The following is a 72,089-nucleotide window of genomic DNA, read 5'->3' on the forward strand; positions in this document are numbered from 1 at the left end:
TTTAGCTGTTTACAAAAACATGTTCAGAAATACAATTTTATATATATATATATATATATATATATATATATATATATATATATATATATATATAATATGGGCTGAAAGTGCACACTCCCAGCTGCAATATGAGAGTTTTCACATCCAAATCGGAGAAAGGGTTTAGGAATCATAGCTCTGTAATGCATAGCCTCCTCTTTTTCAAGGGACCAAAAGTAATTGGACAAGGGACTCTTAGGGCTGCAATTAACTCTGAAGGCATCTCCCTCGTTAACCTGTAATCAATGAAGTAGTTAAAAGGTCTGGGGTTGATTACAGGTGTGTGGTTTTGCATTTGGAAGTTGTTGCTGTGACCAGACAACATGCGGTCTAAGGAACTCTCAATTGAGGTGAAGCAGAACATCCTGAGGCTGAAAAAAAAGAAAAAATCCATCAGAGAGATAGCAGACATGCTTGGAGTAGCAAAATCAACAGTCGGGTACATTCTGAGAAAAAAGGAATTGACTGGTGAGCTTGGGAACTCAAAAAGGCCTGGGCGTCCACGGATGACAACAGTGGTGGATGATCGCCGCATACTTTCTTTGGTGAAGAAGAACCCGTTCGCAACATCAACTGAAGTCCAGAACACTCTCAGTGAAGTAGGTGTATCTGTCTCTAAGTCAACAGTAAAGAGAAGACTCCATGAAAGTAAATACAAAGGGTTCACATCTAGATGCAAACCATTCATCAATTCCAAAAATAGACAGGCCAGAGTTAAATTTGCTGAAAAACACCTCATGAAGCCAGCTCAGTTCTGGAAAAGTATTCTATGGACAGATGAGACAAAGATCAACCTGTACCAGAATGATGGGAAGAAAAAAGTTTTGAGAAGAAAGGGAATGGCAGATGATCCAAGGCACACCACATCCTCTGTAAAACATGGTGGAGGCAACGTGATGGCATGGGCATGCATGGCTTTCAATGGCACTGGGTCACTTGTGTTTATTGATGACATAACAGCAGACAAGAGTAGCCGGATGAATTCTGAAGTGTACCGGGATATACTTTCAGCCCAGATTCAGCCAAATGCCGCAAAGTTGATCGGACGGCGCTTCATAGTACAGATGGACAATGACCCCAAGCATACAGCCAAAGCTACCCAGGAGTTCATGAGTGCAAAAAAGTGGAACATTCTGCAATGGCCAAGTCAATCACCAGATCTTAACCCAATTGAGCATGCATTTCACTTGCTCAAATCCAGACTTAAGACGGAAAGACCCACAAACAAGCAAGACCTGAAGGCTGCGGCTGTAAAGGCCTGGCACAGCATTAAGAAGGAGGAAACCCAGCGTTTGGTGATGTCCATGGGTTCCAGACTTAAGGCAGTGATTGCCTCCAAAAAATATTGAAAATAAAAATATTTTGTTTGGGTTTGGTTTATTTGTCCAATTACTTTTGACCTCCTAAAATGTGGAGTGTTTGTAAAGAAATGTGTACAATTCCTACAATTTCTATCAGATATTTTTGTTCAAACCTTCAAATTAAACGTTACAATCTGCACTTGAATTCTGTTGTAGAGATTTCATTTCAAATCCAATGTGGTGGCATGCAGAGCCCAACTCGCGAAAATTGTGTCACTGTCCAAATATTTCTGGACCTAACTGTATGATGTGGGGAATCCGGAATTATAGGCTATGAAGTGGGCCTTTGAAGAATGGCGACATTGGCTGGAGGAGGCGAGACATCAAATTGTTGTACTTACTGATCATAAGAATTTGATCTCTCTTGAATCTGCCAGGAGGTTGAACCCATGGGCCTTGTTTTTCACGCGCTTTAATTTTGTGGTCTCTTATATTCCGGGTGCTAAGAATATTAAAGTGGATGCCCTTTCTAGGAGTTTCTTTGCTGATTCTCTGGATGTGACTGAGCCTGCTACCATCCTGCATGAGGGAGTGATTCTCTCTGCGATTTCACCCGATTTCAGACTTGCTCTTGAGGAATTTCAGGAGAATAAACCTGAACGATGTCCTGTTAGGAAATTGCATGTTCCTGACCAATGGAGGAGTAGAGTGAGGTCTGAAGTGCATTGTTCTGTGTTGACTGGTTATCCTGGGATTTTTGGCACCAGGGATTTGGTGAGTAGGTCCTTTTGGTGGCCTTCTCTGTCTCGTGATGTGAGGAGTTTTGTGCAGTCCTGTGGGGTCTCTTCTAGATCCAAGTCTTCTGCTTCTCGTTCTAGTGGACTATTATTGCCATTGCCGGTGCCTAAGAGACCATGGACTCACATCTCAATGGATTTTATTTCTGATCTCCCTGTTTCTCAGGGGATGACGGTTATTTGGGTAATCTGTGATAGATTTTCCAAAATGATTCATTTGGTGCCGCTGCCTAAGTTGCCATCAGCTTCGGAGTTGGTACCTTTGTTTCTTCGTCGGGTGGTTCGTTTGTATGGTATTCCTGAGAATGTTGTGTCCGATAGGGGAGTCCAGTTTGTGTCTAGATTTTGGAGAGCTTTTTGTTCTAGGCTGAGAGTTGAGTTGTCCTTCTCCTCTGCGTTTCATCCTCAGACCTATGGACAGACTGAGAGGACAAATCAGACTTTGGAAACCTATTTGCAATGTTTTGTGTCGGCTGATCAGGACGACTGGGTTTCTTTTTTGTCTTTGGCTGAGTTTGCTCTTAATAATAGAGCTAGTTCGGCCACTTTGATGTCTCCTTTTTTTACAATTTCGTGTTTCATCCTCGGTTTTCTTCGGGGCAGATGGAGGCTTCCGCTTGCCCAGGTATTGATTCGGCAGTAGAGAAAATGCAGCATATTAGGGATCAAGGGGTGGATAAATTGTTCCACTCCCACAAAAATGCCCAACGGTTTGCCAACCAATGTAGGACTGTGGGTCCCCGGTTTAAGGTAGGGGACTTGGTCTGGTTGTCTTCCAGACATGTTCCTATGAAAGTTTCTTCTCCGAAATTTAAGCCAAGGTTTATTGGACCTTATAAAATTTTGAAGGAATTTAATCCTGTTTCTTTCCATTTGGCTCTTCCAGAGACTTTCAGGATTCACAATGTCTTTAATAAGTCTTTGTTAAAAAAATATGTTGAACCAGTAGTGCGCATGGCTGCGCCTCCTGATCCTCTGTTGGTCGAAGGGGATCTGGAATATATAGTGGAAAAAATTTTGGATTCCTGTATTAACTAGACAGAAGCTCCAGTATCTGGCCAAGTGGAAAAGTTATTGTCAGGAGGAGAATTCTTGGGTGGTTGCTTCCGACATACATGCTGATCGCTTGATCCGTGTTTTTCATTGAGCCCATCCTGACAAACCCAGGGGTTCTGGTGAGGGTTTGGTGACTCCTCCTCAAGGGGGAAGGTACTGTTGTGAATACATTTTCCAGTTTGGGGCTCCCTCTTGTGGTCAGTGCTGGCGGTGCAGTTGACTTGTGGAATGAGAGCCATACACCTGTGGAGGACTGGCAATCAGGCCTTTCAGACTGGGACTATATAACTGAGTAGTTTTCTTCTGTTACTTGCCGGTGCTCAATTGTTTTCCTGTGTGTTAAGGACTTTCTGAAACCAGCCCTGCTCTCTACCAAAACTCCTCTCAAGATAAGTTGGTCTTTGTACCTCTGCTTATTGTTTCCACTTTCTTGTTGTTTTTTCTGTTTTGATACTATTGCTTGATTCCTATTTTGCCTGTGTGGAGTTCCTGGTGGAATTGGATTATTCCCTGTTGGGAGTGTCTGTATATTTAGCTCCATGATTCTGCAATGTTTTGTGTTTTATCACACTTGGTATTAAATTCAGTCCCTCATCTATATTAGTGTTTTTGGATCCCAGTAACATCATATTACTGATATACTGGGGGAGAGGCCGTGTGGTCTCAGGGTTTTTCCATGTCAGGCGTGCTGAGATTTTTTTAGGGTTTTTACGGCTGCAGACAGTGCAGACAACCGCACAGCCAAAAATTACATATTAATCTAATGCCGCAAGGCCAAAATTTATATACCTGAACATGAGGTTCTTGGTTTAACATTCTGATCAGACTATATGAAACCCAATGCCATGTCACGGTGAACCTCTGAGTATGTCCCTAACTTATTTGAAGAATTAAAGGTCCGGCACCGCGTGCCAACACCTGTCGCAGTGACGGTGCACCAGCAGGGCATCTGACTTGGTGCCTCAAAACTCCATGTTGCAAGGCTGAGCCCCCATGATTCCAGTCCACAGTGCCCCACAAACACAAAACCACCACAGCAATGGCCCCCACACAGCACCAGCACCCTGTGAAAAGAGCCTGGCCAACTCACCATCCACAAGCTCTCAGTATACCATGGCTGTCCTCTCTCGACTGTTTTCCCTTGCTCACTATATCTCCATGCTGTTACCCTCCGTCCTAACCTCTCTCCATATTATGCCCCCAATTCATGCAGCCCCCTCACCTTATCCATTCTGTACGCCCTCTTCACATTATATCCTCATACAATCCATCAAATTGTCTTGTCTTAACTGTACCCGCTCCTCATACTGTCACCCTACACAATATGATGATCACCACAGCCCCTCATCTACAGTGAGATATTCTCCACAGCCACCTATACAATATAGACACCACAGCCCTTTATACAGTATGTTTCTCACTGCCCCTATACAGTGTGATGCCCCCCATATCTTATATAGTATGATGTCTCCACAGTCCAGTATAATGTGTCCCACAGCCCATTATACAATATACACCGTGTGCAGAATTATTAGGCAAATGAGTATTTTGATCACATGATAATTTTTATACATGTTGTCCTACTCCAAGCTGTATAAGCTTGAGAGCCAACTACCAATTAAGTAAATCAGGTGATGTGCATCTCTGTAATGAGGAGGGGTGTGGTGTAATGACATCAACACCCTATATAAGGTGTGCTTAATTATTGGGCAACTTCCTTTCCTTTAGCAAAATGGGTCAGAAGAGAGATTTGATGGGCTCTGAAAAGTAAAAAATTGTGAGATGTCTTGCAAAGGGATGCAGCAGTCTTGAAATTGCCAAACCTTTGAAGCGTGATCACCGAACAATCAAGCGTTTCATGGCAAATAGCCAACAGGGTCACAAGAAGCGTGTTGGGCAAAAAAGGCGCAAAATAACTACCCATGAATTGAGGAAAATCAAGCGTGAAGCTGCCAAGATGCCATTTGCTACCAGTTTGGCCATATTTCAGAGCTGCAACGTTACTGGAGTATCAAAAAGCACAAGGTGTGCCATACTGAGGGACATGGCTAACGTAAGGAAGACTGAAAACCTACTAGCTTCGAACAAGAAAAATAAGTTAAAACATCAAGACTGGGCGAAGAAATATCTTAACACTGATTTTTCAAAGGTTTTATGGACTGATGAAATGAGAGTGACTCTTGATGGGCCAGATGGATGGGCCAGAGGCTGGATCAGTAAAGGGCAGAGAGCTCCACTCCGACTCAGACGCCAGCAAGGTGGAGGTGGGGTACTGGTATGGGATGGTATCATCAAAGATGAACTTGTGGGACCTTTTCGGGTTGAGGATGGAGTGAAGCTCCACTTCCAGACCTACTGCCAGTTTCTGGAAGACAACTTCAAGCAGTGGTACAGGAAGAGGTCAGTATCATTCAAGAAAACATGATTTTCATGCAGGACAATGCTCCATCACATGCATCCAACTACTCCACATTGTGGCTGGCCAGGAAAGGAAAAAATAATGACATGGCTTTCTTGTTCACCTGATCTGAACCCCATAGGTCCCTCATAAAATGTGAGCTCTACAGGGAGGGAAATCAGTACACCTCTTGGAACAGTGTCTGGGAGGCTGTGGTGGCTGCTGCACGCAATGTTGATCGTAAACAGATCAAGCAACTGACAGAATCTATGGATGGTAGGCTGTTGAGTGTCATCATAAAGAAAGGTCACTAATTTATTGGGTTTTTGTATGTCAGAAATGTTTATTTCTATAGTTTGTGCAGCTATATTGGTTTACCTGGAGAAAATAAGTTAGATGTGAATATATTTGTTTTTTATTAAGTTGCCTAATTATTCTGCTCAGTAATAGTTACCTGCACAAACAGATATCCTCCTAAGATAGCCAAATCTAAAAAAAAAACACTCCAACTTCCAAAAATATTAAGGAAGGAAGTAGCCTGTATTCTGGGGAGTTCCTGGTGGAGCAGGGAACTGAATAAAGGCTCCTCTTCTCTTCTTCCGGGCTGTGCTCACATCAGTGCAGGGAGAGAGCGATGGATAGGGCGCAGGCAGTGAGCAGTGTTAGCGTCACACTAAGATTGTGTGTACATGCACCCCGGATGTCAGTACGCCAAATGCCTGCAAATGGAGTAAAATGCTGGGTGGCCGCAGGATTTCAGCAATGTAATTTTTTTTTCCAAAAGTGCGCCTCCCCTGAGGAGGTAGTACCCCATTTGAACCTTTTTTCAAACAAAACAAACCATTAGAGCAGAAACTCTTCTGTACCTGGAGAGATAAAACAGCCCATCTTATCTCAAAGTTTTTTCACAGATAAATTGGAGGGTTGAATTTTTTAGAACTGTAAATTTAATAGCGCCTATATACTATGTATAGCTGTACAGAAATGTCATTCTTCTACTTCAGTATTATTTGCTGTCAGTGCTTTTAATTAGCAACTTTTCATGATAACAAAGATCTGAATGTTTTTCTATTACAGAATTTTTCTCTACAAGTAGAGGATGTTTAACGAAGAATTAGAATGATAGTGTAAGGGGATGTAAGGCTCTGCCGCCCCAGACCTGCAAATCCCCTGTTTGTAAATGTACTGTTTAATGTTGATATAATACTGTAGATATGGTTTATGATAAATTATGTGTGCGGCCACTAGATGGTCACATGGGTAAGCTGCTTCCCTTGGTGCTCTCAGGCTAGGGAGAGCTAATGGCAGGGAGGAGCTTAGTTAGTAAAAAGCTTAAGAAAACAGAAAATGACAGGAGCGTCCAAGAGAGCAATGAGGAGAGATACCACATGTGTGGGAGGTGTGAGGAAAAGTTCCCAGGAAAAGCAATTCTGACCCACTGGGTCTTATCCTGGCACTGGACACATGGGGCCCTGGTGAGAGGTGGCTGACTGAACCACGTCCCAAAAGGGTGAAGTCCGGGCGGCCTAGATGGTGGCTGACCCTGGCGGATGCCCGATGAACCCCTCTCCAGGCTGAAGATGCATGGGCTCCTCAGGAGTAGGAGTAGGTCCTAACAAACCGGGACAGAAAAGTGCCATTCCCAATGACCCCCGTCACGGCTTATAGCTATCCCTGTGGGTGGGAGACGGACCTCCGTTTGGACTTGATGAATCTACCCGACAGATGAAGATGAGAGAGGGGATGAGGGTCTCGGAGGCCTGAGTACTAGGGAGGTGGCTGGCCGGCAAATTGTATGCAACTCCTGTTGCTAGTGGCATCGACCACAGTGAAATACCAGAACAGAGGTCTGAAGGACTGTATGTAATGTTGTCCATGACCCCTGAAGGAGTGTGCCCCCCGATGGCGTGTTAAGCAACTGTTGAGTAAAGCAATATTGTTGTTAAAGAAAGAATGTGTCTATGTGTGGTGTTCGGGGACACAGGGGCCTGACTGCAGTTGGCAGCTGTGAAACGGCCCAGAAGAAATGAGTACTGGTCCTCGCCTCTGGCCTGAACGTAAAAGTCCTGTACCAAAACTCCCAGCAACCCTTACCCTGTAGTGGAACGAGGCGTAGGTGCAAAGTGCTGATCCATACCATCCATGTGGCCATACAGTGGTACCCGCTGCGACTACCAAAGCACCCCGCCGTCCCTTCTACAATCTAGAAAACAAAACAGAAAGATCTAGAAATAGCATCAGACGTGAAAAACAATCATTAACAGGAACAAGTGACATGCCTTGGAGCTTTGGGGTACTTGGTCCTGGGCCTGGTTACGTTGGGACAGTTCACTGGGTGGCTGTTGCCCGGTTCCAAGACCCTGGGGATTGCTTTAAAAAGGGGTATTTACAGGGGAAATACAGTCATATGAAAAAGTTTGGGCACCCCTATTAATGTTAACCTTTTTTCTTTATAACAATTTTGGTTTTTGCAACAGCTATTTCAGTTTCATATATCTAATAACTGATGGACTCAGTAATATTTCTGGATTGAAATGAGGTTTATTGTACTAACAGAAAATGTGCAATCCGCATTTAAACAAAATTTGACCGGTGCAAAAGTATGGGCACCTCAACATAAAAGTGACATTAATATTTTGTAGATCATCCTTTTGCAAAAATAACAGCCTCTAGTCGCTTCCTGTAGCTTTTAATGAGTTCCTGGATCCTGGATGAAGGTATATTTGACCATTCCTGTTTAGAAAACAATTCCAGTTCAGTTAAGTTTGATGGTCGCCGAGCATGGACAGCCCGCTTCAAATCATCTCACAGATTTTCAATGATATTCAGGTCTGGGGACTGGGATGGCCATTCCAGAACATTGTAATTGTTCCTCTGCATGAATGCCTGAGTAGATTTAGAGCGGTGTTTTGGATCATTGTCTTGCTGAAATATCCATCCCCTGCGTAACTTCAACTTCGTCACTGATTCTTGCACATTATTGTCAAGAATCTGCTGATACTGAGTTGAATCCATGCGACCATCAACTTTAACAAGATTCCCGGTGCCGGCATTGGCCACACAGCCCCAAAGCATGATGGAACCTCCACCAAATTTTACTGTGGGTAGCAAGTGCTTTTCTTGGAATGCCGTGTTTTTTTGCCTCCATGCATAACGCCTTTTTGTATGACCAAACAACTTAATCTTTGTTTCATCAGTCCACAGGACCTTCTTCCAAAATGTAACTGGCTTGTCCAAATGTGCTTTTGCATACCTCAGGAAACTCTGTTTGTGGCGTGCTTGCAGAAACGACTTCTATCGCATCACTCTCCCATACAGCTTCTCCTTGTGCAACGTGCGCTGTATTGTTGACCGATGCACAGTGACACCATCTGCAGCAAGATGATGCTGCAGGTCTTTGGAGGTGGTCTGTGGATTGTCCTAGACTGTTCTCACCATTCTTCTTCTCTGCCTTTCTGATATTTTTCTTGGCCTGCCACTTCTGGGCTTAACAAGAACTGCACCTGTGTTCTTCCATTTCCTTACTATGTTCCTCACAGTGGAAACTGACAGTTTAAATCTCTGAGACAACTTTTTGTATCCTTCCCTTGGACAACTTTGTTGAATAATCTTTGTTTTCAGATCATTTGAGAGTTGTTTTGAGGAGCCCATGATGCCACTCTTCATAGGAGATTCAAATAGGAGAACAACTTGCAAGTGGCCACCTTAAATACCTTTTCTCATGATTGTATACACCTGCCTATAAAGTTCAAAGCTCAATGAGGTTACAAAACCAATTTAGTGCTTTAGTAAGTCAGTAAAAAGTAGTTAGGAGTGTTCAAATCAAGGAATTGATAAGGGTGCCCATACTTTTGCACCGGTCAAATTTTGTTTAAATGCGCATTGCTCATTTTCTGTTAGTACAATAAACCTCATTTCAATCCAGAAATATTACTCAGTTTATCAGTTATTAGATATATGAAACTGAAATAGCTGCTGCAAAAACCCAAATTGTTATAAAGAAAAAAGGTTAACATTAATAGGGGTGCCCAAACTTTTTCATATGACTGTATAATAAGTTTTTGTCCTGCCGCGACTTGCGACTATTTAAGTGGAGCCGCCGCTACACAGTTCTCACTACTGGGGCTGATGTTGGTGGCAGCCTGGATGTTGGGCCCTCCGCAAGTAGGGCCAGGCCCCAGGGGATAGATGATGTTGTTTGGCGCGGAAAGAAGGTAGGCCACACAAGCGATTGCAGTGTAACTGGTTGCTTTACTTACAGCGTTGTTATGGCTGGTCACTTGTGGAAGGCTGGTCCTAACCACTGGTCCCCTTAGTCCCAGTGCCGGTTTGGTAACCTGGTGGCTTCTTTCCCTTGCACCTGTCTCTGGTTGGTGGGTCCCCATGGCTTGAAGCATCTGGGGTTCCCCTCCTGGTTCTCGTTCAGTCTTAAGGCCCTGTCACACACAGAGATAAATCTGCGAAAGATCTGTGGTTGCAGTGAAATTGTGGACAATCAGTGCCAGGTTTGTGGCTGTGTACAAATGGAACAATATGTCCATGATTTCACTGCAATCACAGATCTGCCAGATTTATCTCTGTGTGTGACAGGGCCTTATGTCCGTATAACAGGTAACTTGAACCCTGTTGGGTCCTGTTCCCTGGTTCTCCCGTTGCTACCGTGTCCCGAATTTTACGGTCGGTGAGGTCCTGGATGGTCCCCTCACTCTGCAGATTTTATCAGGTCTGCCTGGAGCGTTTGCCTGACCTAGGATTCTGTACCCCGTTGGTGCTATGGTTCCGGGAGTATTCCACCGTACTCCACCGGCAACCACACGCCTGGGTCCTCAGGGCACCGTTACACTCTGTCAGTGCGGTTACATCCGTCTTCTCTCACTTCCACTTACTGACTGTCTGACCCCTCCTCCCTAGTTGTCATCTAGTGGACTGGATCGACTCCACCCCAAGGTGGCCATCCATTGGGTCCAACACTAGCCTGTCACCAGTCTTTGGGAAGGGAAAAACAGGGATTAAAATGTGTTTTTCTGTTACCAGCACTGGTCTTTTGGGTCCCTGGGGATAAGCCTTGCATCTTTGACAAGATTCAGTACCTTGTAGCTTCTGATGGCTTCTGAGGTGCTACACAAGGACGGAGTCCTCCCTTCCAGACGGAATCATCAGCCATATGCGAAAAAAGTTCACCTGAAACTGAAATATCACCACAGGCTCATTAAAGCCTTTTCTCACTAAAAAGCCGGGGTGCTCCCTTTATCTTTCTATTTTTGAATATGTAATACAACTTGTGGAAAGTTGCGGTAAGGTCTGGCACCCAGTACCTGCAATAGTGGTGCCTTCCTATGACTATGTATGTATATATTAAAAATAGAGGATGCAGGCTGCTGGCTATGTGTATATAAAATATAGAGGCTGTATATATATATATATATATATATATATACACACACACACATACATTTTATATATATATATATATATATATATATATATATATATATATATAGATATATATAGATAGATATATATAGATAGATAGATATATACTAGAGAGTGCTGGCTGCATATACATAATATGGAGGCTGGGGCTGTATATAATGTATGCACAGCACTATACTGTACACACACACACACACATCAACCTATATACACATGTGGTCAAAATTGTTGGTACCCCTCGTTTAATGAAAGAAAAATAAACAATGGTCACATAAATAACTTGAATCTGACAAAATTAATAATAAATAAAAAATCTATGAAAATGAACAAATGAAAGTCAGCCATGGCTTTTCAACCATTATTCCACAAATTTTTTTTAAAAAACAAAACTCATGAAACAGGCCTGGACAGAAATGATGGTACCCCTGAAAATAATGTGACAAAAGGGATATGTTAAAGCAAGGTGTGTCCACTAATTAGCATCACAGGTGTGTACAATCTTGTATTCAGTCAGTGGGCCTGTATATAGGGCTACAGACACTCACTGTGCTGTTTGGTGACATGGTGTGTACCACACTCATCATGGACCAGAGGAAGCGAAGGAAAGAGTAGTCTCAGGAGATTAGAAAGAAAATTATAGACAAGCATGTTAAAGGTAAAGGTTATAGGACCATCTGCAAACAGCTTGATATTCCTGTGACTACAGTTGCACATATTATTCAGAAATTTAAGATCCATGGGACTGTAGCCAACCTCCCTGGATGTGGCCTCAGGAGGAAAATTGATGACAAATCAAAGAGACGGATAATACGAATGGTAACAAAAGAGCCCAGAAAAACTTCTAAAGGGATTAAAGGTGAACTTCAAGCTCAAGGAACATCAGTGTCAAATCGCATCATCCGTCGCTGTTTGAGCCAAAGTGGAGTCCATGGGAGACGGCCAAAGAGGATACCATTGTTGAAAAACAATCATAAAAAAGCCAGACTGGAATTTGACAAACTACATGTTGACAAGCCACAAAGCTTCTGGGAGAGTGTCCTATGGACAGATGAGACAAAATGGAATTTTTTGGCAAGGCACATTAGCTCTATGTTCACAGATGGAAAAATAAAACATATCAAGAAAAGAACACTGTCCCTTCTGTGAAACATGGAGGAGGCTGTATTATGTTCTGGGGCTGCTTTGCTGCATGTGGAATAGAGTGTATTGAATCTGTACAGAGTACAATGAAATCTCAAGCCTATCAAGAGATTCTAGAGAGAAATGTGCTGCCCAGTGTCAGAAAGCTTGGTTTCAGTCACAGGTCTTGGGTCTTGCAACAGGATAATGACACAAAACACACAGCTAATAACACCCAAGAATGGCTAAGAGGAAACCATTGGACTATTCTGAAGTGGCCTTGACCTAAATCCTGTTGAGCATCTTTGGAAAGAGCAGAAACATGCCGTCTGGAAAAGGCAACCTTCAAACACGAGATAACTGGAGCAGTTTGCTCTTGAGGAGTAGCCAAAATACCTCTCGAGAGGTGCAGAAGTCTCAATGACAGTTACAGGAATCATTTCATAGCAGTGATTGCCCCAAAAGGTTGTGCAACAAAATATTAAATTAAGGAGGGTACCATCATTTCTGTCCAGGTCTATTTTATGAGTTTTATGTTTTTGGTTTTTTTTAATTCTGTGGACACACCTGTGATGCTAATTCGTGCACACACCTTGCGTTAACATATTCCTTTTGTCACATTATTTTCAGTGGTACCATCATTTCTGTCCAGGCCTGTTTCATGAGTTTTGTTTTTTAAAAAATTTTGTGGAACAATGGTTGATAAGCAATGTCTGACTTTCATTTGTTCATTTTCATAGATTTTTTATTTATTATTACTTTTGTCAGATTGAATTTAAGTTATTTCTGTGACCATTGTGGGTTTTTCTTTCATTAAACGATTTTGACCACCTGTGTACATATAGTATATACAGATGTAATACAGACTGTAGTGTGCACCTTTATATACAGTATGATGATGTGTATGAACCGGAAACAGACACACACAGATTATACTCACTAACCATGGATGCTGAAGACAGAAGGTATAGATGCAGTGCTGGCATTCAGTGGTGATTGGAGGATCCTCTCTCCTCGCGATGACATAATTCTTCTTCCAGAAAGGTCCTGTTTGTACTGCACATAGCAGTCTCTTTTCCGCATGCGCAGTATAAACTTCACAATAATAAACACAGGATCAAAGGGCAGGCTGGCAGCGTCTGACGTCACTAATGATGTCACATGGCCATCCCCCTCTTTGATGGCCTTACTTTTAAGTAGCTGTGGCTATGACTGGGGCCCCAGGGTTTAAAAAAGCAAAGTGGACTATAAGACACTCTTTACCATAAGACACAGCTCAGGTTTACACAACAGAAAACAGAAAAAACATTTTTTCTATTAAAACTTCCCTGGCAGTGTAAAGGCAAGGGGTCATTATTACTAATTTTAATGTACTAGGGTAGAATAGGGAGGTAATAAATCTATTGTTAGTGTCTTTCTGCAGTGTATATATTATATACACACACAGCTCTGCTACATGCCCATAGACATACACTGCTCTGCTATATGCCCATAGACATACATGGCTCTGCTACATGCCCATAGACATACATGGCTCGCCTACATTGCCCATAGACATACACAGCTCTGCAACACGCCCATAGACATTCACGCCTATGCTACATGCGGTGTTGTTAGTGTCTTTCTGCAGTGTATATATTATATACACACAGCTCTGCTACATGCCCATAGACATACATGGCTCGCATACATTGCCCATAGACATACACAGCTCTGCAACATGCTAACACATTACTTTAACATTACTAATTTTAATGTACTAGGGTAGAATAGGGAGGTAATAAATCTATTGTTAGTGACTTTCTGCAGTGTATATATATTATACAGACATGGCTATGCTACATGTCCATAGACATACACTGCTCTGCTACAGGCAAATATAGACTCACACATCTCTACTCCATGCACACTACATGCACCTATAGACACACACGCAGCTCTACTACATGCACCTGCAGACATACAGCTTTACTACATGCACCTATAGACACACTTCTACTACATGCACCCTACATGCACCTATAGACACACTTCTACTACATGCACCCTACATGCACCTATAGACACAGCTCTACTACATGCACATATGCAAACACACAGCCCTACTGCATGCACCTACAGTACACACACAGCTGTAATACATGCAAATTATAAGGACCTATTAACAAACACAACTCTGTTAAATGCTGTATATATAGACACACACAACAGGCACATTTACTTACACACACATTATACATTACCACATCTTGCAGGTTCTGTTCGGTGCAGAGCAGGAGAGGAGCCACTGAGGCCATCATGGAAACTGCAGCAGTTGAACAGCTGCAGAACCTTCCGAATCACTGGCTTTATGATCACTCTCATGACCTGAAAGTTCCTGAATTCACTTGGGCAGAAGGTCCTTCACCTGCTCAGCTCTAACAGCCTCCGTTCATCTCCCGTTAGCTTCTTGTTCTACTCTGCACCGATCACATAGATTAGTGCAGAGCAGGAGGGGGAGGGCAGCCATCTGTGAGCGTCCAGGCCCCCTCCTTGCTTCTGCTCACTGGGCCCTATACACTAGTAAGGGCAGTAATGCCCCGATGGCGGCCCTGCCCATAGAAGCTACATGAGACCACCTTTGTTCCTGATTTACAGAGATCAGACATCCATGATCATAACTTTATTACAAATAAACGTCACTTTGTGGCTTCTACGTTGCTATCATTTGTGGGAAAAGTAAAATGTAACTGCAGGAAGAATAAGAAAGAAACTATAATTCTAAAACATTGCTGAAATCTAAAGCAATATTCAAATGATTTTAATACATATTTTCTAAGAACATGTAGAAAATCGAATTGCATTCACAAAGAAATATTACACCAACGGCACTTCCATTTCATTTTGCATTACACTTATATTTGTTTGTTCTATTTCCCCTTACAGCATATATAATAGCAGCCATTACAGGCAAAAATGTAACAAAGTAAAAATGGTTCCAAAAATACTTCTTACACGCTGTCACCAGAGGGCACTTTTTCAGAAAAGAAATAAAACTTGTACCCATTGAGCTGCTAAAATCTTAAAATGCGTCAGCTCAGATATCTGAAATTATGTTTTTGTAGACAAATATTGTAAATGATATTTCATTATAAATATAAAAAATATTAGTCAGAGAAAAATAAAAATCGATGAACATGGCCATGATGTAAAACATAGTATACTATTAAATACTATTATAGTAGACTATTATAGTATTAAAGAATAAACAAATAGTTTACGGTTTTGGTTAACCTTTGATAGGCGCACTTCTTTTGCTTTTTTAAAATAAAAAGGTAAAATAAATGTGATACAGTATAATATTTAGGTGTATAGAATAATAAAAAAAACAAAACAAAACAGAATATGCCCCTGATATATTATTTGTCAATTCATAAAATAGCATGAACATATTGACCAGCGCTGTACAGAAACATCCTTCTTCTACTTCAGCATTACACTGTCTTATATTTTTTTTTGCCCCGAAAAAAGCACTGGGTCTTATTTTGAGGGGGTATCTTATTCTCGAGGAGACATGGTTTGGGGTAAATTTCCCCCCCACAAAAATCAGACCCCCCCTTCCCAGGATCATCATACTTACCGGCCCAGGGTGTCTGTATGGCTCCCAGATCTCCCAGCACGTTGCCCTCCCCTGTATCTGGCCGACACACATACAGCTGAACAAACATTCACACATCAGGTAGCATACACTCATATACACACACACTCACACATTAGATAGCATACACTCATATAGACAGACACACTCATCAGATTCCATATCTATCTCCCTGTGATCTCTGTGCTGCACGCCTCCCCTGCATCTGACTGACACACATACATCAGATCACACTCACAAATCAGATACACACACACACACACACACACAGCTTTCACATTATTCCTCCCTGTGACCTCCAGTGGGCGCTCCAGGCAGCTGTGCTGCACGCCATCCCCCCCAACGTCCGTCTGACACTCACACATCCAATCGTATACACTCACACACACTCACGATATTGCACATATCTGTACAATCGCGCGCACACACTCACAACATCCAGAGTTATCACGTGCTCCCGGCCATGTGATCCTCCCACAGGTCCTGGAAGACACACTGCACAGCGTCAGAAGTGCCGAGAAGCAAGCGATATCGCTGGATGTGGTGAGTGTGTGGATGCGATCTGTAGCGTGTGTGTGCGCGCGTTCTCATATGTGTGTTCTCATATGTGTGTGTATGTGATCTGAGTATGTGTGTGTGTGTGTGTGTGTGTGTTCTGCCGCAGCACTCTGATGCGCTCACCTGGTCCCGGTCGGCGTCTGGTGAGTATGACCGCGGGGTCTTCTATCTTCTTTCTTCTGTCCTTTGGGGGTGCCCGCTGTCTATAATGAGGTATCCTGCAGTAACTTTAACTTTCTTACCGCCGCACGGACACTTCATTATTGACCATGGCTAGGTCTTATTTTTGAGGGATGTCTTATATTTAAGCCTCCCTGAAAAATCCTGCTAGGTCTTATTTTTGGAGGAGGTCTTATTTTCGGGGAAACACGGTATTTGTTGTCACTGCGATCCACATTCCCAAATTAGAAATATTTCATGAGTAATAGGTGTGAATGTGTTTCTATTACAGAATTTTTCTCTGCAACTAGAGAATTTTTAATAAAGAATTAGAATGTTCTAGAAAACAAAACAGAATGATCTAGAAACAGCAACAGACTTTGTAAAATAATTGTTAACATCAACAAGGACAGAGTCCTCCCTCCCTTCCCCCAGTGTTGAGCGTTGCATGAGCAAGCAAGAGGAAATAAGCCGACCCTCCCCCACACAGATCAGAGGCTCAGAGCAGAAACCTGAGCGCTGAGCCTATCCCTCCCCCACCACAAAGCTAGAAACATGAGCAGCACACAAAGAACAGCTCAGTCACACCGTAAGCTATCCCTCCCCAGCACGCAGCAGTCATGTATGGTTATTGTATCATTCATATGTACAGATGAAACATATTCGCCTCTACAGGCTCCTGAGATCTCAAACTTTATTAAAATGATTCCAGTAATATATCATGTTTATGTTGCTGATAATACAGATATTACACATATAGTTACATCATTAGTTTAGAGACGTTTCCTATCATTAGTAGTGATGAGCGAGTACTAAAAAGCTCGGGTGCTCGAGGCTCGGGCCGAGCATCCCAAGATACTCGTGTACTCGGCCCGAGCACCGAGCCCAATGTTATCCTATGGGAGACCCGAGTATTTTTGTGAAATGACCCCCGGCAGCATGTAGAAACCCTAAAAATGGCACAAAAGTCTCAGAAGAGTGCTCAAATGACATGGCAACAGCATGGGGAAGACCCCTTGAAGCATTTATCACTCAAAAGTCACAGCTGGGAACAATTTTGTCCGCGTCTTACGCCATTTTTACGGACTCACCAGAAAACCTTCAAAAATGACACCAAAATGAATTTTCATGGCGGAAATGTTAAGGGCACATACCCAATAGTGAGATAGAGCTAATATATGTTACTTTTTGAGATTAATACATGAAAGATTTTACGTAAAACATTGTGTGGCACTCCGATGTCCCTGAGAAGAGACGTACATAAAGGCCTCTGAGTCTAATGTGCCCATTTTGAGGAAGTGAGTCTTTGTAGTATTTTCCTTTGCCAGGGCAGTCCAAAATTGTGAGGTTCACCAATGCCCCTGCATACAGACGTGCATGAGTGCCTGTAAACCTGAAGTGCCCATTGTAAGGAAGTGGGTCTATTGTAGTATAGCCCTTAGGCAGGGCAGCCAAAAATTGGGAGGCTCCACGTTGTCCCTGGATAGAGACGTGCATGAGGGCCTCAAAACATTAAGTGTCCATTGTCAGGAAGTGGGTGTATTATAGTATAGCCCTTAGGCAGGGCAGCCAAAAATTGGGAGGCTCCACGTTGTTCCTGGATAGAGACGTGCATGATGGCCTGTAAACCTGAAGTGTCCATTGTCAGGAAGTGGGTGTATTATAGTATAGCCCTTAGGCAGGGCAGCCAAAAATTGGGAGGCTCCACGTTGTCCCTGGATAGAGACGTGCATGAGGGCCTCAAAACATTGTTTCCATTGCAAAGGAGCGGGTCTCCTGTCGTTGTAATGTCCATTCTGCAAATAATGGGCGAAAAAATTTACCACTGGGGGTATACCTGAAACAAAGGCCTAACTATTGTAACGGTCATCATGGTGGCGCATGAGGAGAAGGAGGAGCAGTCCAGCGATTATCCAAAGTCCAGAAGTGTGTACCCATGGGTGAGTGGAGGTACATGGCAAATTCCCATTACAAACTTTAAATTCCGCTCTCATTTGCTGGTGGTGTAGTGAAGTCTGGCCCAATCCAACCCTTGTTCATCTTGATCAGAGTCAGCCTGTCAGCATTTTCAGTTGACAGGCGGGTGCGTTTATCTGTAATGATTCCACCTGCGGCACTAAAAACACGCTCTGACAAAACGCTAGCGGCAGGGCAAGCCAGGACTTCCAAGGCGTAGAGAGCCAATTCATGCCACGTGTCCACCTTGGATACCCAATAATTGTAAGGCACAGAGGAATGTCGGAGTACAGTTGTTCGATCTGCAAGGTACTCCTTGAGCATCTGGCAAACTTAGGATTTCTTGTGGCACTACCCCGCACCTCAGGGGCTGTGGTACGTGAGGGGCTGAGAAAACTGTCCCACATCTTAACGACTGTTCCCCTACCTCTGGCGGATTGGACTTGTGCCTCTCTCGGCTGTACGCCTTGGTTGTCCACTGATTCCTGACCCATGCCGCTAGCGTTTTGTGAGGGGAATGCTTTGCCTACTTCCGTGACTATGGCCTTCCGGAACTGCTGCATTTTGGTTGACCTCTCCGCCTCGGGAATAAGAGACATAAAGTTCTCCTTGTAGCGTGGGTCTAACAGTGTTATCAACCAGTAATGATTGTCGGCCAAGATGTTCTTAACGCGAGGGTCACGAGACAGGCAGCTTACCATAAAGTCAGCCATGTGCGCCAGACTCTTAACAGCCAGGACTTCAGTAGCCTGACCAACACGATGACTGAACATGCTGTCCTCCTCCTCCTCCTCCTCATCTACCCTGTCCTCTGGCCAGCCACGCTGAACCGAGGATATGACTGGTGTGCATGTCATATCCTCAATTTGGCCGGAGAGTTGCTCCATGTCTTCATCCTCCTCCTCGTCATAGTCCTCCACTGCACGTTGTGATGAGACGAGGCTGGGCTGTGTGTTATCACCCACACCCACTACAGTTTCTTGCTGCAACTAATCTCGCTCCGCCTGCAATGCATCATGTTTGTTTTTGAGCAGAGACCGTTTTAGAAGGCAGAGTAGCGGTATGGTGATGCTAATAATGGCGGCATCACCACTCACCATCTTGGTGGAGTCCTCAAAGTTTTGGAGGATGGTACATAGGTCGGACATCCATCTCCACTCCTCAGGTGTTATGTGTGGAGTTTGACCCATTTCCCGACGGCTTAGGTGATGCAGGTACTCAACAACTGCCCTCTTCTGCTCACATATCCTGACCAACATGTGCAGAGTTGAATTCCAACGCGTGGGGACATCACACACCAGTCTGTGAGCCGGAAGATGCAAACGGCGCTGAAAGCCGGCAAGGCTGGCTGAAGCAGTAGGTGACTTTCGAAAATGTGCAGACAGGCGGCGAACTTTTACCAGCAGATCAGACAGCTCTGGGTATGACTTTAGAAACCGCTGAACCACGAGATTGAGCACATGGGCCACGCATGGAACATGTGTCAGCTGGCCTCGCCTCAAAGCCGCCACCAGGTTCCGGCCATTGTCACACATGACCTTTCCTGGCTTTAGGTTCAGAGGTGTGAGCCAGTGATCTGCCTGCTGTTTCAGAGCTGTCCACATCTCTTCTGCATTGTGGGGTTTGTCACCTATGCAGATTAGCTTCAGCACAGCCTGTTGCCGCTTCGCCGAGGCAGTGCTGCAGTGCTTCCAGCTTGGGACTGGTGTGGAGGGTAAAGTGGATGAGGATGCGCAGGAGGAGGCTGAGGAGCATGACATTCCGGAGCTGTAGAGTGTGGGTGAAACTCTGACTGAGGTAGGGCCTGCAAACCTTGGTGTGGGAAGGACGTGTTCCGTCCCTCGCTCAGACTGGGTCCCAGCTTCCACAATATTAACCCAGTGTGCCGTCAACGAGATGTAGCGGCCTTGCCCACAAGCACTTGTCCACGTGTCTGTGGTTAGGTGGACTTTGGGTGAAACAGCGTTGTTCAGGGCACGTGTGATGTTTTGTGACACGTGGTTATGCAACGCGGGGACGGCACACCGGGAGAAATAGTGGCGGCTGGGGACCGAGTAACGTGGGACAGCTGTCGCCATCAGGTCGCGGAATGCTTCTGTCTCCACCAGCCTAAAAGGCAACATTTCCAGCGCAAGCAGTCGCAAAATGTTAGCATTTAGAACTGTGGCATGTGGGGCGTTGGCAGTGTATTTGCGCCTGCGTTCAAAGGTTTGCTGAATGGATAACTGAACGCTGCGCTGGGACAAGGACGTGCTTGATGATGGTGTTATTTCTGCATAGCTAACTGCAGGTGCAGGACCGGAGGAGGCTTGTTCGCAGGCAGCATGGACAGGGGATTGGCTCGCATGCACAACCAGCGAAGACGTAGCAGTGACATTAGCAAGCACTGCTCCTCGACTCTGTTGTACTTCCCACAAAGTCGGGTGCTTGGCTGACATGTGCCTGATCATGCTGGTGGTGGTCAGGCTGCTAGTTTTGGTACCCCTGCTGATGCTGGCACGGCAGGTGTTGCAAATGGCCTTTTTAGAATCAACTGGAGCTAACTTTAAAAACTGCCAGACTCGGGAAGACCTAACATTTGTACAGGCACCTTGTGTCGTGTTGTTGTTCCGGGGATCGGTTGCCTGACTTCTGCCTGGGGCCACCACCCTGCTTCTTACTGCCTGTTGGGATGCTACGCCTCCCTCCCCCTGTGCACTGCTGTCCTCGCTCTGCATATCCTCCTGCCAGGTTGGGTCAATTACTGGATCATCCACCACGTCGTCTTCCTCTTCCGCACCCTGCTCCTCCTCCTGACTTCCTGACAATTGTGTCTCATCATCGTCCACCCCTTGTTGAGACACATTGCCAACTTCGTGAGAACGTGGCTGCTCAAATATTTGGGCATCTGTACATACAATCTCGTCATGACCCACTTCAACCGGAGCTGGCGAGAGGCCAGAATGTATGAATGGAAACGTGAACAGCTCTTCCGAGTGTCCGTGGACGTGTACTCGGCCTGGTGGTAAGAAGGAGGATCAGGTTCTGAAATGTGCGGTGCAGTATCACGGCTACTGACACTTGACCGTGTGGAAGACAGAGTGTTTGTGGTGGTGCCAATCTGACTGGAAGCATTATCCGCTATCCAACTAACAACCTGTTGACACTGGTCTTGGTTCAAGAGCAGTGTACTGCTGCGGTCCCCAAGAATTTGGGACAGGATGTGCGAGTGAGTAGATGTGGCCCTTTGTTGTGGCGAAATTAGAGCTTGCACACGACCTCGGTCTCTGCCTGCACCACCATCACGTCCACTTCCTTGTTCGTTGCCAACGCCCTTGCGCATTTTGCAATGCTGTGCTGATGTGTATTCACTAGACTTGTGCGTTATATCCAAGTTTGTGCAAAACGCACACAAGTGCACCTGAACGCTGCCACCAACAAGCACACACGTGCGGTTTTTAAATGCAAGCACGGACGCACTAAGAACCTAACAGGTCTCTATCCAGGGACAATGTGGAGCCTCCCAATTTTTGGCTGCCCTGCCAAAAGGCTATACTACAATAGACCCACTTCCTTACAATGGGCACTTCAGGTTTACAGGCCCTCATGCACATCTGTATGCAGGGGCATTGGTGAACCTCTCAATTTTGGACTGCCCTGGCAAAGGAAAATACTACAAAGACTCACTTCCTCAAAATGGGCACATTAGACTCAAGAGGCCTTCATGTACGTCTCTTCTCAGGGACATCGGAGTGCCACACAATGTTTTCACGTAAAATCTTTCATGTAATCTCCAAAAGTAACATACACCAGCTCTATCTCACTATTGGGTATGTGCCCTTAACATTTCCGCCATGAAAATTCATTTTGGTGTCATTTTTGAAGGTTTTCTGGTGAGTCCGTAAAAATGGCGTAAAACGCAGACAAAATTGTTCACAGCTGTGACTTTTGAGTGATAAATGCTTCAAGGGGTCTTCCCCATGCTGTTGCCATGTCATTTGAGCACTCTTCTGAGACTTTTGTGACATTTTTAGGGTTTCTACATGCTGCCGGGGGGTCATTTCATAAAAATACTCGGGTCTCCCATAGGATAACATTGGGCTCGGTGCTCGGGCCGAGTACACTAGTATCTTGGAATGCTCGGCCCGAGCCTCGAGCTTTTTAGTACTCGCTCATCACTAATGCCAACCACAAACAATGATAAAAAAAAAAATAAAATAGAAAACAACCCCCACACCCCATGTGGATCAACTCCACAATAGAGTAACTGCCCCAATAAGCAATGCAATTGTAAAAAAGGGAACCTGTAGTAATTAAGAATAACAAACCACAATAGCCTTAACACAAAAACTGGAGGTCCAGAGTAAAATAGATGGCCAGAATATAAAAGCTACCATCAATAAATTATGCACATAATAGTAACTACAACATTTGCATATAAAAAGCTCCTGTGCATGATAGGTGCACTAATCAAAAGCAGGAATCCACCAAGAGGACTCGGTGGATATGCTATATGGTGTGGTAGAAAGCAACAATACAAATAGTAAATGATAAGCTCAGAGCCAGATAATGCTGAGCCCGAATCAGCACACATACGCCAAGTAATAAGAACCTGGTAGCTCCAGGGAAGGAAATTGAGAGGCACATGTGGCAACTAACTATTTTACTGTGCCCCAAATATTCTGTGCTCCATATTACTGTGCTCCATATACTGTGCACCAAATTACTGTGCCCCTATACTACTGTACCCCCATATAGTGTGCATCATATTATTGTGCCCCCATATACTGTGCACCATGTTACTGTGCCCCATATACTGGGCACCATATTATGGTGCCCCATATACTGTGCCTCCATATACTGGGCACCATATTACTGTGCCCCCATACACTATGCACTATATTACTGTGCCCCATATATTGTGCCCCATATACTGTGCACCGTATTACTGTGCCTCATATACTGTGCATCATATTACTGTTCCCCATGTACTGTGCACCAAATTACTGTGGCCTCATATACTGTGCATCATATTATTGTGCCCCCACATACTATGCACCATACTACTGTGCCACCATATGTTGTGCCCTAATATATATTGTGCCCTCATATATTATGCCCCCATATACTGTGTACCATATTACTGTGCACTCATATACTATGCACCATATTACAGTGCCCCCATATACTGTGCATCATATATTTTGTGCCACCATATATTGTGCATCATATTACGTGCCCCCATATACTGTGCATCATATTACTGTGCCCCCATATGGTGTGCCTCCATATACTGGGCACCATATTACTGTGCCCCCATACGCTATGCACTATATTACTGTGCCCATATACTGTGCATCATATTACTGTTCCCCATGTACTGTGCACCAAATTACTGTGCCCCCATATACTGTGCATCATATTATTGTGCCCCCACATACTATGCACCATATTACTGTGCCCTATGTACAGTGCACCATATTACCGTGTCCCCACATGCTGTACACCATATTACTGTGCCCCCATATACTATACCCCCATATACTGTACACCATATTACTGTGCCCTATATACTGTGCTCCCATCTACTGTGCACTATATTACTGTGCCCCATATACTGTGCATCATATATTTTGTGCCACCATATATTGTCCTCCATATTACTGTGCACCATATTACTGTGCCCCATTTACTGTGCATCCAGGGGCGTAACGACCGCGGTCGCAGCGGTCGCCACTGCGACCGGGCCCGCAGGGTTTTAGGGGCCCGGCAGCCGCTCTGCACAGCCGGCTCCTCTCTGTAACAGAGGAGATGCGCTGTGTAGTGGCCGACTACGCGACCGCCAGGGGGCCGGCCTGTGAGTCAGGGGGCCTGGTGTCAGCAGGGGGCAGAGGGGCCCCCTAACCTGGAGAGACCCACCAGGCGTTTCTGAGCTGCGGCAGAGCAGAAGCGCTCCTGCACAGCAGACGGAATCCATCCTTCCAGGACCTGCGATGATGTCATGCCCATGTGAGTGTGTGGGAGGAGACACAGGATTGCCGGGCAGAAAGCATCAGAAGATACGGATTCCTGAAAGAGATTTGGACACATCATGACTGGTAATGAGAAAAGAGGGGGCACGAGGGGGAGGGGAGTGCAGGGTGAGTGGCATATGAGGGCTGCAGACTGTGACAGAAGGATGTGAAGGGGTGCAGAGTGTTTGAGAGGGGTAAGTTGGGGTACAGGCAGGGTGAGATATGTGGGGCAGGGTGTGTGACATATGGGGGTGTAGTGTGTGTGCTATGGGGGGTGCAGGCTGTATGGGGAGCAGGGTGTGTGACATATGGGGGTGTAGTGTGTGTGATCTGGGGGGTGCAGGCTGTATGGGGAGCAGTGTGTGTGACATATGGGGGCAGGGTCATAACTACCGTGGTTGCAGGGGTCAAAAGGAGAAGAGAGGTACTTGTTTTTTTATTTTGCTGGCTCCATGACACATGGAGGCCTGGAGGGTTCTGGCTGCATGACACATGGAGGGCTGGAGGGGCCTTGCTGCATGACACATGGAGGCCTGGAGGGGCCTTGCTGCATGACACATGGAGGCCTGGAGGGGCCTGGCTGCATGACACATGGAAGCCTGGAGGGGCCTTGCTTCATGACACATGGAGGCCTGGAGGGTCCTGGCTGCATGACATGGAGGCCTGGGGGCCTGGCTGCATGACACATGGAGGGCCTGGGGTGGCTGGCTGCATGACACATGGAGGCCCTGGGGTGGCTGGCTGCATGACACATGGAGGCCTGGAGGGGCCTGGCTGCATGACACATGGAGGCCTGGAGGGGCCTGGCTGCATTACACATGGATGCCTGGAGGGTCCTGGCTGCATGACATGGAGGCCTGAGGGCCTGGTTGCATGACACATGGAGGCCCTGGAGGGGCCTGGCTGCATGACACATGGAGGCCCTGGGGTGGCTGGCTGCATGACACATGGAGGTCTATGGGACTGCATAAAAAACATGAAGGACACCTTATACATGGACTAGGGGTACATTATACATGGAGGAGTATGGGGCTGCATAATACAATATGAAAATTGATGGGGCTGGATTATAATACATATAGGACTATGGGGGCTGCATTATAATATATGGAGGACTATGGAGGCTACCTTACACATGGACTATGGAAGTGCATTATAAAACATGGAGGACTATGTGGTGCAGTATAATATATGGAGAACTATGGGGTGAATTTTAATACATGGAGAACTATGGGAAATGCATTATAATTGAAGGGCTACTTTATACATGGAGGATTATGGGGGTGCATTATAATATATGGAGGGCTATGTATCTGCATTCTAATATATGAAGGGTTATGTGAGACCCTTTATACAATTATTTGGAAGGCTATGTGGGAGCTGTTATAGTATTTTGAGAACTTTATACAGGGGGGACAAAGATACAAGTATGGGATGGAAATGTTTTGTGCTGAGGGAAAAAGGCTCTTTCCCTCAGCAGCCAACTTTCCCATGCTCTGCTATACATCTCTCAGCACCCAGCTTTCCCATGTTCTGATATACATCTCTCAGCACCCAGCTTTCCCATGTTCTGATATACATCTCTCAGCACCCAGCTTTCTCATGCTCTGATATGGGAAAGCTGGGTGCTGAGGACAAGATAAATATCAGAACATAGGAAAGCTGGGTGCTGATAGAGGGATTTCAGGGTGCTGTGGGTGAGAGCCAAGTGTCAGCGTCATTATCCTGTACCCCGAGTGTCAGTGTCATTATCCCTTACCCCATACCTCCCAACCGTCCCGGATACAGCGGGACTTTCACGCTTTACGTTGTTTGTCCCGTTGCCACGATCGGGACGGCCGGCTCCCGGGCTCCGCCCACCCACTCTCTCTCCGCCTCCCTGCTTTTCCCTCCTACCATCCCAGTAGACGTGGCATAACAGAGAGGAGCGCTGCCTGTGCTGCTGCTGGTACAGTAAAATCTCCCCAGCGCTGATTTCCCTCCCTCCCCCCCCCCCACCCCCGGCCTGAGCCTCTCTGTGCGGTCGGCCGGCCGCCTGTCTGTGCGGTCGGCCGGCCGCCTTTCTGTGCGGGCGCCCCCCGGCCGCCTGTCTGTGCGGGCGCCCCCGGCCGCCTGTCTGTGCGGGCGCCCCCCTGCCGCCTGTCTGTGCGGGCGCCCCCCTGCCGCCTGTCTGTGCGGGCGCCCCCCTGCCGCCTGTCTGTGCGGGCGCCCCCCTGCCGCCTGTCTGTGAAGGCGACCGGCCACCTCACTGTGTGGGCGACCGGCCACCTCACTGTGTGGGCGACCGGCCGCCTCACTGTGGCTCCCTGCGTGTCCATGCTGGAGGCCCGCCGGCTGCCTGCGTGTCCATGCTGGAGGCCCGCCGGCTGCCTGCGTGTCCATGCTGGAGGCCCGCCGGCTGCCTGCGTGTCCATGCTGAATGGGTGTGGATGGGGAGTGGATATGGGCGTGACTGTGAAATGGGTGTGCTTAGGGGGCGTGGCCTAAAAATTTGCCGCGGCGCGCTACGCGCGCCGCAAACTTTGTCCTTCTTTTCCTTCTTTAAAAGTTGGGAGGTATGCCTTACCCCAAGTGTCTGTGTATGTGGAGGGGGGGCCCAGGTCTAAACTTTGCACCGGGGCCCATCCAACTCTAGTTACGCCACTGTGTGCATCATATTACTATGCCCCATATACTGTGCCACCATATTACTGTCCCTTATATACCGTTCAACCATATCACTGTGCTCCATAATACTTTGGCCCACATACTGTACATTATATTACTGTGCCCCCATATACTGTGCACCATATTACTGTGCTCCATAATACTGTGCCACATATAAACTGTGCTCCATATATACTGTGTTCCATATATACTGTGTGTCTTATAATATAGTGCCCCATAGTGCTCCATAATACAGTGCCCGATAGTGCTGCATATATTACACAGCTCTGATATATCAGCGTGCAGTGATATAGCAGAGTTGTGCCAGTGTGTTCATTGAAAAGCAGCATGATTTATCTTCTTTGCTTTGAACTCTGTAGTCAGGCATTGCACTGTACAGTGCTGGCCAAAAGTATTGGCAACCCTGCAATTCTGCCAGATAATACTCAGCTTCTTCTTGAAAATGATTGCAATCACAAATTCTTTGGTATTATTATCTTCATTTAATTTTTCTTCACTGAAAAAAAAAAAAAAAAAAAATTGTCATAAAGCCAAATTGGATATAATTCCACACCAAACATAAAAAGGGGATGGACAAAAGTATTGGCACGGTTTGAAAAATCATGTGATGCTTCTCTAATTTGTGTAATTAACAGCACCTGTAACTTACCTGTGGCACCTAACAGGTGTTAGCAATAACTAAATCACACTTGCAGCCAGTTGACATGGATTAAAGTTGACTCAGCCTCTGTCCTGTGTCCTTGTGTGTACCACATTGAGCATGGAGAAAAGAAAGAAGACCAAAGAACTGTCTAAGGACTTGAGAATCCAAATTGTGAGGAAGCATGAGCAATCTCAAGGCTACAAGTCCATCTCCAAAGACCTGAAAGTTCTTGTATCTACGGTGCGCAGTGTCATCAAGAAGTTTAAAGCCCATGGCACTGTGGCTAACCTCCCTAGATGTGGAAGGAAAAGAAAAATTGACGAGAGATTTAAACGCAAGATTGTGCAGATGGTGGATAAAGAACCTCGACTAACATCCAAACAAGTTCAAGCTGCCCTGCAGTCCGAGGGTACAACAGTGTCAACCCGGACTATCCGTCAGTGTCTGAATGAAAAGGGACTGTATGGTAGGATACTCAGGAAGACCCCACTTCTTACCCAGAGACATAAAAAAGCCAGGCTGGAGTTTGCCAAAACTTACGTGAGAAAGCCTAAAAAATTTGGAAGAATGTTCTCTGGTCAGATGAGACAAAAGTAGAGCTTTTTGGGCAAAGCCATCAACATAGAGTTTACATGGAAAAAAAAAAAAAAGGCATTCAAAGAAAAGAACACGGTCCCTATAGTCAAACATGGTGGAGGTTCCCTGATGTTTTGGGGTTGCTTTGCTGCCTCTGGCAGTGGACTGCTTGACCGTGTGCATGGCATTATGAAGTCTGAAGACTATCAACAAATTTTGCAGCATAATGTAGGGCCCAGTGTGAGAAAGCTGGGTCTTCCTCAGAGGTCATGAGTCTTCTAGCAGGACAACAATGACCCAAAACACACTTCAAAAAGCACTAGAAAATGGTTTGATAGAACTGCATAATAGCACTGGAGACTACTAAAGTGGCCAGCAATGAGTCCAGACCTGAATCCCATAGAACACCTGTGAAGAGATCTCAAAATGGCAGTTTTGGAGATGGCACCCTTCAAATCTCAGGGACCTGGAGCAGTTTGCCAAAGAAGAATGGTCTAAATTTCCAGCAGAGCATTGTAAGAAACTCATTGATCGCAGTTATTCGCAGTTATTTTGGCTTAAGCGCGCTTTACACGCTACGAGATCGCTACAGCGATCTCGTTAGGGTCATGGATTTTGTGACACACATCCGGCCGCTGTAGCGATCTCGTTGTGTCTGACTCCTAGGAGCGATTTTGGATTGTTGCAAAAACGTCCAAAATCGCTCCTCGTTGACATGGGGGTCCTCTCCCAATTATCGCTGCTGTCGCTTGGGCAAAGTTGATCCTCGTCCCTGCGGCAGCACAAATCGCTACGTGTGACGCCGCAGGAACGAGGAACCTCACCTTACCTGCCACACGCCAGCAATGAGGAAGGAAGGTGGTGGGCGGGATGTTTGTCCCGCTCATCTCCGCCCCTCCGCTTTGATTGGGCGGCCGTTTAGTGACGTCGCGGTGACGCCGAGCGAACTGCCCCCTTAGAAAGGAGGCAGTTCGCCGGTCACAGCGACGTCGCCGAGCAGGTAAGTACGTGTGACGCTGCCATAGCGAGAATGTTCGCTACGGCAGCGATCTTCACATATCGGCATAACGATAGGGGCGGGTGCTATTACGCTCGCCATCGCTAGCATCAGCTAGTGATCTCGTAACGTGTAAAGCCACCCTACAGATTGTGCAACCAAGTATTAGGGGTTATCAAATTCGTGACATAGAGTCAAGGGAATATTAATATTAGATTAATAACAAGGAAATATTCCCAGGTGCAAAATTTTTATTAATAAATAGTGCTAAACAAGATTCAATCATAGAGGTATTCTCATTAGATCATATAGATATAACTATAACCCCCCAGTCCGCTCCCAGAGCAAACTGGAGAGCCAGTCAACAGATAAACAGCAATATTTCACACAGGTTACCATTGGATACAGAAATGTATTACAAAGACTCCCAATGAGCCAATACTCAGCAATATCTTGCTAGATAGCAATAGTCCATGACAGATATAGCCTCCACTTCTGTGGACAGATGGAAAATGCCGTTAGGCTGAAGTATGATGAGTAAAAAGCTGTGGAGAAGAAGCGCAATAGGGTTTTACCCCAATAACACACGGGGTAGAGACAGGGAGCAGTAATACTCACCAAGTGAAGTTGTGAAAGTCACAACTACTATGCAGGCATGGAAAGTTTTAATCAAGGCAGCAGCAACCCAGACTGCAGATAACAGAGAACAATAGAGGAAAATAGGGTTTTTTTAAGCCGCGCCAATGATCACTTCTCAGGTATTCAGATTAATGGATCTTTATTTTGCACAGGTCTACGCGTTTCTGGAGTCTCAGCTCCCTTCCTCAGGACCATCAGGCATAAGAACACATCAAATCTACCATAATGGAGACTAACACAGTATAAATACATTTGATGACATCACAAGACCGCCCCTGATAGAAAGAAAAAAAAAAAAAAAAGGCGGGAAAGGGTGCATTGCATTGAAGCATGACGCAATACAAGTAACTTCATGAAGGATGTGAAAAATAAAATCAATTATAGTGGCGATAACACATCTCAGATCGTGAAATAATGAAATTACTCAAAACATAAAAACACCAAAAATAACAGATCTATGTGTGATCATGATTATCTCTCAAAAAATATATATATATGTCTGAATGTGCAGGGAGGACATAGGAAATGAGCCTAGAACTCACTTAGGCCCCACTCACACTTGCGCTATTTTCACGCAAACGGACTTCCTCACTACTGTATTACAGTTCATTTATTTACAGTGTAAGCGCGACACCATGTGGACACATGCGGGTAGTGCATGAGTCATGCTGTCGTTCTTCCACTGTAAATAAATGAACTGTAAACATTAGTGACGGAGTCAGTTTGCGTTGAAACAACGCAGATGTGAAACCAGCCTTAGACATGTCAGTGCTGGAAAACCCGCAGTGTAGGATAGATCAGTGAGAGCATGAGACCATGCATCCAACAAGGCAATTACTGTTTCCGGGTGATGGAAGAAAAGAAACAGTCAAAATGCCCTGAATCCGTGAAAAAAATATTAAAGAGAAAAAAAATCCATAGCCAAGGTTCCAGATGGAAAAAAGTCCAAGGATCAAGGAACATGATGTAGTGAGTGAGTTCAAGAAAGTTCAGGAGCGTGGGGAAAAAAAAAACACCTTCTGCATGCGCAAAAAGCAAGTGCCAGAACCAGAAGGTGAAATGAGTACAGGACAGTGAGAAGAAAAGTTACGGCGCTAGCGCTGTTGAGAGCCAGGGAACAAGTGGATAGCATTTGAATTCGAGTGAATGGAGTAAGACATGTAGCAAAACAACAATACATGTGCACTAATCAGACCTGAATAGACTAGATCATGTATAATAGCCGGAGGAAATAAATGTATCTATCTCTATCTCTATATAGAGAGAGGACACCTAAAGAAAGAGCAAGGAAGCTGCTGCAGAGCTTCAGATCAAATAATGTATATTAAAATATAGGATGGGTGTGGATAGAAAAGCGGAGACTAGGAACCAGAAAAACCATATGTCCCAAGTGCAAGACTGCAAACCATCGTGGTGAGCTACCAGTGATGCCGGGGATCAAAGAGATGTACCTCTACTACAAAAAATTGTAGGAGAGAAAACAACGGAGTGTAAAAAATGTGATAATAAAGGGTGGGTGATGCAATCACCGTATAGTATGCCTTCTAACGACGCAATAAAAGTGAAAATATAAATATATAAATATATACATACATACATACATACATACATACATACATACATACAGTGCCTACAAGTAGTATTCAACCCCCTGCAGATTTAGCAGGTTTACACATTCAGAATTAACTTGGCATTGTGACATTTGGACTGTAGATCAGCCTGGAAGTGTGAAATGCACTGCAGCAAAAAAGAATGTTATTTCTTTTTTTATTTTTTTTCTAAATTGTGAAAAGTTTATTCAGAGGGTCATTTATTATTCAACCCCTCAAACCACCAGAATTCTGTTTGGTTCCCCTAAAGTATTAAGAAGTATTTCAGGCACAAAGAACAATGAGCTTCACATGTTTGGATTAATTATCTCTTTTTCCAGCCTTTTCTGACTAATTAAGACCCTCCCCAAACTTGTGAACAACACTCATACTTGGTCAACATGGGAAAGACAAAGGAGCATTCCAAGGCCATCAGAGACAAGATCGTGGAGGGTCACAAGGCTGGCAAGGGGTACAAAACCCTTTCCAAGGAGTTGGGCCTACCTGTCCCCACTGTTGGGAGCATCATCCGGAAGTGGAAGGCTTATGGAACTACTGTTAGCCTTCCACGGCCTGGACAGCCTTTGAAAGTTTCCACCCGTGCCGAGGCCAGGCTTGTCCGAAGAGTCAAGGCTAACCCAAGGACAACAAGGAAGGATCTCTGGGAAGATCCCATGGCAGTGGGGACCTTGGTTTCAGTCAATACCATAAGTAACGTACTCCACCGCAATGGTCTCCGTTCCAGACGAGCCCGTAAGGTACCTTTACTTTCAAAGCGTCATGTCAAGGCTCGTCTACAGTTTGCTCATGATCACTTGGAGGACTCTGAGACAGACTGGTTCAAGGTTCTCTGGTCTCATGAGACCAAGATCGAGATCTTTGGTGCCAACCACACACGTGATGTTTGGAGACTGGATGGCACTGCATATGACCCCAAGAATACCATCCCTACAGTCAAGCATGGTGGTGGCAGCATCATGCTGTGGGGCTGTTTCTCAGCCAATGGGCCTGGCTATCTGGTCCGCATCCATGGGAAGATGGATAGCACGGCCTACCTGGAGATTTTGGCCAAGAACCTCTGCTCCTCCTTCAAGGATCTTAAGATGGGTGGAACGGAACCTGAAAACTCATCTGTTCAGAAATGCCTACAATCTACAATGAACTCGCTGCCGCCCGACCACCGTGCGGAGCTGCCGCCCGACCACCGTGCGGAGCTGCCGCCCGACCACCGTGCGGAGCTGCCGCCCGACCACCGTGCGGAGCCGCCGCCTGACCTACACCCCACCTATTGTCTCCTCCCCATAATCCTATAGAATGTAAGCCCGCAAGGGTAGGGCCCTCTTCCCTCTGTACTAGTCTGTCTACTGTAACTTGTATACGTATTTTGTATGTAACCCCCTTCTCATGTACAGCACCATGGAATTAATGGTGCTCTATAAATAAATAATAATAATAATAATAATAATGGGTCGTCATTTCATCTTCCAACAAGACAACGACCCAAAGCACACAACCAAGAAAACCAAGGCCGGGTTCAAGAGGGAAAAAATCAAGGTGTTGCAGTGGCCTAGTCAGTCTCCTAACCTTAACCCAATTGAAAACTTGTGGAAGGAGCTCAAGATTAAAGTCCACATGAGACACCCAAAGAACCTAGATAACTTGGAGAAGATCTGCATGGAGGAGTGGGCCAAGATAACTCCAGAGACCTGTGCCAGCCTGATCAGGTCTTATAAAAGACGATTATTAGCTGTAATTGCAAACAAGGGTTATTCCACAAAATATTAAACCTAGGGGTTGAATAATAATTGACCCCCACTTTTATGTTGAAAATTTATTAAAATTTAACTGAGCAACATAACTTGTTGGTTTGTAAGATTTATGCATCTGTTAATAAATCCTGCTCTTGTTTGAAGTTTGCAGGCTCTAACTTATTTGCATCTTATCAAACCTGCTAAATTTGCAGGGGGTTGAATACTACTTGTAGGCACTGTACATACATATTAAATTTTAGAAGAGCGCCCCCAAGTAGGAAGGGGAAGGAGAGGAAAAAGAAAAAAAAAATAAATATATATTATATATATATATATATATATATATATATATATATATATGTGTGTGTTCGAGATACACATCGAGATCTACATCCTCATACTTTTAGATCCATATATACCATCGGGGGTATGCGCTCGCACGGCTTTGATTCTCCCGGAACCAAATGAAGGGCGCATATTATGGGACCAACCTGGGTTGTTGCACAATTTCCGGTGCTTGACACGCAGGTTGCGTTCCAGGGTCGCCTAACAGGAAGTTCTTTTTTGAATCGGGCGGTAAAAGGCTGATGCGAGCGCTGCTGATCCTCCGATTGGTGGAACATTGGTATTTAACTCCCGTGCTTCCTCTTGCCCGGCACGCCCCCCATTGAAGCCGGGTGCGAAACGCGCGTCGGGTCGTTTAGGACTGCAGCACTCAACACATCCTCCGGTCAGGTAAATCTACCTCTTTATTTATACTTTATAATCGAGGTGCGCGGTATTACGTGTATTATGTATTGACAGCGTATATGCGTACACGTGTATCACCTCATATGCGGTAGTATTTGTTTACCCATACTTTAGAATCATGGTGTACGGTACTATGTATACTGACAAGCTTATATGCTGATTCGTACACGTGTATCACCGCATGTGTACATCTGCTCCGATTACCATACTGTAGCACTACCGGGAGGTGGCAGTTAATGTCTTGTTACTTTCAGGAATGACAAGCAGATTATTTCATAGCAGTGCTGGATTTTATTAACCTATCTACCTCATTGGTGACAAATGTGCAATTGGGCACTATATGCACTTTATTTGGAGTGGGTGTTTGCATCCTGAGTTGCTTGAACTGATATTCTAAGCATATGTCACTTTAACCTGGATGGTGATGAGAAATTTTGATGCCATTTTTGTATGCTGCTGGTCCCAATTTTATTTCTTTCTGTATGCATCTCTTTTATTGGTGTGGTGTTTTTTGTTATGCTGTTATACAATAAAATATTAACTTGCATGTGAATTGGACTTTGTACTCTCTTATTTGGAGAAAATATATCATTATTTTTCCATGAAACGATAACCTATGTGTATGGGAGTGTTCTAATATTGATTGACCGTTTTGAAATTATATATATATATATATATATATATATATATATATATATATATATATATATATATATTCGAGGCAATTATTGCTAATAAAAAAACAGATATGAATCTGTGTCCCAAAAAATCTTATAAATATGATGCATGATGATAATAAAAGCATAAAATAGACCTGGCATAAAACATAGCTAAAAACCTATAAAGGATACACAAAATGAAACTATACACCATGTTACAAGAATTAATAAAAACATAAAAAATATAATGTAAAAAGCACTTAGGTACTAAAAACATATATGAATCTAAAATAAATATATAAACAAACCACCCGATGGTATTTAATTAAATAGATCCGTGACCTCATTGAGGCCACGAGGTTTTAACGTATTGAGTTTATAAATCCAATATGTTTCTTTCTTATTAAGAACCTCTATCCGATTAGATATGTATGGGGGTATATATTCTATAGGGGTGACCTTTAGTTTGATTTTTTTGTCATGATATAGAGTAGTATGTCGGGATAGTCCATGAAGCATAAAACCCACTTTAATGTTGTGTCTGTGGGCGTTAATTCTATTAGGTAGTGCCAGAGTAGTTCTCCCAATATAACGCTTATCACAATCACACTCTATCAGGTAAATGACAAAATCGGATTGACAAGTGAGATGTCCTTTTATCAAAAAATCCCCCCCACCTGGGGCCAAACCGAAACTGACCCTCTCATGCTGAATAGTTTTACAACATAGGCAATTTTTAGCAAAGCATTTATAGGAACCCATAGGTTTATTCGTAATGGAGGGAATAGAAAAGTTCCTAAGCCTGCTGGGGGCCAATTGTTTTTTTAGGCTAGAGGCCCTTCGGTACGTGATCCCTGGGTGGGTAGGTAGAACCTCTTTCAAATATGGATCATTGTGGAGTATGTTCCAATGTTTCCTTAAGATGCTTTTGATAGTGTCCCCATCACAGCTGAAGGTAGTCAAAAAGTGGGCAGAGAACTTATTCTTGGAGTCAACCTCATCAGCAGGGGTGTCAACGTTTTTTTCAGTGGTAAGATCAATTTGTTTCAAACCTCTAGTAGCCTGATATGCCCTCTTGATAGTAGTAAGGGGATAATTTTTATCCAAAAATCTCTTTTAGGATTGAGGCCTGATCCTCAAAATCCTTGTCTAATGTGCAGTTTTTCCTGATCCTCTGAAACTGGTTTCTTGGTACATTCAACAACCATTTGTCATAGTGGTTACTAGAGAAATCAATGTACCCATTGCTGTCCACTTTCTTAAAAAAGGTTTTAGTGTGGATGATACCATTCGAGTGCATGATGGTTAGGTCCAGGAAGTCAATAGATAAATCAGCCACAGTGGGTGAATAATTTAAGCCCCAATTGTTCTTTTCTATACCCCCAAAAAAGGAGGAATAGTTGCGGCAGTCAACATCATCCCAAATAATGAATAAGTCATCGATGTATCTCTTATACACAATGACATGCTTGAATAATTCAGAGGAATAAATGAATTGTAATTCAAACAACCCCATCACCAAATTTGCAAAAGTAGGTGCTACTTTCGAGCCCATGGCAACACCACAGCATTGACGATATAAAACTTCCTAGAAAGTGAAAAAATGATTGTTTAACATAAACCCCATACCCTCAAGAATGAAGTTTTTTTGTAATATAGGTAGCCGATCATCAATCTCCAGATATTGTTTAAAACATTCCAGACCTTACACATGTGAGATATTCGTATATAGTGAGGCAATATCTAAAGTGATAAAAATAAAGGAATCTCTCCATACAATGTCTTTCAGGATATTAATGAGATGCGTGGAGTCCCTTAAATAGCTCTTGAGGTTGGTAACGTGTACCCTCATGATATGATCGACATAGGCTGCCAAATTTTCAGTTAGAGACCCAATCCCAGAGATGATGGGTCTTCCGGGGGGGTTTGAGAGACACTTATGTATTTTGGGAAGGTGGTAGTAAAAAGCTAATTTGGGATTCTTGATGTCGAGAAATTTCCTCTCATCCTTATTGAGGACCCCTGCCTCAGCAGCCCCCTGGATCAGAATACGATATTCTGAGATGGCAAGATGGTATAGTGTGGTATCTACTATCTCATAGTGTAGATTAGAGAGCATCCTCCAGGCTTCCTGAATATAGGTATCTTTGTCTTGCAGAACAATACCCCCCCCCTTGTCAGCATTTCTGATGATCAAGTTAGGGTTGTTTTTTGGAGTTAAAAGAGCCTCATTTTCTTCCCTAGTCATATTAAACCTGGGATGATTTTTGTTGGTCAGAAGTCTTTTAAAATCCTCTAACACTAGGTCACTAAAGGTCTTTATGTGATGTCCTGTACTATGTAGGGGATAGAAATTGGACTTTAGTTTGAAATTTGTATGAAAAAAGTTATTATCAGATGTCACAACCTCATTACTGGGAGCGAATTTATTAATTTGAAAGTGTTGGGTCAGGGTTAACTTTATGAACCTTTGAAAATCTAGGTACAATTCAAAGTCATTGGAAGACCTAGCAGGGCAAAAGGAAAGACCCTTTTTTAAAACACTGCTCTCACTCGCAGATAAAATATGACTGGATAGGTTAAAGATGCTTGCAGTCTCTTTCCTTAGTTTGCGCCTCTTCTCTCTTTTTTGCTGGACCCTGCATCCTGCTCTTGTTCCCCTAAAACATTTTTTCGTTTTTCCCCCCTGGGGGTGAGGAACTTGGTAATATGTACCTGTGTGTTCCTGGCCACGGGCAAAAAAGGAACACATGAATCTCCTTTAAGGGTATTGTCAATGGTAATCATACCTTTTTTAGGGACGACAGTGGTTATAACCAGAGGTGATGGGGACTTATTTACCTCCTCGGACTCTGACGAATTGGGAAGAGGAATGTATTCCTCGTGTTCAGATAGCTCCAATAAATCAATGAAATCGTCATCCGGACATATTTCAGTGGTGGGACTGGTATTATTGACCTCCAATCCTAATGTCAGATCTCTATTTTGGCGGATTTTTTCAATTTGTGATCTCAGAGATTCCAATTGTCTCTTAGTCTCCTCATAATCTGGAGTTATTCTTGTGGCCATACTAGCTTCAGGGGGCTTTTCAGTGAGGAAATTCTATAGGTATAATCCATAGGTATAATCGTGACAGAAGATTCAATATCAGATGCAACACAAAACACCTCATCAGTCGGAGTGATGATAGGGGCATCCCGAGGCTGAGAGACAATCTGAGCTGGAGGAACAGGGGATTTTTCAGGGGGGTCAAAGTTAGAATTAGTAGCCTCCTTCCTGGTAAGAGAGTTGGAGCTCCTTTTACGAAATCTACTATTAAAAAGGTTTCTGCTATTAGATCTGGGTCTACGGAAGTTAGAGTCTCTAGGCCTCTCAGTGGGTCTAGGGATTTGAGCCTTATCAGAGACCAAGTCAGATCTATCCCGCTGCAGTTTTTTGGATTTGAGAATAATGGTGTCCTGCTCTAATTGTATCATTTTACTGTTTATGTCTGAGTTTAAAATTTTAAACTCAGGGTGTAGATCATACTTATTAAGCTCCTTGTGAAGCTCCGCAATACTAGTAGAAGCATCATTAGCAATAGTCAATGTCTTTTTATACAAACATTGTAGCATGCCTTGAATGCACTCGCATAATATATTGTCACATTCAATCGTGAAAACCGGATCAGCAGGAAAAGGTGAGTCATTAGTGATGAGCGAGTATGCTTGTCACTACTCGGTACTCGCACGAGTATCACTGTACTCGGGCTACTCGGCGGGGACCGAGTAATTTCGCGATACTCGTGCTGTACTCGTGGTCTTCATCTCTGCATGTTGGCACTCTTTTGAGAGCCAGCCCTCATGCAGTAATTGGCTGGCAGACCACTGCAATGCCACAGCCCTGTTAGTTGTGGAATTGCAGTGATTGGCCGGCCCGCACAGCGTGACCGAGCCTTTATACCGGCGGGTGTGCTGTGCTCTGCACACAGCCATCTCATATTCCCTGCTTTCCCCGCCCACAGGCGCCTATGATTGGTTGTAGTGAGACACGCTCCCACGCTGAGTGACAGGTGTCTCACTGCACCCAATCACAGCAGCCGGTGGGCGTGTCTATACTGTGCAGTAAAATAAATAATTTAAAAAAACGGCGTTCGGTCCTCCCAATTTTAATACCAGCCAGATAAAGCCATACAGCTGAAGGCTGGTATTCTCAGGATGGGGAGCTCCACGTTATGGGGAGCCCCCCAGCCTAACAATATCAGTCAGCAGCCGCCTAGAATTGCCGCATACATTAGATGCGACAGTTCTGGGACTGTACCCGGCTCTTCCCGATTTACCCTAGTGCGTTGGCAAATCGGGGTAATAAGGAGTTAATGGCAGCCCATAGCTGCCACTAAATCCTAGATTAATCATGTCAGGCGTCTCCCCGAGATACCTTCCATGATTAATCTATAAATTACAGTTAAAAAACACACACACCCGAAAAATCCTTTATTAGAAATAATAAACAATAACAAAGTCCCTCATCACCAATTTATTAACCCCGACAAACCCTCCATGTCCGGCGTACTTCACGGACTCCAGCGTCACGTCCAGCTCTGCTGCATGCAGGTGACAGGAGCAGCAGAAGACACCGCCGCTCCTGTCAGCTTCACACAGCAACTGAGGTGAGCAGCGCGATCAGCTACTGTCAGTCAGGTAATTCACGGCCACCGCTGGATCCAGCGGTGGCCGCGATTAACCTAAGTGACAGCTCAGCTGATCGCGATACTCACCTCAGTTGCTGCGTGGAGCTGACCCTGACCGGTGCGGCGGTGAGTAGCGCGATCAGCTGAGCTGTCACTGAGGTTACCCGCGGCCACCGCTGCATCCACCGCTGGATCCAGGTAACCTCAGTGACAGCTCAGCTGATCGCGCAGCTGTCTTCAGTTGCTGTGTGAAGCTGACAGGAGCAGCGGTGTATTCTGCAGCTCCTGTCATCTGCATGCAGCAGAGCTGGACGCGACGCTGGAGGACTGTGGATTACGCCAGACATGGAGGGTTTGTCGGGATTACTAAATTGGTGATGAGGGACTTTGTTAGTGTTTTTTATTTCTAATAAAGGATTTTTCAGGTGTGTGTGTTTTTTAACTGTAATTTACAGATTAATCATGGAAGGAATCTCGGGGAGACTCCTGACATGATTAATCTAGGATTTAGTGGCAGCTCTTGGCTGCCATTAACTCCTTATTACCCCGATTTGCCAACGCACTAGGGTAAATCGGGAAGAGCCGGGTACAGTCCCAGAACTGTCGCATCTAATGTATGCGGCAATTCTGGGCGGCTGCTGACTGATATTGTTAGGCTGGGGGGCTCCCCATAACGTGGAGCTCCCCATCCTGAGAATACCAGCCTTCAGCCGTATGGCTTTATCTGGCTGGTATTAAAATTGGGGGGGACCGCACGCCGTTTTTTTTAATTATTTAATTATTTATTTCACTGCACAGTATACACACACCCACCGGCTGCTGTGTTTGGGTGCAGTGAGACACCTGTCACTCAGCGTGGGGGCGTGTCTCACTGCAACCAATCATAGGCGCCGAAAAGCAGGAAAGCAGGGAATACGAGATTGATTAATGAGCGGCCGGCTTTTTCAAAAGAGGAAAAGCCACCGGAGTTTAGTGAACAGCTGTGCAGCGCCGCGGCAGTGATCGGTAAGTAAGAGAGAGGGGGGGGGGGAGAATGACCGACAGACAGCTAGAGGGACAGATAAGACAGAGACCGACCGACGGGAGATAGAATGAAAAAAAAAAAAAAAATGACCGACATCGCTAGTAAAAAGCATAAAACGTGCGTTTTGGACATTGGAGTGCCACACAATGTTTTTACGTAAAATCTTTCATGTAATAATCTCAAAAAGTAACATACACCAGCTCTATCTCACTATTGGGTATGTGCCCTTAACATTTCCGCCATGAAAATTCATTTTGGTGTCATTTTGGAAGGTTTTCTAGTGAGTCTGTAAAAATGGCATAAAACGCAGACAAAATTGTTCACAGCTGTGACTTTTGAGTGATAAATGCTTCAAGGGGTCTTCCCCATGCTGTTGCCATGTCATTTGAGCACTCTTCTGAGACTTTTGTGACATTTTTAGGGTTTCTACATGCTGCCGGGGGGTCATTTCATAAAAATACTCGGGTCTCCCATAGGATAACATTGGGCTCGGTGCTCGGGCCGAGTACACGAGTATCTTGGATGCTGGGCCCGAGCCTCGAGCACCCAAGCTTTTTAGTACTCGCTCATCACTATGAGTCATGCTTAATTCTGAGGCCCCTAGGGCACAATTTCTCTTCCATGTAAATAGTCAGGAAACAGGCATCTAGCCCAAAACGTAATTCCTCTTTGAGTAGATCCTCAAGACGTAGAAACAATTTTCTCATAGTCAGAGTCCTCCTCTGAATAAACATTGGGCAAATCGAGGTCCCAATCAATATTGTGTAACATCGGAGCACCTACTGTTTGGAGTATAAGTTTCTCTCTGGATGACAGGCGGTTGTTGAAATAGTCCATTGTTCACACCAGGGACCCTCTGCTGCTGATTCCACAGAAAAAAAGAGATCAGGTCTTGCCAGGTCCAATCAAACCGATTAGTAAAAAGCTGAGGAGAAGAAGCGCAATAGGGTTTTACCCCAATAACACACGGGGTAGAGACAGGGAGCAGTAATACTCACCAAGTGAAGTTGTGAAAGTCACAACTACTATGCAGGCATGGAAAGTTTTAATCAAGGCAGCAGCAACCCAGACTGCAGATAACAGAGAACAATAGAGGAAAATAGGGTTTTTTTAAGCCGTGCCAATGATCACTTCTCAGGTATTCAGATTAATGGATCTTTATTTTGCACAGGTCTACGCGTTTCTGGAGTCTCAGCTCCCTTCCTCAGGACCATCAGGCATAAGAACACATCAAATCTACCATAAGGCCAGTTTCACACGTCAGTGAAAAACAGTGAAGTTCTTTACTGGCGTGTAAAACACGCACATGTCCCTGCGTGTGCCGTGATTCACGGCACACGTGGGTTGTCTAAGTGCAATCTGGGCTCCGTTCTCCGTGGCCCGTGATTGCACTTAGAAAACTACTCACCTGTGCGCGCTCCCGCTGTCCATGGTGCTGATCGCTCCCGCGGTGCAGCATCCGGCCGGCGGTGACCCCCGCAGCAGCTGCTTCTGACTCGCCCACCCCAGGGCTATGGGACACTCGGTGCCGGGCCGGACTAGTCCGGGGGTCGTCAGTGGTGGCGGGGCCCGGCTCCGTGGCCCTGGTGGGTGTCAGTTAAATATGGCTGGTGACTTGGGAGCAATTAAAGTATTTGTTTCGTGACGCCACCTGTGCTTTGCGGCTATTAAGCCGCCACTGCTGTGTGAGGCCTCCGGGGTGATGATATGGCAGCAATGGTGGTAATGCTCCCCACAGGTGGAGCGGTGCACCGGGGCACAGTTGGTGCTCGTGAGAGTCTATGGTGTAATGGAAGGCTAAGCAGATAAAATAACAGAGACCACTCCAAGGGTGCAGTTTCAAGATCTTTACTCACACATCCTGGTAGGAGCTCACTGGTGCCCTCAGACGACTGGAACCCACTGTCAGGGACCTCCGCCGTTTCTGGGTGGTTCCAGTAATGAAAGCCAGTACCCTTCTCTCTAAGGTGTCTCTGTCTTCAGCTGTCTTCCTAAGCCTAGCTCTTTTAGGATGAACCTGCTCGGCCTCCACTACAGCCTCCAGGCTGGGGGGGTCACCTGTCGGATGATTCTCCCCTTTCTAGAGGTTCTGCTGTGGGCTGTGGCCCAAGGAGTTTACAACTTTCCCTGGGCCTCGGTTTTTACTGTTTGGAGATGATTTTGCACTCCTCCGGTTTCTAGGGACCGTCCCCTGTTGCAGCTTGATCCCTCCACCGATGTTCCTGTGGAGCAGGCCACCACAGCTCTACAGCTATCCGTGGCCCTGGAATCCCTTCTGCTCTCTGCTTGGTGTCACCTGGACCCTATGAGTCCCAGGATCTTCACCAGGAAGCGTCTCTTTCTTCTTCTTAGCTCCTGACTGACTAGAGCTCTTCTTCTACTTCTCCTCCTTGCCTGCCTCCTGCAGACCTCCTCCTCCTTCCCCACTCTCTCTCCGACTACTCAAACTTGACCTTCCCTTGACTGCACTCAGATGGCTCCTCCCACCTCCCCAGTTGCTAAACTGTACCCTATAGGAGCAGGGATGGGTCTTACGGCCCCTCCCAGCATGCAGCATGGGAGGGTTACTGCCACTGTCTCTGGTCCCAGTATGTACCTAACAATGGGTGTTGTGTAGATTTACCAGGGGACCGGCGTTCACTCCTTTCCTCACTCAGAATGGGGCATCACACCGCTGGATGGGGTGCAATGTCCTGTGGCGACGGAAGCCTCAGGGGCGCCACACTTCCGGGTCGGCTGTGTCGCGCATAATGAATATGCGCGACAATAATGAGCCGGCTCAGAAGCAGCCGGCAGAACGGGCTGCAGAGAGCATCGCTTGACGCCGGGTGAGTTAAAATGTTTTTTATTTTAAAAGCACGTTTTTTTCTGGCACGTGTTTCACGGACCACACCACTGCGTGGTCCGTGGAACATCAGTGATGCCAGAAAAAAAAATGGACATGTCTCCGTGCGGCAAACACGCACACGCGGGTACGCCGCACGGAGACACGTGCAGTGAAAAATCACTGACGTGTGAGCAGACCCAGTCATTATAATGGGTCTGCGTATGTCAGTGATTCTGGTACGTTTAAAAAAAAAGCACAAACGTACCAAAATCACTGACGTGTGAAAGGGGCCTAATTGAGACTAACACAGTATAAATACATTTGATGACATCACAAGACCGCCCCTGATAGAAAGAAAAAAAAAAAAGGCGGGAAAGGGTGCATTGCAGTGAAGCATGACGCAATACAAGTAACTTCATGAAGGATGTGAAAAATAAAATCAATTATAGTGGCGATAACACATCTCAGATCGTGAAATAATGAAATTACTCAAAACATAAAAACACCAAAAATAACAGATCTATGTGTGATCATGATTATCTCTCAAAAAATATATATATGTCTGAAAGTGCAGGGAGGACATAGGAAATGAGCCTAGAACTCACTTAGACATGTCAGTGCTGGAAAACCCGCAGTGTAGGATAGATCAGTGAGAGCATGAGACCATGCATCCAACAAGGCAATTACTGTTTCCAGGTGATGGAAGAAAAGAAACAGTCAAAATGCCCTGAATCCGTGAAAAAAATATTAAAGAGAAAAAAATCCATAGCCAAGGTTCCAGATGGAAAAAAGTCCAAGGATCAAGGAACATGATGTAGTGAGTGAGTTCAAGAAAGTTCAGGAGCGTGGGGAAAAAAAAACACCTTCTGCATGCGCAAAAAGCAAGTGCCAGAACCAGAAGGTGAAATGAGTACAGGACAGTGAGAAGAAAAGTTACGGCGCTAGCGCTGTTGAGAGCCAGGGAACAAGTGGATAGCATTTGAATTCGAGTGAATGGAGTAAGACATGTAGCAAAACAACAATACATGTGCACTAATCAGACCTGAATAGACTAGATCATGTATAATAGCCAGAGGTTAGGCTGAAGTATGGCAGTCCTCAGTATGTTGTACTGTAGTATATAGGTGGTAAGCCTTGTGAGTTTTGCTTGCCTCGACGCGTTTCCCCATATATGCATAATGGTTCCTCAGGAGGCTAAAGGTGGCTTTACACACTGCAACATCGCAAACGACATCGCTGTAACGTCACCGGTTTTGTGACGTTATAGCGACCTCCCCAGCGACATTGCAGTGTGTGAAACACATCAGCGACCTGGCCCCTGCTGTGAAGTTGCTGATCGCTACAAATCGTTCAGGACCATTCTTTGGTCCTTTGTTTCCCGCTGTGCAGCATGATCGCTAGAAAGTCTCAGTGTGTAAAGGGGACTTAAATGTGCAGGCAGCAGGAGCCGGTTTCTGCGGACGCTGGTAACCACGGTAAACATCGGGTAACCAAGAAGCCTTGTCCTTGGTTACCCGATATTTACCTTCGTTACCAGCCTCTGCCGCTCTCACTGTCAGTGCCGGCTCCTGCTCCTTGCACGTGTAGCAGAGTACACATCGGGTAATTAACGCAATGTGTGCTGTAACTAGGAGAGCAGGTAGCCAGCGCCAAGCGGTGTGCGCGGCTCCCTGCTCTCTGCATGTGTAGCTACAGCACACATCGGGTAATTAACCCAATGTGTACTGTAGCTAGGAGAGCAGGAAGCCAGCGCTAAGCAGTGTGCGCGGCTCCTGCTCTGTGCACATGTAGCTGCAGCACACATCGGGTAATTAACCCGATGTGTACTGTAGCTAGGAGAGCAGGGAGCCAGCGCTAAGCAGTGTGCGCTGCTCCCTGCTCTCTGCACGTGTAGCTGCGTGCGCTGGTAACCAAGGTAAATATCGGGTTGGTTACCAGATATTTACCTTAGTTACCAAGTGCAGCATCGCTTCAGTGCGTCGCTGCTGGCTGGGGGCTGGTCACTGGTTGCTGGTGACAGCTCACCAGCAACCCTGTAGCGATGCTCCAGCGATCCCTGCCAGGTCAGGTTGCTGGTGGGATCGCTGGAGCGTCTGACTGTGTGACCTCTCACCAGCAACCTCCTAGCAACTTACCAGCGATCCCTATCAGGTTGGGATCACTGGTGGGATCGCTGAAAGTCTCAGTGTGTAAAGGGGCTTTAAAGGTCCAGTCACACTAAGCAACTTACCAGCGATCCCAACAACGATAGGGATCGCTGGTAAGTTGCTGGTGAGATGTCACACTGCGACGCTCCAGCGATCCCACCAGCAACCTGACCTGGCAGGGATCGCTGGAGCGTGGCTACACGAGTTGCTGGTGAGCTCACCAGCAACCAGTGACCAGCCCCCAGCGCCGCGTGGAAGATGCTGCGCTTGGTAACTAAGGTAAATATTGGGTAACCAACCCGATATTTACCTTGGTTACCAGCGCACGGAGCTACACGTGCAGAGAACAGGGAGCAGCGCACACTGAGCTCTGGCTCCCTGCTCTCCTAGTTACAGCACACATCGGGTTAATTACCCGATGTGTGCTGCAGCTAAATGTGCACAGAGCAGGGAGCAGCGCACAATGCTTAGCGCTGGCTCCCTGCTCTCCTAGCTACAGCACACATCGGGTTAATTAACCCGATGTGTCCTGCAGCTACATGTGCACAGAGCAGGAGCTGGCACTGACAGTGAGAGCGGCGGAAGCTGGTAACAAAGGTAAATATCGGGTAACCAAGGACAGGGCTTCTTGGTAACCCAATGTTTACTGTAGTTACCAGCCTCCGCAGAAGCCGGCTCCTGCTGCCTGCCCATTTAGTTGTTGCTCTCTCGCTGTCACACACAGCGATCTGTGCTTCACAGCAGGAGAGCAACAACTAAAAAAATGGCCCAGGACATTCAGCAACAACCAACGACCTCACAGCAGGGGCCAGGTTGTTGCTGGATGTCACACACAGCAACATCGCTAGCAACGTCACAAAAGTTGTTCGTTAGCAGCGATGTTGCTAGCGATGTTGCTTAAGGCCCCGTCACACTAAGCAACATCGCTAGCAACATCGCTGCTAACGAACAACTTTTGTGACGTTGCTAGCGATGTTGCTGTGTGTGACATCCAGCAACAACCTGGCCCCTGCTGTGAGGTCGTTGGTTGTTGCTGAATGTCCTGGGCCATTTTTTAGTTGTTGCTGTCCTGCTGTGAAGCACACATCGCTGTGTGTGACAGCGAGACAGCAACAACTAAAAGAAGGGCAGTGAGCCCCATAGGGGTGAATGGACCCCATGACGATCGGGAGGGTGCAAGGTTAGGAAAGGGTTAATGGGTTGCATGGGATGGGGGATATGTGGGAGTACAGGATTGGTAGAAGGGAGCTGTAAGGGGATTGGGGGGGAGCAAGGATGGGGTGGGGTGTTGTGAGAGGTATAAGAGAGGGGGGTGTACTGATCACCTCCCCTTTCGTCGCTTGATCTTTGTGTCCCAGGACGTACTGCTGCCTCCTGCCATGGCTACCCTTGCTGAACTGCTGGAGATGGTGCGGGGGGCCTCCGAGGTATTAGGAGTGGATGCCCTGAGGCAGCAGCTGGCAGCGGTCTGTGGGGCTGGAGCGGCGCCGCCTGCTGTTCCAGCGCCCGGGCCGATGCTACGTGCTCGGCGGGCGCGACCGCCGGAGCGCTACTCCCCCAGCTGGAGGGGGAGAATACGTTCAAGGAGCCCCTGCGGGGACCCTCCGGAGCAGCGGCGGAGCCCTTCCACTCACCTAGGGGAGCAGCCGGCCACCGGGAGGAATCCGCGTTGGAGATCCCGTGGGTCGGGGGTGGGCGGAGCCTCGGCGAGGCCCACTTCCGGTCCGCGGCCTGCGCAGCATCGGACCGGAGCATGGATGACGGCAGCCCCCAGTGATGTGCCGGCTGGGGGTGGCGCTCGGCGTGCCGGATTGCCGGAGGAGACTCCCTGCAGGCCGCAGGGGAGAGCTACAGGACGGAGGACGGGAGCGGATGCGCGCGGCGAGGTCAGGAGATCGGAGGAGGGGTACGGTGGCCCGCAGGCACAGAGGAGATCGGTAGTCACGGTCCCCCCCGGCGAGGAGCGTGCTGGGGGAGGGTCCCGGCGAGGAGCAAGCTCAGCACGGCCTTCCTGCAGTCGGCAGGGAGAGAGCCCTCTGAGAACGGCAGGAGAAGTGGCGGCGCAGCAGGATGGCACGACTACAGCGAGGAAAGACGGCGGCAGGGCACCACGGCGGGAGAAACGGAAGAGGTCAAGCAGGAGTCGCCCGGACGAGCAGGGTGCGGTGACCGTGGGGGTCGGCGGCCGCCAGGTGCGGGCTGTCCCCTCGCTGGTCCCCCCTGAGGATTTCGGCAGCGCATCTGACTCCAGCGAGGAAGAAGGAGCAGCGGCGGGTCGGACGGAGCGGCAGCAGGAAGATCGTGGCACGGCTGTTCCGGGGTTGGCGCAACGGCAGCCTGGTGAGCAGACAACAGACATGTTTCATGCTGTGGGTAGCGCGAGCGGGGGCGGGGGTTCCGTCGCGGGACGCGTTGCGCTGGGGGCGAGTGCGGTCGGGCAGTCTGGTTTACCGGGTCCGGAGTTTTGGGGGCAGCTTATGGGGGTGTTGCAGGGGTTGTCTGCGGAACGGGTTAGTCGGACTGGGCCTGGGGCTCCGGTGGGGGCGTGGGTGGGCCCCACGGAGGTGGTGCGGACAGAGGCGCCGGTGCGCGAGGTTGCGGCGGGGGACCCGACCTCGGCGGCAGGTACGGGACAGGAGGCAGGTGGGGCGGCTTCCGGGGGCGCAAGTAAGGAGGCGGAAAAGGAAAAAGAAAAGGAGGATGAGGTTGTGCGCTTGGATGATAGGGCGAGGAGTGAAATTTATGTGTGTTTTGAAGGTCAGTTAGGGGTTCATTTGAAAAAGGAGGTGAGGGAAAAGATTTGGAAAGGGGAGTATGTGGAAATTTTTTCCCTGCTTCCCTTGGAAAAGTTTAATTTGGATAAGGTAAAGCCCAGTGATACAAAAAAGGAGAAGGAGGATGAGGAAAAACGGAGGTATAGGTTGATCCCGAGGACGTTTACTAACTGGCTACAGGCCTTTGCGATCTTAGCCAGTGTGATCGGGGAAAAGGAGCCGGAGCATTGTTCCGCCCTATTTGGATATATGGATGCGATAGGGGAAGCGTATAGAGTATACGGCGGTTTAGGGTGGTTGAGATATGATGAGCAGTTCCGGCAACGGAAGGCTCTGCGGCCGGGAGTCCAGTGGGGCCACAAGGATATTTCTTTGTGGATGCGGTTAATGACGGCGCCGGTTCAGCCCTTTCGAGGGGGTGCCGGGAGCCCGGGTGCGAGCGGCGGGTCCTCGGCCAGACAGAAAAAGGGAGCTTGTTGGCAGTATAACGAGGGACAGTGTAAGTTCGGGGCCTCTTGTCGGTTCAAACACGAGTGTTCTGGATGTGGAGGGTCCCACCCTCTGGCCAGGTGCTTCAAGAAAGGGAAAGGAAAGGTGGGGGATGGGTCTGGAAAAAGGGAGGACGCCAGTGAGGGTCGAGGCGATGCTTCCCTATTTAAGTAGATACCCGGATGTTCGGGCGGCGGAGTTGTTGGAACGTGGTTTTACGGAGGGCTTTCGGATTCCGTTTGAATCTGAGGCGCCGGTGTTTCGCCCGGGAAACCTGAGGTCTGCAAAAGAACATCCGGCGGTGGTGAAGGAAAAGCTGCAGAAGGAGGTGGAGTTGGGAAGGATGGCGGGCCCATTCCAGGACCCGCCATTCTCCAATTTACGGATTTCCCCCCTTGGGGTGGTTCCTAAGAAGGAGCCGAACAAATTTCGGCTCATTCATCATTTATCTTATCCGGCGGGATTGTCGGTGAATGATGGGATATCACCGGAATTGTCGGCGGTATGTTATGTATCGTTCGATAGGGCCTTGGAGCTGGTAAGGGTAGCGGGGCGGGGGGCCCTGATGGCAAAGGCGGATGTGGAAGCAGCTTTTCGTTTACTCCCGGTGCATCCAGAGAGCTTTCATCTCTTGGGGTGTATGTGGGATGGTGAATACTATGTGGATCGTTGCTTGCCGATGGGCTGTTCCATTTCGTGTGCTTATTTTGAGGCATTCAGTACGTTTGTGGAATGGGTAGTCAAGGAGGTGGCAGGAGTCCATTCGGTGATTCACTATTTGGATGACTTCTTTTGCGTGGGTCCGGCGGGCTCTTCGGTTTGCTCCTTGTTGTTGTTCACGTTAGAGCGGATCGCGCGTAGCCTGGGTATTCCGTTGGCAAAAGACAAAACAGAAGGGCCGGTGACGGTTTTATGTTTCTTAGGTATCGAAATTGATACACTGGCAATGGAATGCCGGTTGCCGGAGGGGAATGTTACATCTCGTGGCTCTCCTGAGGCAAGGACTGAGGCAGTCTCCCATTCCTTGCCTGCCACGAGCACTCCTGCTCAGCAGCGCCAAAGGTCTGCCAGAGTGCGCAGTGTGCAGGAGATACCTTCTCAGAGAGGCAGCAGAAGGGTGACACCTAGTGGTTCTCCTGTTACAAGGAGTGAAGCGGTCTCCCATTCCTGGCCTGCCGCAGACTCTCCTGCTCAGCGGCCCCGAAGGTCTGCGAGGCTGCGCAATGTGCAGAGGTTTACTGCTCAGGGAAGCAGTGAGATTCCCGTTATCTCTGCACATTGTGAGACCGAGGATCCCGCCTCTATTTCCCAGAGGCAGGAGGGTGAGCATGTGCAATGCGTGGTGGGTCCTGATTCGCTCACTGACGTCACACGGCTTGATGACAAGGCTGGTGACGTGGTGAATCCTGATTGGCCAGGCTGGGACGTCGTGGACCCTGATTGGGTCAAGTCCGTCATCTCCGCCTCGCGCCCGCCCTCGGGTGGAGCTGCACCTCCTTAAAAGCTCCCCCTGCCATCATGGCGGTGCGCGACCGTCCTTCTATGTTTGGATGTCTGGCAGCGTGCTGCCACGCCACTGCTCAGGCATTACTGTCTCATGTGGGCTTGGCCCTTGCTGCTCCGGCAGTACCTCGTTTGCAGGCTGTGTTCCTGCCTTGCTGCTCCGGCAGTATCCCCTTCAACAGGCCGTGTTCCTGTCCCAGGTGAGCTCCTCGAGTCTCCACCGGACTCACCTGGTTATTGAAAGCACACGTGCGTGGGCACCTCTGTGCTACCCTCGTGCCATATTCTCGTGACTTCCACTGGCACACGTGCGTGGGCACCTCTGTGCTTCCCCGTGCAACAGGTACACCGAGCCGTGAGATCCGTGCCATACAACCCTCACGGGTTAGGGCAGATCGGTGTACATAGATCGTTTGTGACATTCCAGACGATCGCTAGCAGCAACCCGCTCACTCTTCACCCACCATAGCGGCGGTCCCTTACACCGCACAGTGGACCTTGACCGGCGGAAGCTGTCCATTTCCCATCTTGGCACGCTTCCCCGGGTCCCCCTCGTAACAGGGGAAGCTGTTGGATTTGAAGGCGTCGGTGCGGTTTTTGTCTCAGGCCAAGAAGGTGCGGTTGCGCGAGTTGCAGTCAGTGCTCGGAAAATTGAATTTCGCTTGTCGCATTATGCCGATGGGGCGGATATTTAATAGGAGACTGGCGGGCGCAACCGCGGGGGTAAAAGCTCCAAATCACTTTGTCCAAGTGACAAAAATGATGAAAGGGGATTTGTTGGTGTGGGAGGAGTTCTTGGACCGGTACAACGGTCGGACCCTTTGGATGAGCGAGGCAGTGTCCAATAGCCAGCTGGAATTGTACACTGATGCTGCTGGGGCGACGGGTTTTGGAGCAATTTTTCAAACGCGCTGGTGCGTGGGAAAGTGGCCGCAGCGTTGGGTGGAAGCAGGTTTGGTGAGGAATTTGGCGCTGTTGGAATTGTTTCCCATTATTGTGGCGGTGGAGTTGTGGGGCCCTGTTTTTGCTGGAAGAAGGGTTTGCATGCATTGTGACAACATGGCGGTGGTGCATTCCATCAACGCACTGTCGTCAAAATCCCCGCCGATTGTGGGGTATTTAAGGCATCTCGTGTTGCGTTGCTTGGAGTTAAACATTTGCGTGGTGGCTCGGCATGTGCCTGGGATTCACAACGAGGTGGCTGATGCGCTATCACGGTTTCAGTTTTGCAGGTTCAGGAAGCTGGTGCCGGAAGCGGACGCGGAGGGAGAACCTTGCCCGAACTGGCTGTGGGACCTGGCATCGGTATAGCATTTGAGGGAATTCGGAGATCGGTGTCTGAGGCTACTTGGTGCCGATATCAGGCGGTGTGGAAGGAATGGGCAGAGTTGGAAAGTAGGGAGTTCATGGAGTCGGGTTACAAGGGTCGAGTATTGAGGGTACTGATGTTAATAAGTGGGGATTTTTCGGAAGGCAGGTCGGTTTCGGTGATTGGTTGCAAGTTGGCGGCGTTGGCCTTTTTGTTCCAGATGCAAAGGGTTCGGGACGCAACTAAGGATTTTCTGGTGCGACAGGCAATGAAGGGTTTTCGGAAAGGGGCTCAGTCGCGTGACTCTAGGCGGCCGGTGTCATTGCCATTGTTGGTGCGTTTAGTGGGGTGTTTAGGGGAGTTATGTTTATCTCCTTATGAGCGGGTGTTGTTTTCGGTAGCTTTTGTACTGGCGTTTTTTGGGGCCTTTCGTATTGGCGAATTGGTCAGCCCGACTAAGCAAGCGATGGGTGGTTTGCTGTTGGGTGATGTAATGCTGGGGGAGGATAGAGTGGAATGTCGGCTTCGCTTTTCTAAGACGGATCAGAGGGGCCGGGGGCGCTTAGTAGTGTTGTTCGCTTTATCGGGGCACCAGTTGTGCCCAGTGTTACATGTGTCAGAGTTTTTAAAAGTGCGCGGCGGTTACCCTGGTGTTTTTCTTAGACATGCGGACGGATTGGCTTTGTCGCGGTATCAATTCAATGCGGTGTTGAAGATGGCTCTAGCAAGGGTGGGGGAGGAGCCACGTGAGTACGGGTCTCACTCTTTCCGGATTGGGGCGGCAACGGAGGCCGCCAGGTGGGGTTTGAGTGAGGACTGTATCCGGCGGATTGGGAGGTGGGAGTCTTCCAGGTTCCGTTTGTACATTAGGCCTCACTTGGTCAGGTGATGGTCAGGGGTGGGGGATTCAAGGTTGGTGTTTGATGCCGGTTTTGTGGGGCAATTTCTTGTTCTGTTGCTGTTTTTATTCGTGGTCTTTGTATTTTAGGTCCATGTCTTGTGTGGATCCTCGGGCACTCCTATGTGTATTGGGGAGCGTTACGGGCGGATGTGCGACGTGACGGTCGGCAGCTTGGAGTGTCGGTGTCGGAAGCTCGAGTAAAGTGGCTCGGAATTCGGGGCATGACCTGGGGTAGGGTGCGCCCTGAGGTGGCTTATTATAGCCGGATGGATCGTGTCCCTGATGTGTTAATTTTGCATGTGGGGGGGAACGATTTGGGAGTGAGGTCGGCGAGGGAATTGAAAAGGGATATTAAGCTGGACCTGTTGCATTTGTGGAGGGCGTTCCCGGGCATAGTTATCGTTTGGTCAGACATTATAGCTCGGACGCAGTGGCGTTTTGGGAGGTCGGTAGACCGTATTAATAGGGCCCGGAGCAAGCTGAACCGGGCTATTGGCAGGTTTGTGGCGAGAAATGGGGGGTTGGTGGTGCGGCATAGAGAATTGGAGGAGTCCACGGAGCAGTATCTGAGGAGAGATGGGGTTCATCTGACTGATGTGGGTCTGGATTTATGGATGTTGGGTTTGAGGGATGGCCTAGAGCAAGCACTGGGGGTGTGGGGGGCTCGGGCCAAGTAAGGGTGTCACTTGGCCGGCCTGTGGCGGGGTGATAGGTCCGTCTGAGAGGTTGGGAGTACCGACAGTCGGTTGTTTGGTACGAAGTCGCTCAAGGGGAGTGGCTTCGGAGTGGATGGGAACTTGTGGGCGGAGGTCCCGCAGGTTCTGGGTAGGGGTAATTAACGATGGAACGTTGTTACCCCTCACCTTGGGCCGGGTGATCACGGCCGAGGTGGTCCTCTGGGCCGGTTTGGAGGTTACGGCCGGGGGGTTAGGAATGATGGTTTGCCTCTCGGACGGATCTATCGGTGTTTCTGGTTATACGGGTATATATGTATAAGGTTAAGTTGAACAATTGAGTGGCATGTTGGGCCACGAGTTTTGGTATACATATATACGGTAAAAATAAAACTGTGGCCATTCCTGCAATAAAGTCGTGGTTCTCGTCTTTATTTAGGGAGATATAGTACGGGGGGTGTTTCTGCAGGATAACCTGCTTATCCCTTATAGATGCGTCATGTGCAGGCAGCAGGAACCGGCTTCTGCAGAGGCTGGTAACCAATGTAAACATCGGGTAACCAAGAAGCCCTGTCCTTGGTTACCCGATATTTACCTTCGATACCAGCCTCCGCCGCTCTCACTGCCTGTGCTGCCGGCTCCTGCTCTGTGCACATGTAGCTAGCTGCAGGACACATCGGGTTAATTAACCTGATGTGTGTGACTCGCCCACCCCAGGGCTATGGGACACCCGGTGCCGGGCCGGACTAGTCCGGTGGTAGTCAGTGGTGGCTGGGCCCGGCTCCGTGGCCCTGGTGGGTGTCAGTAGAATATGCGGCTTGCTTGTTAATGTTTGTGTTCGTGACGCCACCTGTGGTATGCGGCTATTAAGCCGCCGCTGCTGTGTAAGGCCTCCGGGGTGATGAAGTGGCAGCAATGGTGATACTGCTCCCCACAGGTGCCCCGGGACCCAGTTGGTGCTTGTGGAAGTCTATGGTGTTGTGTGACTAGCACGGTGCAGGGCCGACAAGCAGTGAAAGAAACAGGCACAAACAGTAGTCTCTTTACCTTCTCCTCTTTTACTCGGCAGAAGTTTAGTCCAGGGAGACCGTCACAGATGGTAAGATGGTCCGGCCGGCCTGGAAGTGCCTGGGGTGATCTTTGGCCAGTTGAGTATGAGGCCTACTCCTTAATCTTTCTTTGCCGTTTTAGGACACTGCACTTTGGGTTAGCAATTGCCCTCTTGCTGCTGGGACTGGTGGTTCGTCCCTTTTTCTGTGGGGTAGACTGCGCAGGCCCTCTCTGGTGCTTCTCTGCTGGAGCCCACACCAGGCCCTTGGGATGCAGTTGTACCTTCAGATTGCTTCTGGGACAGGGGGCTTGCAGCTCTCCTGCCCTCCGGATTCAGCTACCAGGGATGGATTTTATGCCCTGGCAACTACAGACTCCGATGTCCGAGTCTCTGCTGTGCCTCTCTGCTCCCCTTGCTTCACTGGGCCAAGCTATCCAAGCTCTAGGCCCCAGTTTCACAAGGCAGCACTACTCTGCGTCTGCACTCTTTCACTCCTGTCTCCAGACTAACCACTACTTCCTCCCTTCAGCCAGACTTAAGGAATCCTCCCTGAAGTTCCAGGTTCAGAGCTCCCTCTGCTGGCCGGAGGGAGAATTGTGTTGAGTGTTAACTTACTGGCCAATAGATCTCCCAATTACCTCCAGGCTCAGCATTAACCCTTTGGGAGGGCAATGCTGTTGTGGCGACCAGGTCCTGGGGCGCCACACTCCCCCTTAGTTAAATTCAGTACTCCCGGACTGTAGAAACAAACATGACATGTTAGAACATTTCATCCCATTATGGGAGGCGCAATTACTTTAACGTTACAAACTTAAACATTACTATAAGAGTCCAGTGTGGCTCCCTGCCGGGTGTCCATTACACTGCTCCATGGGGGACCCGCCGCGATCAAACCCCCAACGTAGGCTCTGGGCGTGCGTCAGAGCATTGATGACCCCACTCTATGCACGCCGGACGGGTTTTTCTTCAGGGGTGTCGAGCACACTGGTGCTAACTATGAACAATTTAGGTGTTGGCCACCCATAGTCCAGTGGCCCAATTGTCCATTTTCGCAATCAAAGAAAAGAAAAACATTTTGTACACAACCTTACAGACATTTTGCATAACTATGTACATTCTAATAAATACTCCTTCTTTTTCCCTTATACAGTTGACTCTCTATACCTTGGAGGGGGTTGTCCCCGAGTGCTGCGCTGGGACCTACGTAGCTCTGGTGTGTGCCCCTGACTATGTGGTGCGTCTTCTACCTCAGCACTACAGGTGGGCCTAACCCCAATAGGTAAGCGTGATGGTTGCCTTTGTGGTCTAAGAGTCGCCAAGGGTATGACAGGTTCACCACTGACAGGGGGTTGATCCTCCTGTTCCACTGCTGGCGTGTCATCTCGTGCTGGAGCGGACGGTTCTTTAGGTGGATCCGGAACCTTTTCTGTTTCTGGCTCGACCAACTGCGGAAACGTCAAAACTGGTACCACTATGGCATTGTTTATTCGGGTCCAAGTTTTGGGGAATTTTCCAAGGATGGTTTGAATCATCTCCCCTTCTTTCTCTTGACTTTGGGGACTTCCTTGTACTCCTTCCATTTCTCTTTGGATTCTGCACCGTTCAGGACACGCTTTCAGGCGGTCTCGAGAAATTGCTTGATAGGTCTTGCCTTCATCCTTGCTTATGAGGCATACCTTACTATTGTCAAAGTTGGAGGGGATAATGGTGTAGGGCTCGTTTTCCCACTGATCATCCAATTTATGCGTCCTCCGCTTCTTCTTGAGGACTTGTTCTCCAGGTGCTAAGGGAGTTGCTGGGGCTGTTTGATTGTAATGCTGCTCTTGTCTCGTTCTTGCTTGAGACAGGCTCCTCTCTACGCACTCCTGGACCTTACGGTACCGCTGCTGCCGTTCTGTATCCCAATCCTCTATTTCTTGAACCGCCTCAGGCGACACAGTCCCCATCTCAAAGTCTACAGGCAACTTGCCAGGCCTGGCTCGCATCAGGTAAGCGGGGCTGCAGTTGGTCGAATTCACTGGGATATGGTTGTACAGGTCTACCAGATCTGGCAACTTTTCTGGCCATTGGTTCCTTTCCTCCAGCGGTAGGGTCTTCAGCATATCAATAACCACATGGTTCATTTTCTCGCACAGTCCATTGGTTTGGGGGTGGTACGGTGTGGTTCGGATTTTCTTACAACCGTACATGTTACAGAACTCTTGGAACACTTCAGCCTCGAATGCAGGACCCTGATCAGTCAGTACCCTTTCCGGATAGCCGTGAGGTCGACAAAAGGATGCCTGGAACGCTCTAGCTGCTGTCCTGGCTGTCTGGTCCTTCACAGGCACTACTACCAGGAAACGAGAGTAATGGTCCACAATGGTGAGGGCGTACACATAGCCTGACCGGCTTGGTGTTAACTTCACGTGGTCCAGGGCCACCAACTCCAGGGGCTGCTTCATGACAATTGGCTGTAGGGGAGACCTTTGGCTGGCATCATCCTTCCGCCTCAGGTTACACGGGCCACAGACTCGGCACCACTTCTCGATCATCTTTCTCATGTGCACCCAATAGAACCGATCACGGAGTAGGGCCTCCAACTTCTTCCACCCGAAGTGTCCTGCGTTATCATGATACGCTGCTAGGACCATTGGAGCATCCCTCTGCGGAACCACTATCTGCCAGACAAGTTCATTTGTTCGCCAGTTGACATATCTCTTGCAGAGCTTGCCTTGGTAGGTGAACAGTCGTCCCCTCTCCTTCCACAGCTGCTGGGCTTCCTCTGGAGCGTCTGGGCCAAGATGGGTCTCAGCTTGCGCTAGCTTCTCTTTGACCAATCGCACGGCCAGGTCACCGTTCTGTGTTTCTTCCCAATTATGGTGGAGTAATGGGTTGACCGAGACCTCGTGCTGGCTTGAGCGCTTCACTCCCACAGCATGCTCACACTGGGAAACACCTTGGTGATGGAAAGCCGGTAACTCTATCTCTTCGAGTTCATCCAGGTCTTCTCCAGACTCGGGTAAGTGAGGCATTCTGGACAGCGCATCAGCATTGTTATTCTTCTTGCCAGCCCGATACTTGATGGTAAAGTCAAAGTTAGACAGCCGGGCCATCCATCGCTGTTCCATCGCACCTAACTTGGCTGTTGCCAGGTGTGTCAACGGATTGTTGTCCGTGAAGATGGTGAACTTGGCCGATGCCAGATAGTGCTTGAAGCGTTCAGTCACTGCCCAAACAATAGCGAGGAACTCCAGCTTGAAGGAACTGTAGTTTTCTGGATTCCTTTCTGTGGGCCGAAGCTTCCTACTGGCGTACGCTATCACCCTCTCTCTGCCTCCCTGTACCTGGGACAGAACTGCTCCCAGTCCCACGTTGCTGGCGTCTGTATACAGTACAAACGGTTGGCTGTAGTCAGGGTAGGCCAGAATTTCTTCTCCCGTGAGAGCCCCTTTCAGCCGGACAAAGGATGTTTCCAGTTGGCTGCTCCATTCAAATGGAGGGCTCTGCTTCTTAGCCTGCTTTGGCTGGCCCACCAGGAGATCTTGAAGGGGCGCTGCTATCTTGGTGAAACCATCAATGAACCTTCGGTAGTAGCCCACTAGTCCAAGGAACTGCCGCACCTCCTTCACTGTGGTGGGTCTTGGCCAGTCCTTGATTACAGTGACTTTCTCCGGATCAGGTGCCACACCTTCTGCGCTGACCACATGACCCAGGTACTGTACCTTTGGCTTCAAGAGGTGACATTTGGACGGCTTGATCTTCAGGCCATATTTCGACAAGGACTCAAACACTTCTGCTAAGTGCTTCAGGTGGTCCTCATAAGTCTTGGAGTAGACTATGACGTCATCCAGGTACAACAGCACGGTTTCAAAGTTGTGGTGGCCCAAGCAGCACTCCATCAACCTTTGGAATGTCCCTGGGGCGTTGCAGAGCCCGAATGGCATACAATTGAACTCACAGAGGCCCATTGGTGTCGTGAATGCAGTCTTCTCCTTGTCCGCCTCTGCCACGGGAACCTGCCAATACCCACTGGTGAGATCCAAGGTGGAGAAATAGTTAGCTGACTTTAAGGCTGTTAGTGACTCCTCTATTCTGGGCAGTGGATAAGCATCTTTATGTGTAATGCGGTTAATTTGCCTGTAATCTACACACATTCTCATCGTACCATCTTTTTTCTTTACGAGCACTAGTGGAGCTGCCCAGGGGCTACAACTATCTCTGATAACCCCAGCCTCCTTCATTTCCCGTAACATTTCCTTGGCACACTGATACTGTGCGGGGGGTACAGGGCGGTATCTCTCTTTAATGGGATGATGATCACCCGTGGGGATTTGATGTTTAACCCCTTTCACCTGCCCAAAATCTAGGGGGTGTTTGCTGAAGACCCGCTCGTACTCCTGTACCACCCGGTAAACCCCATGCTTTTGGTGCGAGGGGGTGGAGTCGGTGCCTACATGTAATTTTTGGCACCAGTCTTCCGGCTGCCCCTTGGAGCCATTGTCTTCCGCCTGGTCGGACGGGATCAAGGGTTCCACTGCTTTAATGGTATTGTTGCTGACAGTGTACAGTTTTGCTACAGTGGCGTACCGGGGCAATTTGGCCTCCTCCTCCCCACAATTCAAGACACGGACGGGCACTCTCCCCTTGCGGACGTCCGCTACCCCTCTGGCTATCAGGACTCCAGGCCTACTGTCTGAATACACCGGTTCTACCAAGGCATGGTAATCCTGACCCTTGAGGCCTATTGCTGCCCGACACCATATCAACATTTCACTTCTTGGGGGTATTACAATGGGGAGGGGGTCACTTACCCTCACACTGCCAATTTCTCCTCCGGCTAGCTCTACCTGCTGCCTCCTCATCAGGGCTCTGATCTCCCTCTGTAGGACACGCTGCTGCCCGGAGCTGGCAGTTTCAGACACCTGTTGCAACAAAATTATCACTTCGGCAATACAATTTTCTATCACATTTGTACCAATGGTTAGCAGTGGGTCAGATTCTTTGCGATCAATATCTACAATTATCATCCCCTGACATGGCAATTCCACCCGCCCCACTTTAATGGTTACTTCTTTGTACCCAATTTGAGGTAAGGGCTGACCATTACTGGCCACAATTGTTAAATCATCATCTGGGCCATGGTCAATGTCTGAATCAGCCCAATATCTTTTGTACAGTTTGTGGGGGATGGTTGTTACCTGGGACCCCGTATCCAGGAGGGCATTCAAAGGGATCCCATCCAGCACAATGGGAAGGACCGGTCGTCCTCCCACATACTTGCTGCGGCTGGGGTTTGAGCCGGGCTTCCTTACACCTGGGGGTTGGCTCCTGGCCCCAGGCTCAGCCCATTTAAAGGACAGCGTCGTGCAATGTGGCCCGCCTGGTTGCAGTGGCGGCAGATCGGTTGTCCTGTTGAATCATACCGGTCTGTGTCTCTGCCTCGGGTCGGCGGAATCCTCCTCTGTCGCATCCATGGGACGTCCTCTGGGCTGGAGGCCAACTCGATTTTTGCAGGCGAGGGGGTCATTTGTAGAGACTGCACGGTCTTGGCAAGGGCAGCCACAGTCTTGGTCAGCTCCTGGAACTGCTGTCTGAGCTCTGCAGTGGGATCCTTATCCAGGGACTGCGCCTCAGCCCCTGCAGTGGCTCGTGTTGCAGGCACCACCCCGGGGTACGTGATAGCAAGAGGCCGGAGGGGTACTGGGTCATTCGGTGTAGATTCTCTCAGTACCCTGATGGCCTGGTCCTTAAACTTTGCAAAGTCCAGAGCAGGGTTCTGCAGGACCAGGATACGCAGCTGGGTCCTGTGGGCATCTGACAGGAGCCCCTCTATGAACTGCTCAGTTAGGAGTTTGTCTTCTTCACGTACACTCTCTGGGTCCACCTGCTTAACTGCTTTCAGGGCCTCCTGCAAGTTTAAGGCATAGTCCCTTATGCTGTCTGTGGCCCGCTGCTTGCACCCAAAGAATCTCATCTTTATCTCTGCTGCGGTGCGGGTGTCAAAAGTACTCTTTAGCTTGGCCAGTATCTGAGCTGCTGTCCCTTTATCTGTATCAGGCCAGGACTTCGCTTCACGCTGGGCTGCGCCGGCTAGCTGTCCCATTACTATGCCCACCTTCTGGCTCTCAGTCAGCGGATACACCCGGAATAAGCTGTGCAGGCTTTCTCTGAAGTCACTCAAGGTATGGGACTCCCCGGAGTACTGCGGCAGCCATTCTGCTCCCGGTATGTACGGCATGGTGATCGGCATTACCGGCACTACAGTGGGGGCTGGGGCGACGGCGACTGGGACTACTTCGGCCGGTGCTGCGGCGCCTTGGGCGATGGCAGCCACCTGCTCTCCCTCGGAGTCGGACATCTTCCTCCCCCTTAGTGAACCCTACCAGGCTCCGTTCACTTTTCAAATTTTCCTCTGGGTCGCGCGGGGTTAACAGCACTCGGCTCTGATGGCGCGCTCCCTTCGCGCTTTTTGTCAGGCACGCCCCCCCTTCTTCCTGCGCTCGGCGCGGCTAATGGCGGCGGCAATTTACAACCAGTACACAGTCTTTTACACAGTTCTTCAGGCGCACAGTACCCGGTGTGACCGGGCACGAAATCCTGTTCGTGACGCCAAAGTTGACTCGCCCACCCCAGGGCTATGGGACACCCGGTGCCGGGCCGGACTAGTCCGGTGGTAGTCAGTGGTGGCTGGGCCCGGCTCCGTGGCCCTGGTGGGTGTCAGTAGAATATGCGGCTTGCTTGTTAATGTTTGTGTTCGTGACGCCACCTGTGGTATGCGGCTATTAAGCCGCCGCTGCTGTGTAAGGCCTCCGGGGTGATGAAGTGGCAGCAATGGTGATACTGCTCCCCACAGGTGGAGCGGTGCCCCGGGACCCAGTTGGTGCTTGTGGAAGTCTATGGTGTTGTGTGACTAGCACGGTGCAGGGCCGACAAGCAGTGAAAGAAACAGGCACAAACAGTAGTCTCTTTACCTTCTCCTCTTTTACTCGGCAGAAGTTTAGTCCAGGGAGACCGTCACAGATGGTAAGATGGTCCGGCCGGCCTGGAAGTGCCTGGGGTGATCTTTGGCCAGTTGAGTATGAGGCCTACTCCTTAATCTTTCTTTGCCGTTTTAGGACACTGCACTTTGGGTTAGCAATTGCCCTCTTGCTGCTGGGACTGGTGGTTCGTCCCTTTTTCTGTGGGGTAGACTGCGCAGGCCCTCTCTGGTGCTTCTCTGCTGGAGCCCACACCAGGCCCTTGGGATGCAGTTGTACCTTCAGATTGCTTCTGGGACAGGGGGCTTGCAGCTCTCCTGCCCTCCGGATTCAGCTACCAGGGATGGATTTTATGCCCTGGCAACTACAGACTCCGATGTCCGAGTCTCTGCTGTGCCTCTCTGCTCCCCTTGCTTCACTGGGCCAAGCTATCCAAGCTCTAGGCCCCAGTTTCACAAGGCAGCACTACTCTGCGTCTGCACTCTTTCACTCCTGTCTCCAGACTAACCACTACTTCCTCCCTTCAGCCAGACTTAAGGAATCCTCCCTGAAGTTCCAGGTTCAGAGCTCCCTCTGCTGGCCGGAGGGAGAATTGTGTTGAGTGTTAACTTACTGGCCAATAGATCTCCCAATTACCTCCAGGCTCAGCATTAACCCTTTGGGAGGGCAATGCTGTTGTGGCGACCAGGTCCTGGGGCGCCACATGTGCTGTAAGTAGGAGAGCAGGGAGCCAGTGCTCAGTGTGCGCTGCTCCCTGCTCTGTGCACATTTAGCTGCAGCATACATCGGGTAATTAACCTGATGTGTGCTGTAAGTAGGAGAGCAGGGAGCCAGCGCTAAGCATTGTGCACTGCTCCCTGCACATTTAGCTGCAGCATACATCGGGTAATTAACCCGATGTGTGCTGTAGCTAGGAGAGCAAGGAGCCAGCGCTCAGTGTGCGCTGCTCCCTGCTCTCTGCACGTGTAGCTCCGTGCAGTGGTAACCAAGGTAAATATCGGGTTGGTTACCCGATATTTACCTTAGTTACCAAGCGCAGCATCTTCCACGCGGCGCTGGGGGCTGGTCACTGGTTGCTGGTGAGCTCACCAGCAACTCGTGTAGCCACGCTCCAGCGATCCCTGCCAGGTCAGGTTGCTGGTGGGATCGCTGGAGCATCGCAGTGTGACATCTCACCAGCAACCTCCTAGCAACTTACCAGCGATCCCTATCGTTGTTGGGATCGCTGGTAAGTTGCTTAGGGGTGCTTCACACACAGCGAGCTCACTGCCGAGATCGCTGCTGAGTCACGCTTTTTGTGACGCAGCAGTGACCTCATTAGCGATCTCGCTGTGTGTGACACTGAGCAGCGATCTGGCCCCTGCTGCGAGATCGCTGCTCGTTACACACAGCCCTGGTTCGTTTTCTTCAAAGCCGCTCTCCTGCTGTGACACACAGATCGCTGTGTGTGACAGCAAGAGAGCGACAAATGAAGCGAGCAGGGAGCAGGAGCCGGCGTCTGACAGCTGAGGTAAGCTGTATCCAAGATAAACATCGGGTAACCAAGGTGGTTACCCGATATTTACCTTAGTTACCAGCCTCTGCAGCTCTCACGCTGCCTGTGCTGCCGGCTCCGGCTCTCTGCACATGTAGCTGCTGTACACATGGGGTAATTAACCCGATGTGTACAGCAGCTAGGAGAGCAAGGAGCCAGCGCTAAGCAGTGTGCGCGGCTCCCTGCTCTCTGCACATGTAGCTGCATTACACATCGGGTTAATTAACCCGATGTGTACTGTAGCTAGGAGAGCAAGGAGCCAGCGCTCAGTGTGCGCGGCTCCCTGCTCCCTGCTCACACTGGTAACTAATGTAAACATCGGGTAACCATACCCGATGTTTACCTTAGTTACCAGTCTCCGCAGCTTCCAGACGGCGGCTCCGTGCAAGCGCAGCGTCGCTTGCACGTCGCTGCTGGCTGGGGGCTGTTCACTGGTCGCTGGTGAGATCTGCCTGTTTGACAGCTCACCAGCGACCATGTAGCGATGCAGCCGCGATCCTGACCAGGTCAGATCGCTGGTCGGATCGCTGCTGCATCGCTAAGTGTGAAGGTACCCTTAGTGTGACGGTACCTTTAGTGTGACGGGGCCTTTAGGGTATAAACATAATCTATCAGAGATCCCTCCATACAACACAGTGCATGCAGTTAAACAACACAATACCAATAGATAAAACAACCAGAAATACTTGCCCTGATTGAAGATTAGATACGGGATAATTAACATCAGATATGCAGGTCCATGGTGTCAAAATCCTGGATAATACTGCTTGTAGGTACAGGCAATGCTGATATCACCCTCAGCAGTCAGGGAGCACCATAGAAATGCATGTCCGGAGGGAGGCATTAAATATCCTCACCCACTTACACCTGTATTCACTCATCAATCAGTGGTAACATAGTAACATAAAGCATCCTGCTGGTGTTTATCACGCATGCTCGGACCGGCTACGGATCACTGCGGCGACCAAACACCACACATCTAAGAGCCGGATCCCACGCATGCGCACCACCGATAGACGCGATGTCCCTCATTCCCGATCATGTGAATTTACTTAAAAATGTGTAATGATATATTGAAAGATCGTAATACATATGGATTTCTTATGGCTGATCCTACGAAATCGTATGTTAATACCCTCCTTCCTATCTTGGATAGGGCTAAATGTAACAATCTAATCTCACAGAACGAATATGATTTCCTGGTGCCTCAATCTCCGATTATTCCAGTTTTCTATGCTCTCCCGAAGGTCCATAAGTGCCTTCACCCACTCAAAGGAAGGCCTATTGTTGTGGGAATTGATTTCCTATCACAAAATGTGGGTACAACATACTGAGGACTGCCATACTTCAGCCTAACGGCATTTTCCATCTGTCCACAGAAGTGGAGGCTATATCTGTCATAGACTATTGCTATCTAGCAAGATATTGGGAGTCTTTGTAATACATTTCTGTATCCACAATGGTAACCTGTGTGAAATATTGTTGTTTATCTGTTGACTGGCTCTCCAGTTTGCTCTGGGAGCGGACTGGGGGGGGGTTATAGTTATATCTATATGATCTAATGAGAATACCTCTATGATTGAATCTTGTTTAGCACTATTTATTAATAAAAATTTTGCACCTGCGAATATTTCCTTGTTATTAACCAAGTATTAGGGGTACTTTGCACGTTGCGATATTGCAAGCTGATGCTGCGATGTTGAGCGCGATAGTCCCCGCCCCCGTCGCAGCAGCGATATCTTGTGATTGCTGCCGTAGTGAACATTATCGCTACGGCAGCTTCACATGCACTCACCTGTCCTGCGACGTCGCTCTGGCCGGCGACCCGCCTCCTTCCTAAGGCGGCAGGTCGTGCGGCGTCACAGCGACGTCACACGGCAGGCGGCCAATCGAAGCGGAGGGGCGGAGATGAGCGGGACGTAAACATCCTCTGGATTACTTTTATGTTCGTTTTTATGTGTTCGATTAAGCAAGAGGAAACTTTTCCTGACAAAATGGAATTAAAATGTTCCCGGAATCTTACATATGCAATCCTGATGGTTTTACATACCATCAGGATTGCATATGTCAGATTCCAGGAACATTTTAATTCCACACGGGCAGAACACACAATACACAATATATTTAGTGTGACATGAAATTAAATCTATCACTCTCTGCATCTTTCCTCCTATTATTAAGGAATATTCCGTGTAATGTAAAGTGCAGAACAGACAGTTACCACAGCATTTTTTTGTAGCCAATTAGTTTTAGGTTTTAAACGATACCTAACTAGCACATCCAGTATATTATTACATCTTCTATATGAGATAAGGGGTCTTAAAAAAGCCGTGTCAGTGAGGACATTATCTCCTTCTCGAATGTGCTGGTTTTTCATGATCGATTTAGTGATCCTACCAGCTTCAGACTGGCATGAGCAGTGTCTGAAGCATAAAGCCTGCTTGCTATAAAATTAAAAATACCGTATTTTTCGCTTTATAAGACACACCGGATTATAAGACACACCCCAAATTTAGACATAGAAAAAGGTAAAAAAAAGAAAAATGGGGTCCGTCTTATACTCCGGTGTTCTCTTACCTTAGGGTGGCAGCAGTGGTGGTGAAGCGAGGTCACAGGAGGCACAGGTTGTGCTGGCACGCGCGGCGGGTCAGTGGCAGGGGGTCCGTGGTGGCAGGAGCCGCGGGGTCCGTGGTGGCGGCAGCAGCGGGTGAGTCGTGCAGCAGGCCGGTGCAGTGAGTGTCCCAGTGTCAGCGGTCCCGGTTCAAATGATGGCTCAGTGGTAGCAGCGGCGGTGACAGCTCAGTGGTGGCAGCGGCAGTGACAGCTCATAGTGGCAGGCTCAGTGGTGGCAGCGGCGGTGACGGCTCAGTGGTGGCAGCGGCGGTGACGGCTCAGTGGTGGCAGCGGCGGTGACGGCTCAGTGGTGGCAGCGGCGGTGACTGCTCAGTGGTGGCAGCGGCGGTGACTGCTCAGTGGTGGCAGCGGCGGTGACGGCTCAGTGGTGGCAGCGGCGGTGACGGCTCAGTGGTGGCAGCGGCGGTGATGGCTCAGTGGTGGCAGCGGCGACTGCTCAGTGGTGGCAGCGGCGACTGCTCAGTGGTGGAGCAGACCGATGCCGTGTTTTCCCAGTGTGTCCGCGGTCCCGATTCAAGTGATTGCGCCCGGAGCGACGCATGCGCACATGGAGCTCTCATCCAAGGGCTCAATCTGCGCACGTGCTGACTCCCGGAGCAGCGCGTGCGCAGATCGAGCTCTCATCCAAGAGCTCCATCTGCGCACGCGCCCGCTCCCGCTCCCGGCGCCATCATTTGAAAGTGGGACCGCGGACAAACTGGGTAACTTGCTGCACAGCCGCCCGCCCCGCACGCACAGAGTGGCAGCCAGCAGGCTGCCCGCCCACCCTGCATGCAAGCGGCCGGGTACCTGTGCTTGCGTGCGGGCGGCAGCCAGGTGCCTGTGTGAGGGCGGCAGCCGTCTGCCGCCCACACGGGCACCCGACCGCCGGCCGCACACAGCGCCCGGCCGCCGGCCGCACACAGCACCCGGCCGCCGGCCGCACACAGTGCTTGGCCGCACAGAGCGCCCAGCCGCCAGCCGCACACAGCCACGGGTACCCGGCCGCACACAGCGCCCGGCCGCCGGCCGCACACGGCGCCCGGCCGCCGGCCGCACACAGCCACGGGTACCCGGCTGCCACTGCACGCAAGCACAGGTACCCGGCCGCTTGCACGCAGCCACAGGCACCCGGCCGCCCGATCGCCGCACAGACAGGACCCCCAGGTACCGCTATATTCGGATTATAAGATGAACCCCCCATTTTCCTCCCAAATTTTTGGGAGGAAAAGTGCATCTTATAAAGCGAAAAATACGGTACTTTTTTTTTTTTTACAAGCACTTTACAATTTTACCCATTTGTGAATTTTAGACAATCATTTTATATCTGTATACGCACAAATAGTGGCTGGTGACAGATTCTTGCAACTTAAAATGTATGACCTAATTAAATTATAAAGGATGGCTAGAACGTGCAATAAATGAAATTTTTACCTCTTGTGTCATTCCTATTTATTGATAGATTATATAAGCTTACGAGTCGGCTATCACTCCTCTTGTTTGAATGCTTACATAATGTGTTGCCCTGTAATATCTGATGCTGAGTGTACATGGTGTAAACCTAAATTAAAAAAAATATTTTACCCAGCACAGATAAAGCAATACAATATTGTCAATACAGTTAATAGTTGAATTTAGCGGCATTGTAGATTGGTGGGACTCAATGGAAACCCACACAGGCATTTTTTCACAGTTTTTGATCATTGAATCATTTGTGCATGGGATACCTGAATGGAACTAAACTGTTCAGGCATGTATACACCTGTTCATCTTTTTATATGATTCGCGGTAGGAATATATTATACATGGGTGGGGAGCAATACCTCTTATATTTGCCGGTAGATAGTTATCTTCCAAATAAGGTTTAATCATATGCGGGGTTTTTTGGGGTTTTTTTCTGCGCTTCATCTCTGTTGATCACAGTTTCATGCCAATGCAATCGATCTTTGAATATTTGAATACTAAGGATGGTTTAGTTTTTGCTAGCCATGTATATTATGATGCATGCACTTTTAATATGAGGATTTTTTATAAATCTTACAGCTCTTTTCTGTGCATCATGATAGCCTTTTCTGGATTTAATTGTGTTTGTGCATTGATTGATGGGTATGGAATACCAAATACATGTGTCATTCAGTCATTTCTATGGAACAGAAAAATTATGACAATGCACTTACTTTGTGACACACTCTCTTTGGTAATAGTTCACATCATTCTGATTATTATATATTCATATCTTTGAAGTAAGTTTTTTTTTTCATATGAATATTATGATGTAACATTTAAGTAATTTTTGCTGATATGAGAGAATTTTTACACAATGTGCATGTCTTTTCTATATTCTATTTGAACTCATGTATTTGCAATGTACTGTGATACACCTTGAGCCTGTGGATCCATCATGGGTTAACTCTGAAGATTTCAGCAAGAATCTGCACCTGTTCGTTTGGAGGACTTTTTTATGTATGGGTATAAAGAGGACTCAGTTCACATAGTAAAGCCACTTGACAAAGGCTACACTCCAGTAGCCGAAACGCGTCGCTGTTGTGTCAACATCCACGGAGGACTATGTCTTAACTGCTCATATGTTTATATGATCGTTTTATTGGAAACCAAGTAAAATACAGCACCTGGAAATTTACTAACGTATTTCTCCTCCTTGCGCTGGGCAGAACTCTTTCCTCTTCATTATACTCAGGTAACAGCACCTGCAGCCCGAGCAGCAGAGGGAATTCTGAGCACATGGAATGGGTGAGCTGGAAGTTTTTCATATAGCCCCCAGCTGTCGGGCTTTAACTTGGCTGGGTATGAAAATTGGGGCAACGGCCAGACATTTTTATTTTAAATTGTTTATTTATTTAAATTATTTTTTTTAAAAAAGCCGCATGTGGTTCCTCTTATTTTGATACACAGCCAAGATAACCGCACAACTGGAGGCTGCGGCATGTAGCCATGGGCTCTATCTGTGCTGGTGTCAATACAGGGGTGGAGTCAATGACATTTTTATTCATTTGTTTATTTTCTAATATCATAATAATAATATCATAATACGGGGGGACCCTACAACAATTTTTTCTTTTTTTATATTTAGTTTTACATCACGATAGAGACCTGCAGACAGGGTCTGTGATTGCAAACAATCAGAAGCCACTGTCACCCAGGCTGGGGGCGTGTCTAACTGCAACCAATCACAGACGTCAGAACTGCCAGTGGGTGGGGGAAGCAATGAATATGGATGAGCAATAATGAACGACCCCGGAAGTAGAATGAGCGGCTGAGGGAGCAGTTACAGCCATGCCAGAAACTCAGTAAGTATAACGCGCTTGCTTGATTCTTATTTTCATTATTTTTCCTTTATTTTTTTTTATTTTCTGACTTGCCAGATTTGGATCATTAGCTGAAAACTCCTGACCCGGATCTGGCACCCATATACTTTTGAACGCGCGCTGATCCGGACTTTAACAGTCTTGTCCGCCCATCACTAATAACACGTTCTAAAATTGTCAGTTTGACATAATCAGGCAGGATGGGAGTTCAGCCTCTCCATATCATTATTTGATGTCTCCATTCACTTACATTAAGCAAATCTTGATAATATCTATGTCCTGAAACAAATAAAGTAATCATTTGACATGCATTAAGCTTTATTTCTAGAAAATCATTTAAATATGTGGTAATGGGTTATTTCCAAACACACTATATGTGAAAGGCACAGTATATCAGTATATTTATTTACATATCACAGGGGCGTATCCAGGGGGGCTGGGGGGGCATCTGCCCTGGGCGCAACTGTGAGGGGGGCGCTGTCGGGCTGCCAGATGCTGCGCTGTAAAAGTCTCCCCGGGGGCTGCGGTTGCCGCCCTGCAGTGGGAGCCGGTATTCTCTGAGCGCAGCGGTCACGCTGACAGAAGCTGCAGCACGTGGCTCCAACTGCTCAATTGTCCTCGTATCTGTCAGACGTGAGGACAATTGGAGCCGTGACGCCGGCGCTGACTTCCGGGTTAGAGTGACGGCTGTCATGTGATCAGTTAGCTGATCACACTGCTGACCCGGAAGTCAGAACCGCAACGCAGAGGTGGCAGAGAGCACTGACTCCAGTGTGGAGCTGAAGACACGGATGGAGGAACATTATGGGGTGAGGGGGGAGGTATCTATGCACACGGAATGGGCGGACAGAGGGTGGGGAGAGGGAACTATCAGTGGACACATTATGAGGGGATAGAAGTTGGGGAGAGGGCAGTATATAAAGACAGTATGGAGGAGAGAGGATGGGAAGGGAGCAGTATCTATAGACACAGTAGGGGTGAGGGAGAATGATCTTTTGACAGTATGGTGGGAAGAGAGGTTGGGGAGGGGGAAGCATCTTTGGGCACAGTATGTGGAGAGAAATGATGAGCGATGATGTATGGGGAGAGAAATGATGAAGGGTGATGTATGGGGAGAGAAATGAGGAGGGGTGATGTATGGGGAGAGGGAGAATGAGGAGGGGTGATGTATGGGGAGAGGTAGAATGAGGAGGGGGGATGTATGGGGAGAGGGAGAATGAGGAGGGGGGATGTATGGGGAGAGGGAGAATGAGGAGGGGGGATGTATGGGGAGAGGGAGAATGAAGAGGGGGGATGTATGGGGAGAGGGAGAATGAGGAGGGGGGATGGAGAGGGGGGATGGATAGGGGGGGGATGGAGGGGGAGGGGGAGAGGGAGAATGAAGAGGGGATGGAGGGGGAGAGGGAGAATGCGTAGAGCGAGAGGGAGAATGAGGAGGGAGGATGGAGGGGGAGAGGGAGAATGAGGAGGGGGGATGGAGGGGGAGAGGGAGAATGAGGAGGGGGGATGGAGGGGGGAGAGGGAGAATGAGGAGGGGGATGGAGGGGGAGAGGGAGAATGAGGAGGGGGGGCGCGGGGGATGTATGGAGAGAGGGAGGATGCGGGGGGATGTATGGGGAGAGGGAGGGGTGACGTATACAGACATGGTATGGGGAGCAAATGGGAAAGAAATTTTGAGGACACAGAATAAAGAGTGACATGGTATGAGGAGCAAGTGGGCAGGAAGCATCTTTGGGCACAGTATGTGGAGAGAAATGATGAGCGATGATGTATGGGGAGAGAAATGATGAAGGGTGATGTATGGGGAGAGAAATGAGGAGGGGTGATGTATGGGGAGAGGGAGAATGAGGAGGGGTGATGTATGGGGAGAGGTAGAATGAGGAGGGGGGATGTATGGGGAGAGGGAGAATGAGGAGGGGGGATGTATGGGGAGAGGGAGAATGAGGAGGGGGGATGTATGGGGAGAGGGAGAATGAAGAGGGGGGATGTATGGGGAGAGGGAGAATGAGGAGGGGGGATGGAGAGGGGGGATGGATAGGGGGGGGATGGAGGGGGAGGGGGAGAGGGAGAATGAAGAGGGGATGGAGGGGGAGAGGGAGAATGCGTAGAGCGAGAGGGAGAATGAGGAGGGAGGATGGAGGGAGAATGAGGAGGGGGGATGGAGGGGGAGAGGGAGAATGAGGAGGGGGGATGGAGGGGGGAGAGGGAGAATGAGGAGGGGGATGGAGGGGGAGAGGGAGAATGAGGAGGGGGGGCGCGGGGGATGTATGGAGAGAGGGAGGATGCGGGGGGATGTATGGGGAGAGGGAGGGGTGACGTATACAGACATGGTATGGGGAGCAAATGGGAAAGAAATTTTGAGGACACAGAATAAAGAGTGACATGGTATGAGGAGCAAGTGGGCAGGATGGGGAGTTAGGTGGAAAAGTATATGAACACGCAGGCGGTAGTGAGTAAGACAGTAAGGGATGAGAAAAATGTGAAGGGGCACAGAATATAGACTGGGTAGTGGAGGGACGTGATATGGAGAGGGGGCAGAATTGGAGGACAGTGTGAGGCCATAGCGAGGAGGGGGTGGGATGAGAGGGCACAGTATAAAGACTGGACAGTATAGGGTGATACAGTGAGAGGACAGTGTGAAGAGTAGTATGGAAAGGAGAGAGAGTGTGTGGGGCATGTAAGATAAGAGGGGCAGTGTGTGGGTCATATTTTGTGCAGAGAACACAGTGAGGGGCCATTATTTATTCTGGGGCACAGTGTAGGGCAGATATTTTTAAATAGAGTATTATAATTATTCTGCTATTTTAGGGGCATCGTGATGGGGTATGCTGCAGAAGACCGGAGAAGATGGAAATCTGCAGAGACGAGATGTGAATGTGAAAAGTCATCATGGCGTCAGGACAAGGTGAATAGAAAGAAATGACTCAGAGACAACATCATCTATAAGGTACCTGAATGTAAATATTTATTTGTGATACTGACTGTGTGTCATCATTAGGCCTGGGTCTCACTTGTGCATTGGTTCTTATGAGAGCGCAATAGGACCCCCACTGATCAGCTGCTCTTGATGCAGGTGGCCAGATATGCTTATTTCTGGATCTGCTTCGTCCTCTGATGGTGTCCGCAGCCGGGTACTCCACATCCATCTCATTTATTTTAATAGGAACCTGCTGCCACTATCAGAAGACGGAGCAGATCCAGAACTGAGCACTTCCGGGCACCTGCCACCATCAGCACGGCACCTAGAACAGGCGATTGGTGGGGGTGCCAGGTGCCGGATCCTGAACAATCAGACATTGGTGACCTATCCTAAGGAAAGGTCTTCAGTGTTAAAGTAGTGGACAATCTCTTTAATAAAGTCTTGTGCCGTCTGACAAGTTAAGGGTTATTATATTTTTATTTATATTGTTAGGAGCATTAAAGGGGTTGCCCAAGTTTGTGATGAGTCTGCAGTCTCTCCTTGTGTCAATCTATGTGACAGCAGACTTCTGAATTCTCACAGTGTGCACACTGCACGCTGTCAGGATTCTCTAATGCCGGCAGTGACAGTGGGAGCTTACAAAGCTGCAAGT

The sequence above is a fragment of the Anomaloglossus baeobatrachus genome, chromosome 8 (genome assembly GCF_048569485.1).
Source record: "Anomaloglossus baeobatrachus isolate aAnoBae1 chromosome 8, aAnoBae1.hap1, whole genome shotgun sequence".
In the NCBI taxonomy this organism is placed as follows: Eukaryota; Metazoa; Chordata; class Amphibia; order Anura; family Aromobatidae; genus Anomaloglossus; species Anomaloglossus baeobatrachus.